Source organism: Bufo gargarizans, chromosome 5, assembly GCF_014858855.1.
Source record: "Bufo gargarizans isolate SCDJY-AF-19 chromosome 5, ASM1485885v1, whole genome shotgun sequence".
Classification (NCBI taxonomy): Eukaryota; Metazoa; Chordata; class Amphibia; order Anura; family Bufonidae; genus Bufo; species Bufo gargarizans.
This window is the reverse complement of record NC_058084.1, coordinates 471629204-471701292: the sequence shown is the minus strand read 5'-3', so window position 1 is coordinate 471701292 and position 72089 is coordinate 471629204.

Below are 72089 nucleotides of genomic sequence, written 5' to 3'. Positions count from 1 at the left end.
CACTGCCATATACTGAAATACCATCAGTACCACAATATAATGCTCAATAATACTAGGGAGATTAGGGTTTAAAGATGGAAGGTGTTGCAGAAGAAATTTGATTATTGCATTGTGCTGTAACCCAAGGGCTCATGTACGGTTGGAGCTGGCACTGGGTACAAATACCGCTCTCCATGTACTAGCCTTAGCAATGACGATAAAATCAACACAATTGTAAGACGGCCACAGAGAGTTCATCGAATAACATTATTACCTGCAACAATAGAACGGTGCTGACATCTGTAACAGCCCTTCACAGGGCAGCAAGATTCAATATCTCTCATTTTGCAAGCTGCTAATTTCTTTTTAACTCCTTCAGGACAAACGGCATACCTGCACGGTGGATGTATCCACTTTAAAGATAGCTACCATCAGGCGTTGGTCGGTTAAAACATTCGGGGCCTTGGCCCCTGATGTTTTGTCCCAGGCCCCGAATTTCCTGCCTGCTTGCTAGATACAACTGTATTGCCATCCTCAGGACAGCAATACAATTGAATCTAATGCACTGCAAGAGCTGAAGGTCCTGTGGTGACATCACAGGTCATGTGATCAGTGCTAAATGCAGTAGCTGAAAAGGACCTACCATGATGTCACCATCATGTGACCAGTGCAGGAGAGGACGGCTCAGCAGTGAAGAGAAGTCCTGGGAAGAAGCTGTGGAGAGGTCTGCTACATGAGGAGAGGTAAGTGAAGATTACTCAGTGTGAGAGGCAGAGCAATGTTGGGAGTTATAGTTATTTAACTGGGACTGTATGTTAGGGCTGAAGGGAGGGAAGTTATTTACATGGGACAGTGGGGTGGAGTGATGTTATTTACATGGGACTGAAAGTTGAGGGAGTGATGTTATTTACATGGGAATGCATGTTGGAGGTGGCTGTGGCAGGGTGATGTTATTTACATGGGACTATATGTTGAAGGCGGCTGTGGGAGGGAGTGATATTATTTACATGGGACTGAATGTCCAGGGGTAATGTGATTTACATGAGACTCCATGTTGGAGGTGGCTGGGGAGGCGGTGATTTTTATTTACATGGGACTGTATGTTAAAAGTGACTGGGGGAGAAAGTGATGTTATTTACATGGGACTGAATATTGAGGGGGTGATGTTATTTACATGGGACTGTATGTTGAAGGCGGCTGGGGAGGGGGTTATGTTCTTTACATGAGACTGTATGTTGAAGGCGACTGGGAAGGAGGTCATGTTATTTGCGTGGGACTGTATATTGAGGGGGGCAGGAGAGATGGTGTGATGTTATTTACAAGGGACTGTATTTTAGAGGCGGCTGTAGATAGAAAGGGATGTTATTTATATGGGATTGTATATTGGAGGGGGCTGGAGAGAGGGTGTGATGGTATTTAAATGGCACTCTATGCGGATAAGGGAAATAATGTTATTTACATGGGACTGTATGATGGAGAGGCTGAGGAATTATAATTTTTGAGGACAGTAAACGGAGGAATATAACTACAGGGGGCACTGCAGGGGGCATTATGAATACTGGGAGGGCTTCAGGGCAAGCATTATAACAGTAGGGGGCGATATAAATACTGGGGCACTTAAGGGTGAGCATTATAACAGTAAGGGGTATTATAAATACTGGGGGCACTTCAGGGTGAGCATTATAACAGTAGGGGGCAGTATAAATACTGGGGGCACTGTGGGGACATTTTAAATCCAGGAGACATTAGGCATTCTTATTACTACTGTGGGCTCTATAGGAGGGACTTCTAGATCTGCATTATTTCTACTAAGACTACTGAGGGGTCTGCAGAGAGCTTTATTACCACTGGGGGAACAATAGGGGGGCCTTATTTCTACTGGGGGCTCTGTGAGGGTATTAATACTGGAGAGTTCTTCTACTAATGGGGGCACTCTTGAGGAGCATTATCACGGTTGGGGCAGTGTTACTAATGAGGGCATTCTAGAAGGGAATTACTATTGGTGGGACTATGAGGAGTACTGTTACTATGGGGGGGCACTCATTTTTCTTCAGGATAGTATTTGGGGGTGCAGAAAAATGAGGAAGTTAAGATGTCTGGGCAGCACGGTGGCTCAGCGGTTAGCACTGTTGCCTTGCAGTGCTGGGGTCCAAGGTTCAAATCCGACCAAGGGCGACATCTACATTGAGTTTGTATGTTCTCCCTGGGTTTCCTCCCACACTCCAAAGACATATTGATAGGGACCTTATATTGTGAGCCATTGGGGACAGTTGGATGATAATGTCTGTAAAGCTCTGTGGAATATAGTAGCGCTATATAAAATAAATTATAATGTCTGTGTGTCACACTCTGCACAGATGAGGAGCGGCTGAGAGAAGTTGTCTGGACTGAATGGAGAAGATGATGACAAAGATCTACATCAGAGGAGATGTCACCTCAGAGGAACTGGATGTGACAGGTATGTGCTGCTGTATAGCTATAGGGGGTTGGTGGTCAACTTAGAGAATTGGGCCACATGCATTGAGGCTTGGGTCCTGGATCTTTTGAGACCCTAGCAACGCCCCTGGCTACCAAAGTTTAGTGAGTACCACAGCTATTGTCTGCGATCATCGATAACCCCTATATTTAACCCCTCAATTATGACCACAGCAGGCATAATGAGGCAACTTTACCCAGGACCCGAATGGCTTCCCCACATGCCGCTCGAATGAAGGGAACAGGTCAGGTTTACCGCATAGTTTACCCTATTTGGATTTTTTTCTAGCTTTCCACTAAATCATATGTAACAGTAAATGGTGCCTTTAGAAAGTGCAACTGGTCCCGGAAAAAAACAAGCCCTCATACGACTACATGAATGGATTTATTTGTTTTTTTGTTATGGGAAGGCCAGGAGTAAAAAAAAAAGAAAAGGAAAATAGCTCGGTCCTTAAGGGGTTAATGTCGTCTGTGTGAATAGTTACATTCTGAGGTTTATTGCCAGAGAATGTGAAGTCACAACAATTAAATTATCGGTTGCACTTTTGTCCCACAGGAGCGAGATTCATTTAATATAAACCTTCAAGGGTTCTGTAAAGGTCACGGCGATTCAGAAAACGACTGCTCAACCCATTAAAGACAATACGTTCCCTGCATCCAAGCGATTCCCCTAATAAGCAAATCCTCCATTCCACCTTCTGGAAAAAAAAATATATTTGATTAATTTGACTTCTGATTAGCTTACAGAGTGAAGCAGGAGCTAAACAAAGGGAAGTGAGCGGTGCACTTACTTTTATTGTCTAACGGTCGCTGGTTCCCAACCACTATAGTTGGAGAGTGAAACCTGCTAACGTACATGACACGCCGCTCCCGCAAATCCAAATACCAGAAGGAGCACAGCTCTTTAGTGTTCTGTTACAAAGTTACAATTATACATTGTAAAATAAAAATTGTATTTATTTCTGGGTACAAATCATCCAGAAAATGAGGTGGAGCTCACAGCATACTGCCATGTAGTTCTCACACAACCCTGTAATACAATTAACATGTCTTGCATGTTGTTGCCCACCTGCTTTCTTCTCCCCCTCTGATGTGCTTCCCCTAAAGCAGCTTACTCTTCTCATTATGCCTTTAAAGGGTTATTCAAAGTCTAAAACATGCCCCCAATTACCGGGCCCCTCATTATATAGATTATACTATACGCTCCCCGCGTCGCTTCTGATCCCGGCACGGCCGCCTCTGCATCAAAACATACGGCGATGCGGGGAGCATCCAATAGCGGGCTGTGAGACGGGGACGAGCCCACCTAGTGTCTCCCAGGGATCGGAAGCAATGTGGGTGCTGGGGAGTGGGGTATGTATAATTAGGGGCTCGGGCATTTGAGGGCTTGTTTTAAACTTTGGATAACCTCTTTGAGTTTCAAAAGTGAAGTCTCATCACAAAGAGAACATAGTCACACTGCAGTTGCTCTGTTCTTAGTCCTTTCTAAGGACAGCCAGTGTTAGATGGTTTACATATGGTAGAACAGCTTGATGCAGCTTCGGTCTGTGTTCCCTGCCTCCTGCTTTTGATAGGTTTCTCCCTGTCAGTAGAGTTGAGCGAACACCTGGATGTTCGGGTTCGAGAAGTTCGGCCGAACATCCCGGAAATGTTCGGGTTCGGGATCCGAACCCGATCCGAACTTCGTCCCGAACCCGAACCCCATTGAAGTCAATGGGGACCCGAACTTTTCGGCACTAAAAAGGCTGTAAAACAGCCCAGGAAAGGGCTAGAGGGCTGCAAAAGGCAGCAACATGTAGGTAAATCCCCTGCAAACAAATGTGGATAGGGAAATGAATTAAAATAAAAATTAAATAAAAATTAACCAAAATCAATTGCAGAGAGGTCCCATAGCAGAGAATCTGGCTTCCCGTCACCCACCACTGGAACAGTCCATTCTCAGATATTTAGGCCCCGGCACCCAGGCAGAGGAGAGAGGTCCCGTAACAGAGAATCTGTCTTCATGTCAGCAGAGAATTAGTCTGCATGTCATAGCAGAGAATGAGGCTTCACGTCAGCCACCACTGCAACAGTCCATTGGCATATATTTAGGCCTAGCACACAGGCAGAGCAGAGAGGTCCCGTAACAGACAATCTGGCTTCATGACAGCAGAGAATCAGTCTGCATGTCATAGCAGAGAATCAGGCTTCACGTCAGCCACCACTGCAACAGTCCATTGTCATAAATTTAGGCCCAGCACCCAGGCAGAGGAGAGAGGTCCCGTAACAGAGAATCTGGCTTCATGTCAGCAGAGAATCAGTCTTCATATCATAGCAGAGAATCAGGCTTCACGTCACCCACCACTGTAAGAGTCAATTTTCATAAATTTAGGCCCAGAACCCAGGCAGAGGAGAAAGGTCCCGTAACAGACAATCTGGCTTCATGTCAGCAGAGAATCAGTCTTCATATCATAGCCTAGAATCAGGCTTCACGTCACCCACCACTGTAAGAGTCAATTTTCATAAATTTAGGCCCAGAACCCAGGCAGAGGAGAAAGGTCCCGTAACAGACAATCTGGCTTCATGTCAGCAGAGAATCAGTCTTCATATCATAGCAGAGAATCAGGCTTCACGTCACCCACCACTGCAACAGTCAATTGTCATAAATTTAGGCCCAGCACCCAGGCAGAGGAGAGAGCTCCCGTAACAGAGGATCTGGCTTCATGTCAGCAGAGAATCAGTCTGCATGTCATAGCAGAGAATGAGGCTTCACGTCACCCACCACTGCAACAGTCCATTGGCATATATTTAGGCCTAGCACACAGGCAGAGCAGAGAGGTCCCGTAACAGACAATCTGGCTTCATGTCAGCAGAGAATCAGTCTGCATGTCATAGCAGAGAATGAGGCTTCACGTCACCCACCACTGCAACAGTCCATTGGCATATATTTAGGCCTAGCACACAGGCAGAGCAGAGAGGTCCCGTAACAGACGATCTGGCTTCATGTCAGCAGAGAATCAGTCTGCATGTCATAGCAGAGAATCAGGCTTCACGTCAGCCACCACTGCAACAGTCCATGGTCATAAATTTAGGCCCAGCACCCAGGCAGAGGAGAGAGGTCCCGTAACAGACAATCTGGCTTCATGTCAGCAGAGAATTAGTCTGCATGTCATAGCAGAGAATCAGGCTTCATGTCAGCCACCACTGCAACAGTCCATTGGCATATATTTAGGCCTAGCACACAGGCAGAGGAGAGGTTCATTCAACTTTGGGTAGCATCGCAATATAATGGTAAAATGAAAATAAAAATAGGATTGAATGAGGAAGTGCCCTGGAGTCCAATAATATATGGTTATGGGGAGGTAGTTAATGTCTAATCTGGACAAGGGACGGACAGGTCCTGTGGGATCCATGCCTGGTTCATTTTTATGAACGTCAGCTTGTCCACATTGGCTGTAGACAGGCGGCTGCGTTTGTCTGTAATGACGCCCCCTGCCGTGCTGAATACACGTTCAGACAAAACGCTGGCTGCCGGGCAGGCCAGCACCTCCAAGGCATAAAAGGCTAGCTCTGGCCACGTGGACAATTTAGAGACCCAGAAGTTGAATGGGGCCGAACCATCAGTCAGTACGTGGAGGGGTGTGCACACGTACTGTTCCACCATGTTAGTGAAATGTTGCCTCCTGCTAACACGTTGCGTATCAGGTGGTGGTGCAGTTAGCTGTGGCGTGTTGACAAAAGTTTTCCACATCTCTGCCATGCTAACCCTGCCCTCAGAGGAGCTGGCCGTGACACAGCTGCCTTGGCGACCTCTTGCTCCTCCTCTGCCTTGGCCTTGGGCTTCCACTTGTTCCCCTGTGACATTTGGGAATGCTCTCAGTAGCGCGTCTACCAACGTGCGCTTGTACTCGCGCATCTTCCTATCACGCTCCAGTGCAGGAAGTAAGGTGGGCACATTGTCTTTGTAGCGTGGATCCAGCAGGGTGGCAACCCAGTAGTCCGCACAGGTTAAAATGTGGGCAACTCTGCTGTCGTTGCGCAGGCACTGCAGCATGTAGTCGCTCATGTGTGCCAGGCTGCCCAGGGGTAAGGACAAGCTGTCCTCTGTGGGAGGCGTATCGTCATCGTCCTGCCTTTCCCCCCAGCCACGCACCAGTGATGGACCCGAGCTGCGTTGGGTGCCACCCCGCTGTGACCATGCTTCATCCTCATCCTCCTCCACCTCCTCCTCATCCTCGTCCTCCTCGTCCTCCAGTAGTGGGCCCTGGCTGGCCACATTTGTACCTGGCCTCTGCTGTTGCAAAAAACCTCCCTCTGAGTCACTTCGAAGAGACTGGCCTGAAAGTGCTAAAAATGACCCCTCTTCCTCATCCTCCTCCTCCTCCTCCTGGGCCACCTCCTGTTCCATCATCGCCCTAAGTGTTTTCTCAAGGAGACATAGAAGTGGTATTGTAACGCTGATAACGGTGTCATCGCCACTGGCCATGTTGGTGGAGTACTCGAAACAGCGCAACAGGGCACACAGGTCTCGCATGGAGGCCCAGTCATTGGTGGTGAAGTGGTGCTGTTCTGTAGTGCGACTGACCCGTGCGTGCTGCAGCTGAAACTCCACTATGGCCTGCTGCTGCTCGCACAGTCTGTCCAGCATGTGCAAGGTGGAGTTCCACCTGGTGGGCACGTCGCATATGAGGCGGTGAGCGGGAAGGCCGAAGTTACGCTGTAGCGCAGACAGGCGAGCAGCGGCAGGATGTGAACGCCGGAAGCGCGAACAGACGGCCCGCACTTTATGCAGCAGCTCTGACATGTCGGGGTAGTTGTGAATGAACTTCTGCACCACCAAATTCAGCACATGCGCCAAGCAAGGGATGTGCGTCAAATTGGCTAGTCCCAGAGCTGCAACGAGATTTCGCCCATTATCACACACCACCAGGCCGGGCTTGAGGCTCACCGGCAGCAACCACTCGTCGGTCTGTTGTTCAATACCCCGCCACAACTCCTGTGCGGTGTGGGGCCTGTCCCCCAAACATATGAGTTTCAGAATGGCCTGCTGACGTTTACCCCGGGCTGTGCTGAAGTTGGTGGTGAAGGTGTGTGGCTGACTGGATGAGCAGGTGGAAGAAGAGGAGGAGGAAGCCGAGAAGGAGGAGGTGGCAACAGGAGGCAAAGAATGTTGCCCTGCGATCCTTGGCGGCGGAAGGACGTGCGCCAAACAGCTCTCCGCCTGGGGCCCAGCTGCCACTACATTTACCCAGTGTGCAGTTAGGGAGATATAGCGTCCCTGGCCGTGCTTACTGGTCCACGTATCTGTGGTTAGGTGGACCTTGCTACAGATGGCGTTGCGCAGTGCACACTTGATTTTATCGGATACTTGGTTGTGCAGGGAAGGCACGGCTCTCTTGGAGAAGTAGTGCCGGCTGGGAACAACATACTGTGGGACAGCAAGCGACATGAGCTGTTTGAAGCTGTCTGTGTCCACCAGCCTAAATGACAGCATTTCATAGGCCAGTAGTTTAGAAATGCTGGCATTCAGGGCCAGGGATCGAGGGTGGCTAGGTGGGAATTTACGCTTTCTATCAAATGTTTGTGAGATGGAGAGCTGAACGCTGGCGTGTGACATGGTTGAGACGCTTGGTGACGGAGGTGGTGGTGGTGGTGTTGGTGGTACATCCCCTGTTTGCTGGGCGGCAGGTGCCAACGTTCCTCCAGAGGCGGAGGAAGAGGCCGAGGCGGCAGCAGCAGAATAGGCCGAGGCGGCAGCAGCAGAAGAGGTAGCAGGGGGAGCCTGAGTGACTTCCTTGGTTTTAAGGTGTTTACTCCACTGCAGTTCATGCTTTGCATGCAGGTGCCTGGTCATGCAGGTTGTGCTCAGGTTCAGAACGTTAATGCCTCGCTTCAGGCTCTGATGGCACAGCGTGCAAACCACTCGGGTCTTGTCGTCAGCACATTGTTTGAAGAAGTGCCATGCCAGGGAACTCCTTGAAGCTGCCTTTGGGGTGCTCGGTCCCAGATGGCGGCGGTCAGTAGCAGGCGGAGTCTCTTGGCGGCGGGTGTTCTGCTTTTGCCCACTGCTCCCTCTTTTGCTACGCTGTTGGCTCGGTCTCACCACTGCCTCTTCCTCCGAACTGTGAAAGTCAGTGGCACGACCTTCATTCCATGTGGGGTCTAGGACCTCATCGTCCCCTGCATCGTCTTCCACCCAGTCTTGATCCCTGACCTCCTGTTCAGTCTGCACACTGCAGAAAGACGCAGCAGTTGGCACCTGTGTTTCGTCATCATCAGAGACATGCTGAGGTGGTATTCCCATGTCCTCATCATCAGGAAACATAAGTGGTTGTGCGTCAGTGCATTCTATGTCTTTCACCGCTGGGGAAGGGCTAGGTGGATGCCCTTGGGAAACCCTGCCAGCGGAGTCTTCAAACAGCATAAGAGACTGCTGCATAACTTGAGGCTGAGACAGTTTCCCTGGTATGCATGGGGGTGATGTGACAGACTGATGGGGTTGGTTTTCAGGCGCCATCTGTGCGCTTTCTGCAGAAGACTGGGTGGGAGATAATGTGAACGTGCTGGATCCACTGTCGGCCACCCAATTGACTAATGCCTGTACCTGCTCAGGCCTTACCATCCTTAGAACGGCATTGGGCCCCACCATATATCGCTGTAAATTCTGGCGGCTACTGGGACCTGAGGTAGTTGGTACACTAGGACGTGTGGATGTGGCAGAACGGCCACGTCCTCTCCCAGCACCAGAGGGTCCACTAACACCACCACGACCATGTCCACGTCCGCGTCCCTTACTAGATGTTTTTCTCATTGTTATGGTTCACCACAACAACAAATATATTATTTGGCCCAATGTATTGTATTCAAATTCAGCGGGATATAAATTTGAGGCCTAGTATTTAGGCGCTGGGTGACCGGTATGGATTTAGTGACAGAATTAGACTTGGAAATGCACAGAAGCGTGTGTGTGAAGTTATTCTGAATGACCCTATGTGCACCTTCAATATTATATACCCTTTTAGGGATAGATTTCAAATAGCTCTGATATAGCAGAAACCACTAAATTATGAAATTGCTAAATTGGGAATTGTACTTCAACCCAGAACAAAAAATGTGCTTTGACGGACACTAAATATCTTGCCCAGCAACAACAGTACAGCGGTGGGTAACGAGAGATTTAGAGGGATTTAAATTTGAGGCCTAGTATTTAGGCGCTGGGTCACCGGTATGGATTTAGTGACAGAATTAGACTTGGAAATGCACAGAAGCGTGTGTGTGAAGTTATTCTGAATGACCCTATGTGCACCTTCAATATTATATACCCTTTTAGGGATAGATTTCAAATAGCTCTGATATAGCAGAAACCACTAAATTATGAAATTGCTAAATTGGGAATTGTACTTCAACCCAGAACAAAAAATGTGCTTTGACGGACACTAAATATCTTGCCCAGCAACAACAGTACAGCGGTGGGTAACGAGAGATTTAGAGGGATTTAAATTTGAGGCCTAGTATTTAGGCGCTGGGTCACCGGTATGGATTTAGTGACAGAATTAGACTTGGAAATGCACAGAAGCGTGTGTGTGAAGTTATTCTGAATGACCCTATGTGCACCTTCAATATTATATACCCTTTTAGGGATAGATTTCAAATAGCTCTGATATAGCAGAAACCACTAAATTATGAAATTGCTAAATTGGGAATTGTACTTCAACCCAGAACAAAAAATGTGCTTTGACGGACACTAAATATCTTGCCCAGCAACAACAGTACAGCGGTGGGTAACGAGAGATTTAGAGGGATTTAAATTTGAGGCCTAGTATTTAGGCGCTGGGTCACCGGTATGGATTTAGTGACAGAATTAGACTTGGAAATGCACAGAAGCGTGTGTGTGAAGTTATTCTGAATGACCCTATGTGCACCTTCAATATTATATACCCTTTTAGGGATAGATTTCAAATAGCTCTGATATAGCAGAAACCACTAAATTATGAAATTGCTAAATTGGGAATTGTACTTCAACCCAGAACAAAAAATGTGCTTTGACGGACACTAAATATCTTGCCCAGCAACAACAGTACAGCGGTGGGTAACGAGAGATTTAGAGGGATTTAAATTTGAGGCCTAGTATTTAGGCGCTGGGTCACCGGTATGGATTTAGTGACAGAATTAGACTTGGAAATGCACAGAAGCGTGTGTGTGAAGTTATTCTGAATGACCCTATGTGCACCTTCAATATTATATACCCTTTTAGGGATAGATTTCAAATAGCTCTGATATAGCAGAAACCACTAAATTATGAAATTGCTAAATTGGGAATTGTACTTCAACCCAGAACAAAAAATGTGCTTTGACGGACACTAAATATCTTGCCCAGCAACAACAGTACAGCGGTGGGTAACGAGAGATTTAGAGGGATTTAAATTTGAGGCCTAGTATTTAGGCGCTGGGTCACCGGTATGGATTTAGTGACAGAATTAGACTTGGAAATGCACAGAAGCGTGTGTGTGAAGTTATTCTGAATGACCCTATGTGCACCTTCAATATTATATACCCTTTTAGGGATAGATTTCAAATAGCTCTGATATAGCAGAAACCACTAAATTATGAAATTGCTAAATTGGGAATTGTACTTCAACCCAGAACAAAAAATGTGCTTTGACGGACACTAAATATCTTGCCCAGCAACAACAGTACAGCGGTGGGTAACGAGAGATTTAGAGGGATTTAAATTTGAGGCCTAGTATTTAGGCGCTGGGTCACCGGTATGGATTTAGTGACAGAATTAGACTTGGAAATGCACAGAAGCGTGTGTGTGAAGTTATTCTGAATGACCCTATGTGCACCTTCAATATTATATACCCTTTTAGGGATAGATTTCAAATAGCTCTGATATAGCAGAAACCACTAAATTATGAAATTGCTAAATTGGGAATTGTACTTCAACCCAGAACAAAAAATGTGCTTTGACGGACACTAAATATCTTGCCCAGCAACAACAGTACAGCGGTGGGTAACGAGAGATTTAGAGGGATTTAAATTTGAGGCCTAGTATTTAGGCGCTGGGTCACCGGTATGGATTTAGTGACAGAATTAGACTTGGAAATGCACAGAAGCGTGTGTGTGAAGTTATTCTGAATGACCCTATGTGCACCTTCAATATTATATACCCTTTTAGGGATAGATTTCAAATAGCTCTGATATAGCAGAAACCACTAAATTATGAAATTGCTAAATTGGGAATTGTACTTCAACCCAGAACAAAAAATGTGCTTTGACGGACACTAAATATCTTGCCCAGCAACAACAGTACAGCGGTGGGTAACGAGAGATTTAGAGGGATTTAAATTTGAGGCCTAGTATTTAGGCGCTGGGTCACCGGTATGGATTTAGTGACAGAATTAGACTTGGAAATGCACAGAAGCGTGTGTGTGAAGTTATTCTGAATGACCCTATGTGCACCTTCAATATTATATACCCTTTTAGGGATAGATTTCAAATAGCTCTGATATAGCAGAAACCACTAAATTATGAAATTGCTAAATTGGGAATTGTACTTCAACCCAGAACAAAAAATGTGCTTTGACGGACACTAAATATCTTGCCCAGCAACAACAGTACAGTGGTGGGTAACGAGAGATTTAGAGGGATTTAAATTTGAGGCCTAGTATTTAGGCGCTGGGTCACCGGTATGGATTTAGTGACAGAATTAGACTTGGAAATGCACAGAAGCGTGTGTGTGAAGTTATTCTGAATGACCCTATGTGCACCTTCAATATTATATACCCTTTTAGGGATAGATTTCAAATAGCTCTGATATAGCAGAAACCACTAAATTATGAAATTGCTAAATTGGGAATTGTACTTCAACCCAGAACAAAAAATGTGCTTTGACGGACACTAAATATCTTGCCCAGCAACAACAGTACAGCTGGTGGGTAACGAGAGATTTAGAGGGATTTAAATTTGAGGCCTAGTATTTAGGCGCTGGGTCACCGGTATGGATTTAGTGACAGAATTAGACTTGGAAATGCACAGAAGCGTGTGTGTGAAGTTATTCTGAATGACCCTATGTGCACCTTCAATATTATATACCCTTTTAGGGATAGATTTCAAATAGCTCTGATATAGCAGAAACCACTAAATTATGAAATTGCTAAATTGGGAATTGTACTTCAACCCAGAACAAAAAATGTGCTTTGACGGACACTAAATATCTTGCCCAGCAACAACAGTACACCGGTGGGTAACGAGAGATTTAGAGGGATTTAAATTTGAGGCCTAGTATTTAGGCGCTGGGTCACCGGTATGGATTTAGTGACAGAATTAGACTTGGAAATGCACAGAAGCGTGTGTGTGAAGTTATTCTGAATGACCCTATGTGCACCTTCAATATTATATACCCTTTTAGGGATAGATTTCAAATAGCTCTGATATAGCAGAAACCACTAAATTATGAAATTGCTAAATTGGGAATTGTACTTCAACCCAGAACAAAAAATGTGCTTTGACGGACACTAAATATCTTGCCCAGCAACAACAGTACACCGGTGGGTAACGAGAGATTTAGAGGGAATTAAATTTGAGGCCTAGTATTTAGGCGCTGGGTCACCGGTATGGATTTAGTGACAGAATTAGACTTGGAAATACACAGTAGCGGGTGTGTGTGAAGTTATTCTGAATGACCCTATGTGCACCTTCAATATTATATACCCTTTTTGGGATAGATTTCAAATAGCTCTGATATAGCAGAAACCACTAAATTATGAAATTGCTAAATTGGGAATTGTACTTCAACCCAGAACAAAAAATGTGCTTTGACGGGCACTAAATAACTTTCCCAGCTACAACAGGACAACGGTAACGAGAGATTTAGAGGGATTTAAATTTGAGGCCTAGTATTTAGGCGCTGGGTGACAGGTATGGGTTTAGTGACAGAATTAGACTTGGAAATACACAGTAGCGGGTGTGTGTGAAGTTATTCTGAATGACCCTATGTGCACCTTCAATATTATATACCCTTTTTGGGATAGATTTCAAATAGCTCTGATATAGCAGAAACCACTAAATTATGAAATTGCTAAATTGGGAATTGTACTTCAACCCAGAACAAAAAATGTGCTTTGACGGACACTAAATATCTTGCCCAGCAACAACAGTACAGCGGTGGGTAACGAGAGATTTAGAGGGAATTAAATTTGAGGCCTAGTATTTAGGCGCTGGGTCACCGGTATGGATTTAGTGACAGAATTAGACTTGGAAATACACAGTAGCGGGTGTGTGTGAAGTTACTCTGAATGACCCTATGTGCACCTTCAATATTATATACCCTTTTTGGGATAGATTTCAAAGAGCTCTGATATAGCAGGAACCACTAAATTATGAAATTGCTAAATTGAGAATTGTATTTCAACCCAGAACAAGAAATGTGCTTGAACGGACACTAAATAACTCGCCCAGCTACAGCACTAGGGACAGATTTAGCTGGATATAAATTTGAGGCCTAGTATTTAGGCGCTGGGTGACCGGTATGGATTTAGTGACAGAATTAGACTGGGATATGGCCAAAAAATGAACAGACTATTGCTGGTTAAATGCACTTGGTGTGACAGCTTCACCCTGATGTAGGCTTTAGCCAAAAAACAACCACACCATTGAGGGTTAAATGCACTTGGTGACAGGCGCAGCTTGCCCCTGATTTTGTATATGGCCAAAAAATGAACAGACTATTGCTGGTTAAATGCACTTGGTGTGACAGCTTCACCCTGATGTAGGCTTTAGCCAAAAAACAACCACACCATTGAGGGTTAAATGCACTTGGTGACAGGCGCAGCTTGCCCCTGATTTTGTATATGGCCAAAAAATGAACAGACTATTGCTGGTTAAATGCACTTGGTGTGACAGCTTCACCCTGATGTAGGCTTTAGCCAAAAAACAACCACACCATTGAGGGTTAAATGCACTTGGTCGCAGCTTGTGCTGGCGCACCACAAGACACAAAATGGCCGCCGATCACCCCAGAAAAATGAGACTGACAAACGGTCTGTGCAGCCTAAAAACAGTGAGCAATTGAGGATCAGCAGCTCAATGATCCACAGCTGCAGATCGATCAGTTAATCAAGTCCTTTGGAGGAGTTAATCTGCCTAATCTCGCCCTACTGTCGCAGCCGCAACCTCTCCCTACGCTAATCAGAGCAGAGTGACGGGCGGCGCTATGTGACTCCAGCTTAAATAGAGGCTGGGTCACATGGTGCTCTGGCCAATCACAGCCATGCCAATAGTAGGCATGGCTGTGATGGCCTCTTGGGGCAAGTAGTATGACGCTTGTTGATTGGCTGCTTTGCAGCCTTTCAAAAAGCGCCAAGAAAGCGTCACAAAAGCGCGAAGAAAGCGACGAACACCGAACCCGAACCCGGACTTTTACGAAAATGTCCGGGTTCGGGTCCGTGTCACGGACACCCCAAAATTCGGTACGAACCCGAACTATACAGTTCGAGTTCGCTCATCCCTACCTGTCAGCTCTTACAAGCAGGAGGCAGGGGAGAGCAGTGTGAAGCAGCATCTTATAGGATACACTGGAGAGTCTGCACACAGCTCACACAAATAGTACTGACAGGTAGTGTAAGTTCAGGAAGTTTTAGAACTCTGTAGCTAAACATTGCATGGACTCACCTATTATAACACTGCACTCCTGGTAAAACTGCTGCCATATATGATCCAGCTTCAGAATGTCCTTCCTGCTTCTTGCAGAAAAAAGGCATCTCCCTGTCAGCTCTTACAAGCAGGAGGCAAAGGAAAGCAGTGTGAAGCAGTATCTCATATGATACACTGGAGATTCTGCACACATCACACATAGAGAGTATTAACAATTAGTGTTGAGCGCGAATATTCGAATTAGGAATATTTATCGTGAATATCGCAACTTCAAGAATTCACGAATATTTCTAATATAGTGCTATATATTCATTATATCGAATATTCGTCATTTTGTTTCCATATGAAAACATGAGTCCTCCCTGCTTCTTGCTTGTGGGCCAATAAACCAATGGCCAACAAGCAACTTAAGCAGGGAGGAATCATGTTTTCAGATGGAAAAAAAATTACGAATATTCTAAAAAACAAATATATTGCGCTATATTCTTTAGTGCTATATATTAGTTTTTGACCCACTTCGCATTACGCAATTTTTACATTGCAGATTTTTTGGAACCTTGAAAATAATCTTACGCGATTTTTACATTGCAGATTTTATCTCGAATACGAATATTCGCGAAATATCACAACCCCTGCTGCTCATTACTATTAACAAGCAGTATGATTTGGGGGAGTTTTTTAACAATGCAACTAAACATTGCATGCACTCGACTATTATAGCACTGCACTTCTCGTTGAACAGCTGTCCTATGTGATCCAGCTTCACCCTGTCTTCACTGCCAGTTGCTGGTTAATAGGCGTCTCCCTATTACAAGCAGGAGACAAGAGGACAAGCAGGAGACAGGAGACCAGACGACAACGGTGTGAAGAAGCATTTCATAGGATTCACTGGAGAGCGCGCACGAATCACATACAGAAATTATTGAATCACCTATTATACAACTGCAATCCTGGTAGAAATGCCCTCCTATATGATCCAGCTTTAACCTGTCTTCCCTGCTTCCTGCTTGTAATAGGTGCCTCCCTTTCAGCTGTTACAAGCCGGGGGCAGCAGTGTAAAGTAGTGTTGAGCGGGAGGTGCCATATTCGATTTCACGATATTTTGCGAATATTCGATTGAATATTCGTGTTATATTCGTCGAAATCGAATATTTGTAATTATTACAATTATCGCGAATAATATGCGATTTAATTACTCTCATATTGCGATTTTTCTTTTGATAGTATAAGGCAACGTTCCAATGACTAATTGACTATGGCTAGGCTAATATGTGTATTTTACGAAATTTCGTAATATTGCTCTAACTTCGTCTTTTAGAATATTACGAATATTCTAAAAGACGAAGTTAGAGCAATATTGCGAAATTTCGTAAAATACACATATAGATTGCAATTTAGCTAATATAGTGCTATAATCCTATTTTTTTCTCAATTTTTTTTTGCCTCTTCTGTACTTAAGTTTTGTAAAATATGTACACTATTAAAAAAATTACTATAGCAGTATATTAGGTATATTTTAATCTATATGTGTATTTTACGAATATTCTTAATATTGCTCTAACTTCGTCTTTTAGAATATTCGTAATATTGCTCTAACTTCGTCTTTGAGAATATTCGTAATTTTGCTCTAACTTCGTCTTTTAGAATATTCTTAATATTGCTCTAACTTCGTCTTTTAGAATATTACAAATATTCTAAAAGACGAAGTTAGAGCAATATTAAGAATATACGTAAAAAGTTGAAATCGCAATTCGATTATTATAACTTTAATTAATCGAATTGCGATTTCAACTTAACACTGCAATATTCCATATTCGTTTATTCTAGCCTAATATGGAATATAGCAGTGCTAAGTTGAAATCGCAATTCGATTATTTTAACTTAAATTAATCGAATTGCGATTTCAATGTAATTCTCAATGTAATTCTAGTATATGGAGACGTTCCCATGGTGATGAGCACGGAAGTCGGCAGAAGCGGCAACGGGCACTGACTGGAGCAGCCAGGAAGCCAGGAATCCAAAGGACAGGTAAGAACAACTTTAGGGAAGTGGGAAAGATAAAAATATAACAATTTAAAAAAAAACAAAAAAAAAAACGAATATTCGATTTCGCGAATATATAGAACTATATTCTAAATATTCGCGAAATCTCGAAGTTGCGATATTCGAGAAAAAAATTCGCAATTCGAATATTCGCGCTCAACACTAGTGTAAAGCGTCATCTCATAGGATACACTGGAGAGTCTGCAGATCACCTACTGTCACCACCAGACATCTGAGAAGCTCTGACAGACGTCCTTCAGAACCTCCTCCTTGAGGTTCCTTTTGTTTTGCTTTCATTTTCTCATCTCGTTAGCCTCTCTCAGCTGTCATGTAGTTGCACAGATTGCATCCCTTTAAATCCCTTCCCATACTGCATCACTTTGGGGTTTATAGAACTTCCTGGAGTGTGTGCATGTTGGATGCTACTACTGAGTCTTCTACAGATAAGTTTTGTTCATTCATTTGTATTTTCCTGTTTGCTGGATCCCAGGTGACCCTGACTCCCTCCGTATCAAGTGTAGGGAGCCGGTGGTCGTGTCCCCTCACTATTATAGGGTGTTCAGGTGTTATACAGTCGAGGAACGAGGATATGCGATCATCTACCATTGAGATTTTTGCATAGGCTGAGCAGTTAGGGAGAGAGCCAGGTCTGTTGCAGTGCTATCCCTTTGGTTCCTTAATTTTGGATCCAGTCAGTCGGATATTCATTTTTTGTCTTCTAGTTTTCTGTACACCTTCCGTGACATTATAAACCTCCAAAACCGTCTTAAGCATGAATCCGGTTTCAACCTTGATTGACCGCATGCAGGGTCTTTCACTGGAGGTAGAATATCTCCGGAAAACTGTCTCTCAGTTTGAGGTGACCGTTTCTGCTTGCGTTCATGGAATTTGTTCTGAGCCTAAAATCTCGCTTCCGGATACGTTCTCCGGGGGTAGTGAGAATTTTGCTCGTTTTAGAGAGTGTCACAACCAGACATCTGAGAAGCTCTGACAGATGCCTTTCAGAACCTCCTCCTTGAGCTTTCTTTGTTTTGGTTTTCAGTTCCTCATCTCGTTAGCCTCTCTCAGCTGTCTTGTAGTTGGACTGATTGCATCCCTTTAAATTCCTCCCCATAATGCAGTAGTGTGCGGTTTATACAACTTCCTGGAGTGTGTGTGCATGCTGATCCTATTTCCCAGTCTTCTACAAGATAAGTGCTGTACATTCATTTGTGATTTTCTGTTTGCTGGATCCCAGGTGACCCTGACTCCCTCCGTGTCTAGTGTAGGGAGCCGGTGGTCGTGTCCCCTCACTATTGTAGGGTGTTCAGGTGTCATATAGTCGAGATACGAGGATATGCGATCATCCACCATTGGGGTGTTCGCATAGGCTGAGCAGTCAGGGAGAGTGCCAGGTCTTATGCAGGGGTCTCCCTTTTGTTCCTTAGCTTTGGATCCAGTGAGTCATATATTCATTTTGCATTGTCTTGTTTCCTGTACACATTTCCGTGACATTATAAACCGCCAAAACCGTCTCAAGCATGGATCCGGTTTCACTTTTGACTGAACGCTTCCAGGGTCTTTCACTGGAGGTAGCTGATCTCCGTAAGACTCTTTCTCAGTTTCTAGTGACCGGTTCAGCTTGCGTTCATGGAGTTTGTTCGGAGCCTAAGATCTCGCTCCCGGATACCTTCTCCGGGGGTAGTGAGAATTTTGTGCGTGTCAGAGAGGCTTGCAAACTCCATTTTCGCCTTCTTCCCCATTCCTCTGGTGATGAGGAACGGAGGGTGGGGATCATTATATCGCTGCTCAGGGGTAACGCTCAGTCGTGGGCCTTTTCGCTGCCTGTGGGGGCACGGCCCCTCCGTTCAGTGGATGAATTCTTTTTAGCCCTGGGTCAGATATATGATGATCCGGATCGTGTTGCTTTGGCTGAGTCTAGTCTACGTCTGTTATGCCAGGGTAAACAATCCGCAGAGATATACTGCTCAGAATTTCGGAGATGGGCAGCTGATACTGGTTGGAATGATGCTGCACTCCAAAGTCAATTTTGCCATGGTCTTTCAGAGGGATTGAAAGATGCATTTGCCTTTCATGAGAGGCCTATCTCCTTGGACGCTGCTATGTCTCAGGCCGTTCGTATTGACAGGCGTCTTAGAGAGAGAGGAGAGATCTCTCCTTCCTGTCATACTCATTCCCAGGACAGTGCAGCGGTCTTATTCTGTGCACAGGGGTCTCAGTCGCTGTCAGCCCCTTTTGAGCAGGAGCCCATGCAGTTGGGGTTGATTGCCTCTGACAATAGAGGATTCAGCCCGCATGGGAAGGTTTGTTTTTGTTGTGGAGGTATAAATCATTTGGCAAATGTTTGTCCCTCTAGGAGATTCAGGCAGTTTTCTGGGAGTAATAAAGAAACAAAAAGGAAAAAATCTTTTTAAAATGTTCCATCTGTTACTATTGGCAGGGTTGAGGCGGAAATTGAAGGTTTTCCGTTTGCTTGTAGTTCCCGTTTTGTCCTGCCTGCCAGGGTGGCGCTAGAGAGCAAGAACATTTTTTGTGAGATTTTTGTAGATAGTGGAGCAGCTGTCAATCTCATTGATAATCATTTTGCGATAACTCATGGTTTCCAGGTATGCACTTTGGGAAAGGATATTCCTGTTTTTGCTATTGATTCTGCTCCACTTTCTCAGAAATCATTAAAGGGCATAGTTTACAATATTCGTTTAATTGTGAGTGATGCTCATGTTGAGGATGTGTCATGTTTCGTCCTTAGCGGATTACCTACTCCTCTTGTGTTGGGGCTACCCTGGCTCACTAAACATAACCCCAACATTGATTGGCAAGCGAGGCAAATTAATGGTTGGAGTGACTTTTGCAGAGAGAATTGCCTCACGACTAGGGATGAGCGAACCCGAACTGTATAGTTCGGGTTCGTACCGAATTTTGGGGAGTCCGTGACACGGATCCGAACCCGGGCATTTTCGTAAAAGTCCGGGTTCGGGTTCGGTGTTGGTCGCTTTCTTGGCGCTTTTTGACGCTTTCTTGGGGCTTTTTGAAAGGCTGCAAAGCAGCCAATCAACAAGCGTCATACTACTTGCCCCAAGAGGCCATCACAGCCATGCCTACTATTGGCATGGCTGTGATTGGCCAGAGCACCATGTGACCCAGCCTCTATTTAAGCTGGAGTCACATAGCGCCGCCCGTCACTCTGCTCTGATTAGCGTAGGGAGAGGTTGCGGCTGCGACAGTAGGGCGAGATTAGGCAGATTAACTCCTCCAAAGGACTTGATTATTGATCGATCTGCAGCTGTGGGTCATTGAGCTGCTGATACTCAATTGCTCACTGTTTTTAGGCTGCCCAGACCGTTTGTCAGTCACTTTTTTCTGGGGTGATCGGCGGCCATTTTGTGTCTTGTGGTGCGCCAGTACAAGCTGCGACCAAGTGCATTTAACCCTCAATGGTGTGGTTGTTTTTTGGCTAAAGCCTACATCAGGGTGAAGCTGTCACACCAAGTGCATTTAACCAGCAATAGTCTGTTTATTTTTTGGCCATATACTACATCAGGGGCAAGCTGCGCCTGTCACCAAGTGCATTTAACCCTCAATGGTGTGGTTGTTTTTTGGCTAAAGCCTACATCAGGGTGAAGCTGTCACACCAAGTGCATTTAACCAGCAATAGTCTGTTTATTTTTTGGCCATATACTACATCAGGGGCAAGCTGCGCCCGTCACCAAGTGCATTTAACCCTCAGTAGTGTGGTTGGTCAAGCTGTCACACCAAGTGCATTTAACCAGCAATAGTCTGTTCATTTTTTGGCCATATACTACATCAGGGGCAAGCTGCGCCCGTCACCAAGTGCATTTAACCCTCAGTAGTGTGGTTGGTCAAGCTGTCACACCAAGTGCATTTAACCAGCAATAGTCTGTTCATTTTTTGGCCATATACTACATCAGGGGCAAGCTGCGCCTGTCACCAAGTGCATTTAACCCTCAGTAGTGTGGTTGGTCAAGCTGTCACACCAAGTGCATTTAACCAGCAATAGTGTGGTTATTTTTTGGCCATATCCCAGTCTAATTCTGTCAGTAAATCTATACCGGTCACCCAGCGCCTAAATACTAGGCCTCAAATTTATATCCCGCTAAATCTGTCGTTACCGCTGTACTGTTCTGGCTGGGCAAGTTATTTAGTGTCCGTCAAAGCACATTTTTTGTTCTGGGTTGAAATACAATTCCCAATTTAGCAATTTCATAATTTAGTGGTTTCTGCTGTATCAGAGCTATTTGAAATCTATCCCTAAAAGGGTATATAATATTCAAGGTCCACATAGGGTCATTCAGAATAACTTCACACACACGCTACTGTGCATTTCCAAGTCTAATTCTGTCAGTAAATCCATACCGGTCACCCAGCGCCTAAATACTAGGCCTCAAATTTATATCCCGCTAAATCTGTCGTTACCGCTGTACTGTTCTGGCTGGGCAAGTTATTTAGTGTCCGTCAAAGCACATTTTTTGTTCTGGGTTGAAATACAATTCCTAATTTAGCAATTTCCTCATTTAGTGGTTTCTGCTGTATCAGAGCTATTTGAAATCTATCCCTAAAAGGGTATATAATATTCAAGGTGCACATAGGGTCATTCAGAATAACTTCACACACACGCTACTGTGCATTTCCAAGTCTAATTCTGTCAGTAAATCCATACCGGTCACCCAGCGCCTAAATACTAGGCCTCAAATTTATATCCCGCTAAATCTGTCGTTACCGCTGTACTGTTCTGGCTGGGCAAGTTATTTAGTGTCCGTCAAAGCACATTTTTTGTTCTGGGTTGAAATACAATTCCTAATTTAGCAATTTCCTCATTTAGTGGTTTCTGCTGTATCAGAGCTATTTGAAATCTATCCCTAAAAGGGTATATAATATTCAAGGTGCACATAGGGTCATTCAGAATAACTTCACACACACGCTACTGTGCATTTCCAAGTCTAATTCTGTCAGTAAATCCATACCGGTCACCCAGCGTCTAAATACTAGACCTTAAATTTATATTCAGCTGAATTTGAATACAATACATTGGGCCAAATAATATTTTTGTTGTTGTGGTGAACGATAACAATGAGGAAAACATCTAGTAAGGGACGCGGACGTGGACATGGTCGTGGTGGTGTTAGTGGACCCTCTGGTGCTGGGAGAGGACGTGGCCGTTCTGCTACATCCACACGTCCTAGTGTACCAACTACCTCAGGTCCCAGTAGCCGCCAGAATTTACAGCGATATATGGTGGGGCCCAATGCCGTTCTAAGGATGGTAAGGCCTGAGCAGGTACAGGCATTAGTCAATTGGGTGGCCGACAGTGGATCCAGCACGTTAACATTATCTCCCACCCAGTCTTCTGCAGAAAGCGCACAGATAGCTCCTGAAAACCAACCCCATCAGTCTGTCACATCACCCCCATGCATACCAGGGAAACTGTCTCAGCCTCAAGTTATGCAGCAGTCTCTTATGCTGTTTGAAGACTCCGCTGGCAGGGTTTCCCAAGGGCATCCACCTAGCCCTTCCCCAGCGGTGAAAGACATAGAATGCACTGACGCACAACCACTTATGTTTCCTGATGATGAGGACATGGGAATACCACCTTAGCATGTCTCTGATGATGACGAAACACAGGTGCCAACTGCTGCGTCTTTCTGCAGTGTGCAGACTGAACAGGAGGTCAGGGATCAAGACTGGGTGGAAGACGATGCAGGGGACGATGAGGTCCTAGACCCCACATGGAATGAAGGTCGTGCCACTGACTTTCACAGTTCGGAGGAAGAGGCAGTGGTGAGACCGAGCCAACAGCGTAGCAAAAGAGGGAGCAGTGGGCAAAAGCAGAACACCTGCCGCCAAGAAACTCCGCCTGCTACTGACCGCCGCCATCTTGGACCGAGCACCCCAAAGGCAGCTTCAAGGAGTTCCCTGGCATGGCACTTATTCAAACAATGTGCTGACGACAAGACCTGAGTGGTTTGCACGCTGTGCCATCAGAGCCTGAAGCGAGGCATTAACGTTCTGAACCTTAGCACAACCTGCATGACCAGGCACCTGCATGCAAAGCATGAACTGCAGTGGAGTAAACACCATAAAACCAAGGAAGTCACTCAGGCTCCCCCTGCTACCTCTTCTGCTGCTGCCGCCTCGGCCTCTTCTGCTGCTGCCGCCTCGGCCTCTTCTGCTGCTGCCGCCTCAGCCTCTTCCTCCGCCTCTGGAGGAACGTTGGCACCTGCCGCCCAGCAAACAGCGGATGTACCACCATTACCACCACCACCTCCGTCACCAAGCATCTCAACCATGTCACACGGCAGCGTTCAGCTCTCCATCTCACAAACATTTGAGAGAAAGCGTAAATTCCCACCTAGCCACCCTCGATCCCTGGCTCTGAATGCCAGCATTTCTAAACTACTGGCCTATGAAATGCTGTCATTTAGGCTGGTGGACACAGACAGCTTCAAACAGCTCATGTCGCTTGCTGTCCCACAGTATGTTGTTCCCAGCCGCCACTACTTCTCCAGGAGAGCCGTGCCTTCCCTGCACAACCAAGTATCCGATAAAATCAAGTGTGCACTGCGCAACGCCATCTGTGGCAAGGTCCACCTAACCACAGATACGTGGACCAGTAAACACGGCCAGGGACGCTATATCTCCCTAACTGCACACTGGGTAAATGTAGTGGCAGCTGGGCCCCAGGCGGAGAGCTGTTTGGCGCACGTCCTTCCGCCGCCAAGGATCACAGGGCAACATTCTTTGCCTCCTGTTGCCACCTCCTCCTACTCCTATGTTTGGGGGACAGGCCCCACACCGCACAGGAGTTGTGGCGGGGTATAGAACAACAGACCGACGAGTGGTTGCTGCCGGTGAGCCTCAAGCCCGGCCTGGTGGTGTGTGATAATGGGCGAAATCTCGTTGCAGCTCTGGGACTAGCCAGTTTGACGCACATCCCTTGCTTGGCGCATGTGCTGAATTTGGTGGTGCAGAAGTTCATTCACAACTACCCCGACATGTCAGAGCTTCTGCATAAAGTGCGGGCCGTCTGTTCGCGCTTCCGGCGTTCACATCCTGCCGCTGCTCGCCTGTCTGCGCTACAGCGTAAATTCGGCCTTCCCGCTCACCGCCTCATATGCGACGTGCCCACCAGGTGGAACTCCACCTTGCACATGCTGGACAGACTGTGCGAGCAGCAGCAGGCCATAGTGGAGTTTCAGCTGCAGCACGCACGGGTCAGTCGCACTACAGAACAGCACCACTTCACCACCAATGACTGGGCCTCCATGCGAGACCTGTGTGCCCTGTTGCGCTGTTTCGAGTACTCCACCAACATGGCCAGTGGCGATGACGCCGTTATCAGTGTTACAATACCACTTCTATGTCTCCTTGAGAAAACACTTAGGGCGATGATGGAAGAGGAGGTGGCCCAGGAGGAGGAGGAGGAGGAAGAGGGGTCATTTTTAGCACTTTCAGGCCAGTCTCTTCGAAGTGACTCAGAGGGAGGTTTTTGGCAACAGCAGAGGCCAGGTACAAATGTGGCCAGCCAGGGCCCACTACTGGAGGACGAGGATGAGGAGGAGGTGGAGGAGGATGAGGATGAAGCATGGTCACAGCGGGGTGGCACCCAACGCAGCTCGGGTCCATCACTGGTGCGTGGCTGGGGGGAAAGGCAGGACAATGACGATACGCCTCCCACAGAGGACAGCTTGTCCTTACCCCTGGGCAGCCTGGCACACATGAGCGACTACTTGCTGCAGTGCCTGCGCAACGAAAGCAGAGTTGCCCACATTTTAACGTGTGCGGACTACTGGGTTGCCACCCTGCTGGATCCACGCTACAAAGACAATGTGCCCACCTTACTTCCTGCACTGGAGCGTGATAGGAAGATGCGCGAGTACAAGCGCACGTTGGTAGACACGCTACTGAGAGAATTCCCAAATGTCACAGGGGAACAAGTGGAAGCCCAAGGCCAAGGCAGAGGAGGAGCAAGAGGTCGCCAAGGCAGCTGTGTCACGGCCAGCTCCTCTGAGGGCAGGGTTAGCATGGCAGAGATGTGGAAAAGTTTTGTCAACACGCCACAGCTAACTGCACCACCACCTGATACGCAACGTGTTAGCAGGAGGCAACATTTCACTAACATGGTGGAACAGTACGTGTGCACACCCCTCCACGTACTGACTGATGGTTCGGCCCCATTCAACTTCTGGGTCTCTAAATTGTCCACGTGGCCAGAGCTAGCCTTTTATGCCTTGGAGGTGCTGGCCTGCCCGGCGGCCAGCGTTTTGTCTGAACGTGTATTCAGCACGGCAGGGGGTGTCATTACAGACAAACGCAGCCGCCTGTCTACAGCCAATGTGGACAAGCTGACGTTCATAAAAATGAACCAGGCATGGATCCCACAGGACCTGTCCGTCCCTTGTCCAGATTAGACATTAACTACCTCCCCTTAACCATATATTATTGTACTCCAGGGCACTTCCTCATTCAATCCTATTTTTATTTTCATTTTACCATTATATTGCGAGGCTACCCAAATTTGAATGAACCTCTCCTCTGTCTGGGTGCCGGGGCCTAAATATATGCCAATGGACTTTTCCAATGTTGGGTGACGTGAAGCCTGATTCTCTGCTATGACATGCAGACTGATTCTCTGCTGACATGAAGCCAGATTCTCTGTTACGGGACCTCTCTCCTCTGCCTGGGTGCTGGGCCTAAATATATGCCAATGGACTGTTGCACTGGTGGCTGACGTGAAGCCTGATTGTCTGTTACGGGACCTCTCTCCCCTGCCTGGGTGCTGGGCCTAAATATCTGACAATGGACTGTTGCATTGGTGGCTGACGTAAAGCCTAATTCTCTGCTATGATATGAAGACTGATTCTCTGCTGACATGAAGCCAGATTGTCTGTTACGGGACCTCTCTCCTCTGCCTGGGTGCTGGGCCTAAATTTATGAAAATGGACTCTTACAGTGGTGGGTGACGTGAAGCCTGATTCTCTGCTATGGTATGAAGACTGATTCTCTGCTGACATGAAGCCAGATTGTCTGTTACGGGACCTCTCTCCTCTGCCTGGGTGCTGGGCCTAAATTTATGAAAATGGACTCTTACAGTGGTGGGTGACGTGAAGCCTGATTCTCTGCTATGATATGAAGACTGATTCTCTGCTGACATGAAGCCAGATTGTCTGTTACGGGACCTCTCTCCTCTGCCTGGGTGCTTGGCCTAAATTTATGAAAATGGACTGTTGCAGTGGTGGCTGACGTGAAGCCTGATTCTCTGCTATGACATGCAGACTGATTCTCTGCTGACATGAAGCCAGATTCTCTGTTACGGGACCTCTCTCCTCTGCCTGGGTGCTGGGCCTAAATATATGCCAATGGACTGTTGCACTGGTGGCTGACGTGAAGCCTGATTGTCTGTTACGGGACCTCTCTCCTCTGCCTGGGTGCTGGGCCTAAATATCTGACAATGGACTGTTGCATTGGTGGCTGACGTGAAGCCTGATTCTCTGCTATGATATGAAGACTGATTCTCTGCTGACATGAAGCCAGATTATCTGTTACGGGACCTCTCGCCTCTGCCTGGGTGCTTGGCCTAAATTTATGAAAATGGACTGTTGCAGTGGTGGCTGACGTGAAGCCTGATTCTCTGCTATGACATGCAGACTGATTCTCTGCTGACATGAAGCCAGATTCTCTGTTACGGGACCTCTCTCCTCTGCCTGGGTGCTGGGCCTAAATATATGCCAATGGACTGTTGCACTGGTGGCTGACGTGAAGCCTGATTGTCTGTTACGGGACCTCTCTCCTCTGCCTGGGTGCTGGGCCTAAATATCTGACAATGGACTGTTGCATTGGTGGCTGACGTGAAGCCTGATTCTCTGCTATGATATGAAGACTGATTCTCTGCTGACATGAAGCCAGATTGTCTGTTACGGGACCTCTCTCCTCTGCCTGGGTGGTTGGCCTAAATTTATGACAATGGACTGTTGCAGTGGTGGGTGACGTGAAGCCAGATTCTCTGCTATGGGACCTCTCTCCAATTGATTTTGGTTAATTTTTATTTATTTAATTTTTATTTTAATTCATTTCCCTATCCACATTTGTTTGCAGGGGATTTACCTACATGTTGCTGCCTTTTGCAGCCCTCTAGCCCTTTCCTGGGCTGTTTTACAGCCTTTTTAGTGCCGGGTCCCCATTGACTTCAATGGGGTTCGGGACGAAGTTCGGATCGGGTTCGGATCCCGAACCCGAACATTTTCGGGAAGTTCGGCCGAACTTCTCGAACCCGAACATCCAGGTGTCCTGTCAACTCTACTCACGACATCTATTTCTGAGGTTTCTACTAAGACTGTACCACCTTTTCTCCCTGAATTTTCGAATGTCTTCTCTGAGAGTGGAGTTCAGGATTTGCCCCCGCACAGGGAGTACGATTGCCCTATTAATCTCATCCCAGGCACCAAGCTGCCTAAATCTCGTTTATACAATCTTTCCCAACCTGAAAGGGTCGCTATGCGTTCTTATATCTCTGAGAGTCTGAGAAAGGGACACATACGACCCTCGAAGTCACCTGTTGCTGCTGGTTTTTTCTTTGTTAAGAAAAAAGATGGTTCTTTAAGACCTTGTCTGGATTTCAGGGAGCTGAACAGTATCACTATTCGTGACCCTTATCCGCTTCCTCTGATCCCGGACCTGTTTAACCAGGTTGTTGGGGCTAAAGTCTTTTCCAAATTAGATCTAAGAGGGGCATACAACCTGGTCAGGGTCAGAGAGGGAGACGAATGGAAGACGGCCTTCAATACCCCTGAGGGCCATTTTGAGAATTTGGTTATGCCTTTTGGTTTGATGAATGCCCCAGCCGTTTTTCAGCATTTCGTGAACAGCATTTTTTATCATTTAATAGGAAAATTTGTGTTAGTGTATTTGGATGACATTTTGATTTTTTCTCATGATTTCAAAACTCATAAGGAACACTTACTTCAGGTCTTGCTCATTCTGCGGGAGAATAAATTATACGCGAAACTGGAAAAATGTGTGTTTGCGGTTCCAGAAATTCAATTTCTGGGGTTTCTTCTCTCCGCTTCTGGTTTTCGCATGAGAACCAGAAGGCGCTGATGCGTTTTTTGGGCTTTGCCAATTATTACAGGAAGTTTATTTTGAATTATTCCTCTATTGTTAAACCACTCACTGATATGACCAGAAAGGGGGTAGATTTTTCTTCCTGGTCGGTAGTGGCGCGTAAGGCCTTTTCTAATATCAAGGAGAATTTTGCTTCCGCTCCCATCTTGGTACAACCTGATATTTCTCTACCCTTCATAGTTGAGGTTGATGCTTCTGAGGTGGGTGTGGGTGCGGTCTTGTCTCAGGGTTCCTCTCCTGCCAAATGGCGACCGTGTGCCTTCTTCTCGAAGAAACTCTCCTCCGCAGAGAGAAATTACGATGTGGGAGATAGGGAATTGTTGGCCATCAAGTTGGCTTTTGAGGAATGGCGCCATTGGCTAGAGGGAGCCAGACACCCTATTACCATCTTTACTGACCACAAAAATCTGGCCTACTTGGAGTCGCCAAGCGTCTGAACCCGAGACAGGCCAGATGGTCTTTGTTCTTTTCAAGGTTTAATTTTGTTGTCACGTTCCGCCCTGGGGTTAAGAATGTGAAGGCAGATGCCCTGTCACGTTGTTTTCCGGGAGGTGGGAATTTTGAAGACCCGGGTCCCATTTTGGCTGAAGGTGTGGTGGTCTCTGCTCTTTTTCCTGAATTGGAGGCAGAGGTGCAGGCAGCCCAGTCAGAGGCTCCTGATCTTTGTCCTCCTGGGAGGTTGTTTGTGCCTCTCGCTTTAAGACACAAGATTTTTAAGGAACACCACGATACGGTCCTTGCTGGGCACCCGGGGGTAAGAGCCACAGTGGATCTCATCGCTCGGAGATTCTGGTGGCCTGCGCTTCGTAAGTCGGTTGAGGGTTTTGTGGCAGCCTGCGAGACTTGCGCTCGTGCCAAAGTCCCTCATTCACGGCCATCAGGTCCTCTCCTTCCCTTACCCATTCCTTCCCGTCCTTGGACACATCTGTCCATGGACTTCATAACGGACCTGCCTCGTTCCTCGGGGAAGACTGTGATTCTGGTGGTGGTGGACCGTTTTAGCAAAATGGTGCATTTCATCCCTTTTCCTGGTTTGCCCAATGCTAAGACGCTGGCGCAGGCATTTATTGATCACGTTGTCAAGTTGCATGGTATTCCTTCAGACATAGTCTCTGATAGGGGCACGCAGTTTGTTTCCAGATTCTGGAAGGCTTTCTGTTCTCGCTTGGGGGTTCGGTTGTCATTCTCTTCTGCTTTCCACCCGCAGTCGAATGGCCAGACAGAACGCATCAATCAGAATCTGGAGACATATCTGCGCTGTTTTGTGGCGGAGAATCAGGAGGATTGGTGTTCTTTTTTGTCCCTTGCTGAGTTTGCTTTAAATAACCGTCGTCAGGAGTCCTCTGATAAGTCACCATTTTTTGGTGCATATGGGTTTCATCCACAGTTTGGGACTTTCTCGGGAGAGGGGTCTTCTGGTTTACCTGATGAGGACAGATTCTTCTCGTCTTTGTCATCTATTTGGCAAAAGATTCAGGATAATCTAAAGAGCATGAGTGAGAGATATAAGCGTGTGGCAGATAAGAGACGTGTGCTTGGTCCGGACCTGAATGTTGGTGATCTGGTGTGGTTGTCTACCAAGAATATCAAATTGAAGGTTCCCTCCTGGAAGTTGGGTCCTAGGTTTATTGGGCCTTACAAAATCCTGTCTGTCATCAATCCTGTTGCCTACCGTCTTGATCTTCCTCAGACTTGGAAGATCCATAATGTTTTTCATAAGTCCTTATTGAAACCTTATGTTCAACCCATTGTACCCTCGCCTTTGCCTCCTCCTCTGATTATGGTTGATGGGAATCTTGAATTTCAGGTCTCTAGGATTGTGGATTCTCGTCTTGTCCGCGGTTCTCTTCAGTACCTTGTTCATTGGGAGGGTTATGGTCCTGAGGAGAGGATGTGGGTCCCAGTGACGGACATTAAGGCCTCTCGTCTCATCAGGGCTTTCCATAGGTCCCATCCTGAGAAGGTGGGCTCTGAGTGTCCGGAGTCCGCTCGTAGAGGGAGGGGTACTGTCACAACCAGACAGCTGAGAAGCTCTGACAGAAGCCTTTCAGAACCTCCTCCTTGAGTTTTCTTTGTTGTAATGTTCAGTTCCTCATCTCGTTAGCCTCTCTCAGCTGTCATGTAGTTGGACTGATTGCATCCCTTTAAATTCCGCCCCATAATGCATTACTGGGCGGCTTATACTTCTTCCTGGAGTGTGTGTGCATGCTGATCCTGTTTCCCAGTCTGCTACAAAGTTAAGTGCTGTACATTTATCTGTTATTTTCTGTTTGCTGGATCCCAGGTGACCCTGACTCCCTCCGTGTCTGGTGTAGGGAGCCGGTGGTCGTGTCCCCTCACTATTGTAGGGTGTTCAGGGGTTATATAGTCGAGGTACGTGGATATGCAACCATCCACCTTTGGGATCTTTGCATAGGCTGAGCAGCCAGGGAAAGTGCTAGGTCTTGTGCAGGGGTCTCCCTTTTGGTTCCTTAGCTTTGGATCCAGTGAGTCATATATGCATGTTGCTTTGTCTTGTTTCCTGTACACCGTCCGTGACAGGTATCTCCTGTATATAATGATATATGTACAGCTGGTATAAGTTATACATCTTCTTTTATATAGTGATATGGAGCATGCTGGTATAACCTGGGTATCTCCTGTATATAATGATATATGTACAGCTGGTATAAGTTATACATCTTCTTTTATATAGTGATATGGATATTTTGTATAATGTAGTATTGAACTATGGTGCGCCACTGTCCCTGGTACGATGTCCGGGGGGGGGGGGGGAGCGCTGCTTCGCGAAGCGCTGTCCAGTACTTAACCCTCCACCTGCTTTCTCTTCTCAGGGTCCTCACTGCTGTGTCCTGGCTGCCTGCAGTGTTGGGACGTACAGAGCGCACTCTGACCTGACGTTGCAGGAGGTCAGGTGACTGCAGCGCCGGCCCTGAGAAGAGAAGACAGCCAGGACAGGGAGAGTGGCGGCAGGAGAGGTAAGTGACTTTATTATTTTACAGTCTGATCTGAAGTCTGATATGGAGGGGTCTGGAGAGGTCTAATGGGGGTCTGGAGTGGTCTATTGAAGGTCTGGAGGTCTGACTTGGGGGTCAGAAGATCTGACTGGGGGGGGTCTGGAGGTCTGACTGGGGTCTGGAGTGGCCTAATGGGGTTCTGGAGGTCTGACTGAGCAGTCTGGAGGTCTAATAGGGGTCTGATTAGGGGTATGGAGGTCTGATTGGGGGTCTGGAGGTCTAATGGGGGTCTGGAGGTTTAGTGGGAGTCTGGAGGTCTAAGGGGGTCTGCAGGTCTGATATGAAGGTCTGGTCTGAGGTCATATGTGAGTCTGGAGGTCTAATGGGGGTCTTATATGGGGGGATTATCTGAGGTCTGATATTGGGTTGGGGTCTTACATGGAGGTTTAATGGGGGTCTGACCTGAGGTTTAAAACGGGGGTCTTATGTCGGGTCTGACATAGAGATCTAAAGGGGGTTTGGTCTTCTGAGATTGGGGGATCTCATTTAGGGTTTTATATCCCCCATATAAAAAGGATCTGAAAGGAAGGTGTTTTTTTTTTTATTACTGGCGCACAAATTAAAGGGTTGTTTTTGTACTGACGAACTACATGTGTGGTACCAGTATTTTCAGGGGGGCTGTCTCTGCAGGAAAGTATTGGGGAGCACAGTGGGCACAGTATTGGGGGAGGCAGGATGGGGTGTTGAGAAGGTGGGAGGATGATGGAAAAGTAGGAAAGTAAGATGTCTGTTTCTTAAACTCTGCACAGATGAGCCACGGCTGAAATAAGTCATCATGGTGGTCTGGAGAAGAGTAAAGATAATGTCTACATCAGAGAAGAGAAGTCACTTGATTTAAGAGCTATGTGGCGCTGTATTATGTTCCTGTATGTTCTGTAGCGCTGTATGTAATGTTTTCCAAGTATGTCTTTAAAGGGGTTGTCCGCTTTTTCTTTTGTACGAGCGCTGCCTTCTCTGCTCTGTTTACCTGCTCATCACTGCAAATGCTGCGGCGAGCAGGTGAACAGAACAGAGAAAGCAGCTCTCATATGAGCACTGCCCTCTCTTCAAAGAGCTGGGGGCACAGAGAGCATTACTACTATGGAGGGTGCACCGGGGGAATTACTAATGTGAAGGGGGCACAATAGGCAGTCTACTATGGAGGGGGCACAATAGGCAGTCTACTATGGAGGGGGCACAGAGCCAGAGGGCATTACGACAATGAAGGGAGCACATAGGGCAATATTACTGTGAAGGGAGCACAGTGGGCATTATTACTGTAAAGGGGGCACAATGGGAATTTCTACTATTGAGGGGGCACAGAGGGCATTACTAGCACAGTGGGCATTACTACTATTAAGGGGGCACAATGGGCATTATTACTGTGAAGGGGCAAAATGGGCATTATTATTATGAAGGGGGCACAGTGGGCATTATTACTATAAAGGGGGCACAATGACCATTGTTACTATGAAGGGGACACAATGGGGATTATTATTGTGAAGGTGCACAATGGGAATTATTACTGTGAGGGGGGCACAATGTGGGCATAACTACTGTGATGGGGCACACATCTGTACAAAACTACAGTGAAGGTTGTACAATGAGGGCAATACTACTGTGAGGTGGTACATTTTTTTCTAAGTATGGCGGTGGTGCCAGAGATAGGATCCGCCCCGGGTACCAAATACCCTAGGCACTCCACTGGATGGACACCTCCTAGTAAAATCTCAAACCAAAGCCCTGACTGACTACCAGTATGAACAGACCCCAGATGTAGGTGAGTTCATACACAGGAATACCTAAAGTCCTATCTAACCCTAAAGGACCCTGGTACTAATGACAGGAATGAGACAACCTGTTCCTCCAAAAGAAAGGATGAACAGGAGTCTCCCTAAGGCCTAATAAAAAACTAAAAGGAAATGCAACACACAGAAAAGCCAAAATACAAAGGGAAAGGTAACACTTAACTTCCAAGAAGCTATGGCAGCACCAGGAACTCAGCCGAGATCCAAACACCAGCTATCCATAGGTCCAACTGAAGCTATAAACCGCACAGCATTGTGGGAGAAACAACTATAAATAGGGAAAGTGAAATGACCACAACACCTGGAGGTTAAGGGTGCGTCCAGTATCAGAAACAACACAGACGCCTATTGATCCACAAGGTAAACATTAGAGATGAGCTAATTTTTAAAAAATTCAATTCGGCCGGTTTGCCAAATTTTCTGAAAAAATTAGTTTTAGATCTGAAAACGGCTATTTCCTGGCTGCAGAGAGCCTTTATAGTGGTTTATTAAGGTTCAGATAGCCAAACGGCTAATAGATTCCCGTTTACGGTCTAATTAAAATATAACGTTTATTTCATATTCTTTAAAAAATATATATACGGGAAGACAAAAAAGAAAAAAGTGTCTTAAAATTAAAGTGCTCTTGTGCTTGGCAGCAATGAGATGTTTTATTTATTAGTAATTACTGCTTTTGTTTGCAGTCTCTTTCCTTAGTGTATCTACCACTCTATCCTGAGGGATTAATTCCTTATCTATTTCCCTACTCCGGTTTAGTAAGGGTATGACGAGATGACTGCTCTCTGTCAGCCCTACACCAGAGTAACTGGAGTGTATATAACTCTATCCCTTTATTCCTCTTAATGGATTGAGTGTTGCTGTTTGTATCGGCTTGCCCAGTGTCTGCAGCGCACCGGGAGCCGAACACTAAGCACAACCGCACTGTTTAAAACCTAACTTGCAGCTCCCCAGACATGTTTCACCACAGATGTGGCGTCTTCAGGGGCAATGGAGCTACTATCAACAAGATCGCCATATTGAATTGGTATTTAAATATCGTATGGGTGGATCTTTCCCTTCCTATTTACTAGAGTTGAGCGAACACCTGGATGTTCGGGTTCGAGAAGTTCGGCCGAACTTCCCGGAAATGTTCGGGTTCGGGATCCGAACCCGATCCGAACTTCGTCCCGAACCCGAACCCCATGGAAGTCAATGGGGACCCGAACTTTTCGGCACTAAAACGGCTGTAAAACAGCCCAGGAAAGGGCTACAGGGCTGCAAAAGGCAGCAACATGTAGGTAAATCCCCTGCAAACAAATGTGGATAGGGAAATGAATAAAAATAAAAATTTAATAAATAAAAATTAACCAAAATCAATTGGAGAGAGGTCCCATAGCAGAGAATCTGGCTTCCCGTCACCCACCACTGTAACAGTCCATTCTCAGATATTTAGGCCCCGGCACCCAGGCAGAGGAGAGAGGTCCCGTAACAGAGAATCTGGCTTCATGTCAGCAGAGAATCAGTCTTCATGTCATAGCAGAGAATCAGGCTTCACGTCACCCACCACTGCAACAGTCCATTGGCATATATTTAGGCCCAGCACCCAGGCAGAGGAGAGAGGTCCCGTAACAGACAATCTGGCTTCACGTCAGCAGAGAATTAGTCTGCATGTCATAGCAGAGAATGAGGCTTCACGTCAGCCACCACTGCAACAGTCCATTGGCATATATTTAGGCCCAGCACCCAGGCAGAGGAGAGAGGTCCCGTAACAGACAATCTGGCTTCACGTCAGCAGAGAATTAGTCTGCATGTCATAGCAGAGAATGAGGCTTCACGTAAGCCACCACTGCAACAGTCCATTGGCATATATTTAGGCCTAGCACACAGGCAGAGGAGAGAGGTCCCGTAACAGAGGATCTGGCTTCATGTCAGCAGAGAATTAGTCTGCATGTCATAGCAGAGAATGAGGCTTCACGTCAGCCACCACTGCAACAGTCCATTGGCATATATTTAGGCCCAGCACCCAGGCAGAGGAGAGAGGTCCCGTAACAGACAATCTGGCTTCATGTCAGCAGAGAATTAGTCTGCATGTCATAGCAGAGAATGAGGCTTCACGTCAGCCACCACTGCAACAGTCCATTGGCATATATTTAGGCCCAGCACACAGGCAGAGGAGAGAGGTCCCGTAAAAGAGGATCTGGCTTCATGTCAGCAGAGAATTAGTCTGCATGTCATAGCAGAGAATGAGGCTTCACGTCAGCCACCACTGCAACAGTCCATTGGCATATATTTAGGCCCAGCACACAGGCAGAGGAGAGAGGTCCCGTAACAGAGGATCTGGCTTCACGTCAGCCACCACTGTAAGAGTCCATTTTCATAAATTTAGGCCCAGCACCCAGGCAGAGGAGAGAGGTCCCTTAACAGACAATCTGGCTTCATGTCAGCAGAGAATCAGTCTTCATATCATAGCAGAGAATCAGGCTTCACGTCACCCACTACTGTAAGAGTCCATTTTCATAAATTTAGGCCCAGCACCCAGGCAGAGGAGAGAGGTCCCGTAACAGAGAATCTGGCTTCATGTCAGCAGAGAATCAGTCTTCATATCATAGCAGAGAATCAGGCTTCACGTCAGCCACCAGTGCAACAGTCCATTGGCATATATTTAGGCCCAGCACCCAGGCAGAGGAGAGAGGTCCCGTAACAGACAATCTGGCTTCATGTCAGCAGAGAATCAGTCTGCATGTCATAGCAGAGAATGAGGCTTCACGTCACCCAACATTGGAACAGTCAATTGGCATATATTTAGGCCCCGGCACCCAGACAGAGGAGAGGTTCATTCAACTTTGGGTAGCCTCGCAATATAATGGTAAAATGAAAATAAAAATAGGATTGAATGAGGAAGTGCCCTGGAGTCCAATAATATATGGTTAAGGGGAGGTAGTTAATGTCTAATCTGGACAAGGGACGGACAGGTCCTGTGGGATCCATGCCTGGTTCATTTTTATGAACGTCAGCTTGTCCACATTGGCTGTAGACAGGCGGCTGCGTTTGTCTGTAATGACGCCCCCTGCCGTGCTGAATACACGTTCAGACAAAACGCTGGCCGCCGGGCAGGCCAGCACCTCCAAGGCATAAAAGGCTAGCTCTGGCCACGTGGACAATTTAGAGACCCAGAAGTTGAATGGGGCCGAACCATCAGTCAGTACGTGGAGGGGTGTGCACACGTACTGTTCCACCATGTTAGTGAAATGTTGCCTCCTGCTAACACGTTGCGTATCAGGTGGTGGTGCAGTTAGCTGTGGCGTGTTGACAAAAGTTTTCCACATCTCTACCATGCTAACCCTGCCCTCAGAGGAGCTGGCCGTGACTCAGCTGCCTTGGCGACCTCTTGCTCCTCCTCTGCCTTGGCCTTGGGCTTCCACTTGTTCCCCTGTGACATTTGGGAATGCTCTCAGTAGCGCGTCTACCAACGTGCGCTTGTACTCGCGCATCTTCCTATCACGCTCCAGTGCAGGAAGTAAGGTGGGCACATTGTCTTTGTAGCGTGGATCCAGCAGGGTGGCAACCCAGTAGTCCGCACACGTTAAAATGTGGGCAACTCTGCTGTCGTTGCGCAGGCACTGCAGCATGTAGTCGCTCATGTGTGCCAGGCTGCCCAGGGGTAAGGACAAGCTGTCCTCTGTGGGAGGCGTATCGTCATTGTCCTGCCTTTCCCCCCAGCCACGCACCAGTGATGGACCCGAGCTGCGTTAGGTGCCACCCCGCTGTGACCATGCTTCATCCTCATCCTCCTCCACCTCCTCCTCATCCTCGTCCTCCTCGTCCTCCAGTAGTGGGCCCTGGCTGGCCACATTTGTACCTGGCCTCTGCTGTTGCCAAAAACCTCCCTCTGAGTCACTTCGAAGAGACTGGCCTGAAAGTGCTAAAAATGACCCCTCTTCCTCCTCCTCCTCCTCCTCCTGGGCCACCTCCTCTTCCATCATCGCCCTAAGTGTTTTCTCAAGGAGACATAGAAGTGGTATTGTAACGCTGATAACGGCGTCATCGCCACTGGCCATGTTGGTGGAGTACTCGAAACAGCGCAACAGGGCACACAGGTCTCGCATGGAGGCCCAGTCATTGGTGGTGAAGTGGTGCTGTTCTGTAGTGCGACTGACCCGTGCGTGCTGCAGCTGAAACTCCACTATGGCCTGCTGCTGCTCGCACAGTCTGTCCAGCATGTGCAAGGTGGAGTTCCACCTGGTGGGCACGTCGCATATGAGGCGGTGAGCGGGAAGGCCGAAGTTACGCTGTAGCGCAGACAGGCGAGCAGCAGCAGGATGTGAACGCCGGAAGCGCGAACAGACGGCCCGCACTTTATGCAGCAGCTCTGACATGTCGGGGTAGTTGTGAATGAACTTCTGCACCACCAAATTCAGCACATGCGCCAAGCAAGGGATGTGCGTCAAATTGGCTAGTCCCAGAGCTGCAACGAGATTTCGCCCATTATCACACACCACCAGGCCGGGCTTGAGGCTCACCGGCAGCAACCACTCGTCGGTCTGTTGTTCTATACCCCGCCACAACTCCTGTGCGGTGTGGGGCCTGTCCCCCAAACATATGAGTTTCAGAATGGCCTGCTGACGTTTACCCCGGGCTGTGCTGAAGTTGGTGGTGAAGGTGTGTGGCTGACTGGATGAGCAGGTGGAAGAAGAGGAGGAGGAAGCCGAGAAGGTGGAGGTGGCAACAGGAGGCAAAGAATGTTGCCCTGCGATCCTTGGCGGCGGAAGGACGTGCGCTAAACAGCTCTCCGCCTGGGGCCCAGCTGCCACTACATTTACCCAGTGTGCAGTTAGGGAGATATAGCGTCCCTGGCCGTGCTTACTGGTCCACGTATCTGTGGTTAGGTGGACCTTGCCACAGATGGCGTTGCGCAGTGCACACTTGATTTTATCGGATACTTGGTTGTGCAGGGAAGGCACGGCTCTCCTGGAGAAGTAGTGGCGGCTGGGAACAACATACTGTGGGACAGCAAGCGACATGAGCTGTTTGAAGCTGTCTGTGTCCACCAGCCTAAATGACAGCATTTCATAGGCCAGTAGTTTAGAAATGCTGGCATTCAGGGCCAGGGATCGAGGGTGGCTAGGTGGGAATTTACGCTTTCTCTCAAATGTTTGTGAGATGGAGAGCTGAACGCTGCCGTGTGACATGGTTGAGACGCTTGGTGACGGAGGTGGTGGTGGTGTTGGTGGTACATCCCCTGTTTGCTGGGCGGCAGGTGCCAACGTTCCTCCAGAGGCAGAGGAAGAGGCCGAGGCGGCAGCAGCAGAAGAGGTAGCAGGGGGAGCCTGAGTGACTTCCTTGGTTTTAAGGTGTTTACTCCACTGCAGTTCATGCTTTGCATGCAGGTGCCTGGTCATGCAGGTTGTGCTCAGGTTCAGAACGTTAATGCCTCGCTTCAGGCTCTGATGGCACAGCGTGCAAACCACTCGGGTCTTGTCGTCAGCACATTGTTTGAAGAAGTGCCATGCCAGGGAACTCCTTGAAGCTGCCTTTGGGGTGCTCGGTCCCAGATGGCGGCGGTCAGTAGCAGGCGGAGTCTCTTGGCGGCGGGTGTTCTGCTTTTGCCCACTGCTCCCTCTTTTGCTACGCTGTTGGCTCGGTCTCACCACTGCCTCTTCCTCCGAACTGTGAAAGTCAGTGGCACGACCTTCATTCCATGTGGGGTCTAGGACCTCATCGTCCCCTGCATCGTCTTCCACCCAGTCTTGATCCCTGACCTCCTGTTCAGTCTGCACACTGCAGAAAGACGCAGCAGTTGGCACCTGTGTTTCGTCATCATCAGATACATGCTGAGGTGGTATTCCCATGTCCTCATCATCAGGAACCATAAGTGGTTGTGCGTCAGTGCAGTCTATGTCTTCCACCGCTGGGGAAGGGCTAGGTGGATGCCCTTGGGAAACCCTGCCAGCAGAGTCTTCAAACAGCATAAGAGACTGCTGCATAACTTGAGGCTGAGACAGTTTCCCTGGTATGCATGGGGGTGATGTGACAGACTGATGGGGTTGGTTTTCAGGCGCCATCTGTGCGCTTTCTGCAGAAGACTGGGTGGGAGATAATGTGAACGTGCTGGATCCACTGTCGGCCACCCAATTGACTAATGCCTGTACCTGCTCAGGCCTTACCATCCTTAGAACGGCATTGGGCCCCACCATATATCGCTGTAAATTCTGGCGGCTACTGGGACCTGAGGTAGTTGGTACACTAGGACGTGTGGATGTGGCAGAACGGCCACGTCCTCTCCCAGCACCAGAGGGTCCACTAACACCACCACGACCATGTCCACGTCCGCGTCCCTTACTAGATGTTTTTCTCATTGTTATGGTTCACCACAACAACAAAAATATTATTTGGCCCAATGTATTGTATTCAAATTCAGCGGGATATAAATTTGAGGCCTAGTATTTAGGCGCTGGGTGACCGGTATGGATTTACTGACAGAATTAGACTTGGAAATGCACAGTAGCGTGTGTGTGAAGTTATTCTGAATGACCCTATGTGCACCTTGAATATTATATACTCTTTTAGGGATGGATTTCAAATAGCTCTGATATAGCAGAAACCACTAAATTATGAAATTGCTAAATTGGGAATTGTATTTCAACCCTGAACAAAAAATGCGCTTTGACGGACACTAAATAACTTGCCCAGCCACAACAGTACAGCGGTAACGACAGATTTAGCGGGATATAAATTTGAGGCCTAGTATTTAGGCGCTGGGTGACCGGTATGGATTTAGTGACAGAATTAGACTGGGATATGGCCAAAAAATAACCACACTATTGCTGGTTAAATGCACTTGGTGACGGGCGCAGCTTGCCCCTGATGTAGTATATGGCCAAAAAATGAACAGACTATTGCTGGTTAAATGCACTTGGTGACGGGCGCAGCTTGCCCCTGATTTAGTATATGGCCAAAAAATGAACAGACTATTGCTGGTTAAATGCACTTGGTGTCACAGCTTGACCAACCACACTACTGAGGGTTAAATGCACTTGGTGACGGGCGCAGCTTGCCCCTGATGTAGTATATGGCCAAAAAATGAACAGACTATTGCTGGTTAAATGCACTTGGTGACGGGCGCAGCTTGCCCCTGATTTAGTATATGGCCAAAAAATGAACAGACTATTGCTGGTTAAATGCACTTGGTGTGATAGCTTGACCAACCACACTACTGAGGGTTAAATGCACTTGGTGACGGGCGCAGCTTGCCCCTGATGTAGTATATGGCCAAAAAATAAACAGACTATTGCTGGTTAAATGCACTTGGTGTGACAGCTTCACCCTGATGTAGGCTTTAGCCAAAAAACAACCACACCATTGAGGGTTAAATGCACTTGGTCGCAGCTTGTGCTGGCGCACCACAAGACACAAAATGGCCGCCGATCACCCCAGAAAAATGTGACTGACAAACGGTCTGGGCAGCCTAAAAACAGTGAGCAATTGAGGATCAGCAGCTCAATGATCCACAGCTGCAGATCGATCAATAATCAAGTCCTTTGGAGGAGTTAATCTGCCTAATCTCGCCCTACTGTCGCAGCCGCAACCTCTCCCTACGCTAATCAGAGCAGAGTGACGGGCGGCGCTATGTGACTCTAGCTTAAATAGAGGCTGGGTCACATGGTGCTCTGGCCAATCACAGCCATGCCAATAGTAGGCATGGCTGTGATGGCCTCTTGGGGCAAGTAGTATGACGCTTGTTGATTGGCTGCCTTGCAGCCTTTCAAAAAGCGCCAAGAAAGCGTCACAAAAGCGCCAAGAAAGCGACGAACACTGAACCCGAACCCGGACTTTTACGAAAATGTCCGGGTTCGGGTCCGTGTCACGGACACCCCAAAATTCGGTACGAACCCGAACTATACAGTTCGAGTTCGCTCATCCCTACTATTTACCAATGGATTTCCGGCGATCACATGATAGTCACATAGTTAGACCAATAGATTCCATTTTTGTGCTTGGTCAGTCGGAGGACTTACCAATGTTTGCAGAGAGTATGCGCCTGCGTAGCAACTTGTACCTTTGTTCCGTCTACCTTTTCAGGTTACAGCGCATGTCTTACCAGGATAGATTCTTCGTACGGACACTAAGTCTGGGCGCTTGCGCACCACACTCCATATCGCTTCCTCATGGTCTATCCCTACTGCGCATGCCCACCGACTTATTTTATGAGATTCTGAAGTAATCCACAATCAAGGCACCTATGCACATGCGTCCGTACTTAGTAATTCCTGAGGTTTTAATTCTTACTCATCACATCTTCTACAAATTCAAAGTCTGGGCACATGCGTCTACACTCTGATTAAACCTCATAAGTTGTTCCTCCTGCGCATGTCCACCGACTTAGTCTCTAGATTTCAAAAAATCTCCCAAAGTCTCTAAATTTCAAAAAATCTCCCAAATCAATGCTCCCATGTACTTTATGTCCCCACTCCTGAATTTTCCAATGTATAATTTCCACCACATGTGTTCTTTTCGATTTTGTCATGTTATATTTATCTCCGTATTACACCTGGAGAATTCCAGGCAGATTACACTTATTCTCCCATTTATTCTCATAAGAGATTAGGGGAGCTCCAGCATATAGGTGGAAATTTTATCAGGTAATTTCCCTGAATAGAGAGGGTGAGGGAGGAGGGAGAAAAAGAGGGAAGAAGAGATAAAAGGAATTTTTTTGTGGATGTCCTCTATTCCATAGGGGATTCAATCCTGTTTTAAGAGGATATTTTTTGCTGTTATGTCTGATGTTATATTTTATATACCACAGGAGATACGAATCCATCCTATTTGATAAGACATGTAATGCTGTTATACTTAATAACCTATAATGACATATAATGCTGTTATACTTGATAGAATATCACTAAAAGATGTTCTACAGTGGTAACAATCCTATCTATGGCCTATGTCCTATGATCTTCTTCATAATCTTTTTTATATATACAGGGAGTGCAGAATTATTAGGCAAGTTGTATTTTTGAGGATTAATTTTATTATTGAACAACAACCATGTTCTCAATGAACCCAAAAAACTCATTAATATCAAAGCTGAATATTTTTGGAAGTAGTTTTTAGTTTGTTTTTAGTTTTAGCTATTTTAGGGGGATATCTGTGTGTGCAGGTGACTATTACTGTGCATAATTATTAGGCAACTTAACAAAAAACAAATATATACCCATTTCAATTATTTATTTTTACCAGTGAAACCAATATAACATCTCAACATTCACAAATATACATTTCTGACATTCAAAAACAAAACAAAAACAAATCAGTGACCAATATAGCCACCTTTCTTTGCAAGGACACTCAAAAGCCTGCCATCCATGGATTCTGTCAGTGTTTTGATCTGTTCACCATCAACATTGCGTGCAGCAGCAACCACAGCCTCCCAGACACTGTTCAGAGAGGTGTACTGTTTTCCCTCCTTGTAAATCTCACATTTGATGATGGACCACAGGTTCTCAATGGGGTTCAGATCAGGTGAACAAGGAGGCCATGTCATTAGATTTTCTTCTTTTATACCCTTTCTTGCCAGCCACGCTGTGGAGTACTTGGACGCGTGTGATGGAGCATTGTCCTGCATGAAAATCATGTTTTTCTTGAAGGATGCAGACTTCTTCCTGTACCACTGCTTGAAGAAGGTGTCTTCCAGAAACTGGCAGTAGGACTGGGAGTTGAGCTTGACTCCATCCTCAACCCGAAAAGGCCCCACAAACTCATCTTTGATGATACCAGCCCAAACCAGTACTCCACCTCCACCTTGCTGGCGTCTGAGTCGGACTGGAGCTCTCTGCCCTTTACCAATCCAGCCACGGGCCCATCCATCTGGCCCATCAAGACTCACTCTCATTTCATCAGTCCATAAAACCTTAGAAAAATCAGTCTTGAGATATTTCTTGGCCCAGTCTTGACGTTTCAGCTTGTGTGTCTTGTTCAGTGGTGGTCGTCTTTCAGCCTTTCTTACCTTGGCCATGTCTCTGAGTATTGCACACCTTGTGCTTTTGGGCACTCCAGTGATGTTGCAGCTCTGAAATATGGCCAAACTGGTGGCATTTGGCATCTTGGCAGCTGCACGCTTGACTTTTCTCAGTTCATGGGCAGTTATTTTGCGCCTTGGTTTTTCCACACGCTTCTTGCGACCCTGTTGACTATTTTGAATGAAACGCTTGATTGTTCGATGATCACGCTTCAGAAGCTTTGCAATTTTAAGAGTGCTGCATCCCTCTGCAAGATATCTCACTATTTTTGACTTTTCTGAGCCTGTCAAGTCCTTCTTTTGACCCATTTTGCCAAAGGAAAGGAAGTTGCCTAATAATTGTGCACACCTGATATAGGGTGTTGATGTCATTAGACCACACCCCTTCTCATTACAGAGATGCACATCACCTAATATGCTTAATTGGTAGTAGGCTTTCGAGCCTATACAGCTTGGAGTAAGACAACATGCATAAAGAGGATGATGTGGTCAAAATACTCATTTGCCTAATAATTCTGCACTCCCTGGTATACTTAGTAGGTTGACTGGTGAATGGCTCGGTAGTAAGTGCAGCGGTCTTGACCAGTTCCTCCTCATTTTTCTTAAATGTTCTCTTTGCTGCGGCAATCTCACTTATAAAAACCCCCCTCAAATATGCTTTCAAAGCATCCCATACTACAGGTCCTTCTCAAAAAATTAGCATATTGTGATAAAGTTCATTATTTTCTGTAATGTACTGATAAACATTAGACTTTCATATATTTTAGATTCATTACACACCAACTGAAGTAGTTCAAGCCTTTTATTGTTTTCATATTGATGATTTTGGCATACAGCTCATGAAAACCCAAATTTCCTATCCCAAAAAATTAGCATATTTCATCAGACCAATAAAAGAAGAGTGTTTTTAATACAAAAAAAGTCAACCTTCAAATAATTATGTTCAGTTATGCACTCAATACTTGGTCGGGAATCCTTTTGCAGAAATGACTGCTTCAATGCGGCGTGGCATGGAGGCCATCAGCCTGTGGCACTGCTGAGGTGTTATGGAGGCCCAGGATGCTTCGATAGCGGCCTTAAGCTCATCCAGAGTGTTGGGTCTTGCGTCTCTCAACTTTCTCTTCCCAATATCCCACAGATTCTCTATGGGGTTCAGGTCAGGAGAGTTGGCAGGCCAATTGAGCACAGTAATACCATGGTCAGTAAACCATTTACCAGTGGTTTTGGCACTGTGAGCAGGTGCCAGGTCGTGCTGAAAAATGAAATCTTCATCTCCATAAAGCTTTTCAGCATATGGAAGCATGAAGTGCTCCAAAATCTCCTGATAGCTAGCTGCATTGACCCTGCCCTTGATAAAACACAGTGGACCAACACCAGCAGCTGACATGGCACCCCAGACCATCACTGACTGTGGGTACTTGACACTGGACTTCAGGCATTTTGGCATTTCCCTCTCCCCAGTCTTCCTCCAGACTCTGGCACCTTGATTTCCGAATGACATGCAACAGTCCAGTGCTGCTTCTCTGTAGCCCAGGTCAGGCGCTTCTGCCGCTGTTTCTGGGGAATGCGGCACCTGTAGCCCATTTCCTGCACACGCCTGTACACGGTGGCTCTGGATGTTTCTACTCCAGACTCAGTCCACTGCTTCCGCAGGTCCCCCAAGGTCTGGAATCGGTCCTTCTCCACAATCTTCCTCAGGGTCCGGTCACCTCTTCTCGTTTTCTGCCACACTTTTTCCTTCCCACAGACTTCCCACTGAGGTGCCTTGATACAGCACTCTGGGAACAGCCTATTCGTTCAGAAATTTCTTTCTGTGTCTTACCCTCTTGCTTGAGGGTGTCAATGATGGCCTTCTGGACATCAGTCAGGTCGGCAGTCTTACCCATGATTGCGGTTTTGAGTAATGAACCAGGCTGGGAGTTTTTAAAAGCCTCAGGAATCTTTTGCAGGTGTTTACAGTTAATTAGTTGATTCAGATGATTAGGTTAATAGCTCGTTTAGAGAACCTTTTCATGATATGCTAATTTTATGAGATAGGAATTTTGGGTTTTCATGAGCTGTATGCCAAAATCATCAATATGAAAACAATAAAAGGCTTGAACTACTTCAGTTGGTGTGTAATGAATCTAAAATATATGAAAGTCTAATGTTTATCAGTACATTACAGAAAATAATGAACTTTATCACAATATGCTAATTTTTTTAGAAGGACCTGTATATTGATGTCAGCAGAGGGTAGGTTCACCTCCCAAAAGGAGGATATCAGTAATTTAATAGATTGAAGGTTATCCATAATAGTGAGCCAATATGGATTCAACTTAAATCCTAGCCCCCTTTTAGCCTTATTCTCCCCAGTGCAGACCTCCATTAGTACGGGTGAGTGGTCCGAAACTGTTCTTACCCCATATCGTATCTTCCGGATGTTGCTCAGGTTACTCTCATTGGTGAATGCTAAATCAATCCTAGACATTGCTCTGCCACCCCTGCTGACGCAAGAGTATACTCTTTTTCCTCCGCCAAGATGTTCCCATATATCCACCACTCCAACCTCCAAGCAGAACTGTGGCAGCGGGGAGTTGCAAAAATTCCTCCCCCGTTCTGCATCTAATGTGAATCTGTCTTTATTAGGGTCCATGACCGCATTAAAGTCCCCCATCAGAACTAACCGGCATTCTGGTCTCTTTTCAGAGAAACGTATTAACTGGATCAATGGGTACATTGAGTAAGGCGGAGGAATATAAAAAAAGGCGAGGATGTAACTATGGCCCTGCAGCTTACCGTACAAAAAGATAAATCTTCCTTGATCATCTATATGAGATTCTATGGGGGTGAAGTCCACAGAGTTATGAATCAGAACTGAGACGCCCCTAGAAGAACTGCTAAAAGTGGAATGATAAGATTGAGAATACCATCCCGTTGTCAGACGGGACACGGTTTCTTTAGTAAGATGGGTTTCTACTATGCATATAATTGCTGGAAGATATCTTTTTAATGCATCCATAATAGCTTGCCTTTTGACCCTCTCCCAAAGCCCTCTAACATTCCATGATACAATTCTAGTGGACATCAATCAGGGCCAAAAAAAAATCAAAAAAATATATATAAAAAAAAAAAAAAAAACATACCTGCAAGGTGGGTTCCCTCTCCCCCTTCCCTCCCGTCCCCCCCCTCTATTGATCCGCCCGATCTAGTCAGCGAACCTCTAACCTCCGGCCGTTCTCCCCCACCCTAGCCCCACCTCCCCTCCATCCCTTCAGTCATAGTGGTGCACAATTTCAGATATCCATTTGGTCCATCCAGTCTAGCGCTTGTTGTGATGTTTCAAAAAAAAGGGAAGTCCCGTTATGGATCACTCTTAGTTTCGCTGGATACTGTAGAGAATATTTAATCTCTTTGGATGCCAAGTGTTTCTTTATCTCTATAAATTTTCTTCTTTTTTCCTGAGTCTGCCGTGCGAAATCAGGAAAAAAGAGCAATTTAGTGCCCTGATATTCAATGGGTGCACATTCTCTTGCTCTTCTCAATATCATGTCTTTATCAGCAGATAATAGTAATTTTATTAAAATTGCACGCGGCGGCCTCCCTGGAATAGGTTTCCCTCCTGGGATTCGATGGGCTCTTTCTATTTGAAACATGGAAGAGAAGTAATCGCTACCAAGGTTATGCAAAACCACATCTTTAAGTTGTTCCTCTAGGTGTCGGCCTTCAACTCCTTCTGGGAAACCAATTATACGTACATTGTTTCGCCTTGACCTATTTTCAAGGTCCTCTAGCTTATTTTGTAATACTTGATTTTCTGAGGCGAAAAGCAGGGTTTTAGATTTTAACATGTCCATATCAGTTTGCAAAGAGTCCACAGTTTTTTCCACATTGAGAACTCGGTCGCGGATCTTTACCAGGTCTTCTCTTATTAGAGAAATATCGCTCTGCACAGACCCTAGTTGAGTGGACACTAAGGTGCCGTTGTTCTCAACGGCGCAAAGGATTTTATCCAAGACAGAAGGGTCGTATTCGGTTCGCATTTGTGCAGAGGGACCCTCCCCCCCTATCTCCTGATCCACCTCCGCTGATCCGTCCTCGGAAAGTTCATCAGTTTGGGGAGTTTTAGCAGATTTCTTCAAATTAGCGGACAGTTTCGTTTTGACTAAGTTCTTTTCATTTAAAAAGGGCGATTTCAAGAACTTATCAATTTTATTCTCTGGAGTCCTAGACCCCGATTTTGCTACAGAGGATTCCACTGACCGTCGCTTTGGGGCCATTCTCTTCCCTTTTTTTCCCCCCGTTTTTCTTTTCCCTTATTCTCTTCCTTCCCTTTCTCTCCTTTCTCCCTTTTTTCCCTTTCTTTCCTCTCCCCTCTCCTCCCCCTTTCTTTCCTCTCCCCTCTCCTCCCCCTTTCTTCCCTTTCTTTTCCCCCCTTTCTTTCCCTTTCCCCCCCCCTTTCTTTCTTTCCCCCCCCCCCTTTCTTTCTTTTTTTTCCCCCTCCCCCCCTGTTTTCCCTGTTTTTCCCCTTGTTTCCCCCCTCTTTCTTTGCCTTCCCTTTCTCTTAATTTATCCTCTCCTTTGCGTCCCCTTTTACTTCTTACTCCCATGCTCTTATTCCTCCCTTTATGCTTCCTCTTTTGGACCTTTTCCTTTCCTCTCTTTCCCCTCTATCACCCCTCTATCCCCCCCTCTCCAGCACCACAAAGGGAAGGAAGCAGCAAGATTTCACCTCAGTACAGCAGGGAAGCTAACAAATTAACAACAATAGAGTCACAGCTGGTTGTTTTCTCACGTGTAAGAACGCCAAGAGTAGGGAGGCAAGGGTCCTCACTGGCCCCCAGGATAGCAGCGGTCCTGATACCAGGTAGTCCAGATGGGCCAGATGGTCACTTCAGGCCAAGGGAGAGAGAAGAAAAAAAAGGATCGGGGTCGGCAGAACAGACAGCAGGCAGGCAGGAGGTCACATCATTCACAAGCAGGGGGGGCGGGCGGCACGCAGAGCAGCAGACAGCGGAGCGGCTTATTCCAAACACACGCCGCACACCAGCGGAGGGAAGAAGCAGGAACTTCAAGCGAACCCAGATGCAGAGGGAGCGCACCAGCGTCAGCAACCAGGCGCCAGCAGCAAGCGGAACGGCCACCAGCAGCCAGCAGCCAGACCGGCAGAAGTTCGCAAGGGTCCAGGCACTCCTCTCCAGGGGGAAAGGTATTCACAGCGTCGCGGCACTCAGGAGAGTTCAGCGCTCAGAACAACCCCTGTTCGATCGGGACCAGGAGCATGGAGGGAGGAGGCCAACGGGGGGGGGGGGGGGGGGAGAACGAGACGTGACGTGTTCACGTCATCACACCGCCCACATCAGTGCTGAATATTACTATAAAGTGACTCGACATCTAGACTTGCTAGAATGGTATTAGGTGTAACAGTGATATCATTAATTTTTAGGAGTAAATCCTTAGTGTCTCTAATATATGAGGGTAGGGCGGTCACAAAAGGTCTCAATATTTGATCAACATATTCACTCAGAGCTTGCGTCAGGTTTTCATTCCCCGAAACTATCGGTCTCCCAGGGATGGGTTTCTTATTCTTATGCACCTTTGGTAAGGCATAGAATGTGGAGATAGTAGGACTTTTATTAAACAAATACTAATATTCATCTTTAGAGATGATATTTGCCTGACGTGCATCTGTGAGGAGATTTTTTAGTTCACTCATATATTCTTTTGTGGGGCCATGAGACAAGACTTTATAGGTTTTTCTATCTCTGAGGAGTCTAAGAACCATCTCAACATAGTCATTTTTGTCTTGTATGACTATGTTGCCCCCCTTATCACTCGTTTTTATTATTATATTTCCATTTTTCTTTAGGGTCTCCAGGGCTTCATGTTCTTGGCTACTCAAATTGGAACTTATATGATCCTTCCTCATTTTTAAGGATTTTATATCCTGGGTCACCAATTGCACAAAAGTCTCTATCTCCTGAAATTGTGTAAAGTTTGGAGTAATCCTCGACTTAGGTTTTAAAGTCGAGAATGGTGGATCCGGGATAATCTGATACCCTTCACTCTCTCTTAAGTCTTCTAAAGTCTCTACACATCTTTTTTAATTTTCAAATATCTTACGTACATCATTTTCTTCTTGTTTGTGTACTTTGTGTAGGGCTAATTTCCGGGCGAAAAGGTTTATGTCCTTAATCCAAAGAAACTTGTCACACTGTGGGACTGGCGCAAAGGTAAGACCCTTACTTAAAAGTGTCTGTTGTGAGGTGGTTATCATATGGGTAGATAGATTTATAATCTGTTTTTCATCTGGACCCATCTCTGATATAGATTCAGTTACTTGCTGTATCCCCATTTCTCCCTGTCCCTCAATTGGACCCCTGGTTGCCCTAAAAAAAAGGGGGGCAATGGGGGGAGTTCTCTCCTTCGAGCCCATATTGGTCTGAGATAGAGATGTAGGAATCTGAGATGGTATACCAGGGGGCTGATAGACCATTTGATTCTGACCCATGTTCCCCCCCTGAGATAAACCAAAGGAAAAAGGTTGTGAGGATTAGTGTTGAGCGCGAATATTCGAATTGCGAAATTTTTTCTCGAATATCGCAATTTCGAGATTTCGCGAATATTTAGAATATCGTTCTATATATTCGCGAATTCGAATATTCGTTTTTTTTTTATTATTATATTTTTTTCTTTCCCACTTCTCTAAAGTTGTTCTTACCTGTCCTTTGGATTCCTGGCTTCCTGGCTGCTCCAGTCAGTGGCGTTTTCAACTTACTGCTATATTCCATATTAGCTAAATTACAATCTAATCTATATGTGTATTTTACGAAATTTCGCAAATTGCGATGCGAGTAATATAATACGAAATAATCGCATGAAGATTTCAACTTAGCACTGCTATATTCCATATTCTAGCCTAATATGGAATATAGCTGTGCTAAGTTAGCACTGCTCTATTCCACACTAGGCTAGAATATGGAATATAGCAGTGCTAAGTTGAAATCTTCATGCGATTATTTCGTAGTATATTACTCGCATCGCAATTTCGACTTTTGCAAATGTTCTTAATATTGCTCTAACTTCGTCTCTTAGAATATTACGAATATTCTAAAAGACGAAGTTAGAGCAATATTACGAAATTTCGTAAAATACACATATAGATTGTAATTTAGCTAATATAGTGCTATAATCCCTTTTTTTCCCTCTAATTTTTTTTTGCCTCTTCTAACTTAAGTTTTGTAAAATATGTACACTATTAAAAAATATTACTATAGCAGTATATTAGCTTAAATACAATCTATGTGTATTTTACGAAATTTCGTAATATTGCTCTAACTTCGTCTTTTAGAAATTTCGTAATATTGCTCTAACTTCGTCTTTTAGAATATTCGTAATATTCTAAGAGACGAAGTTAGAGCAATATTAAGAACATTTGCAAAAGTCGAAATTGCGATGCGAGTAATATACTACGAAATAATCGCATGAAGATTTCAACTTAGCACTGCTATATTCCATATTCTAGCCTAGTGTGGAATAGAGCAGTGCTAACTTAGCACAGCTATATTCCATATTAGGCTAGAATATGGAATATAGCAGTGCTAAGTTAAATCTTCATGCGATTATTTCGTATTATATTACTCGCATCGCAATTTCGGCTTTTGAAAATGTTCTTAATATTGCTCTAACTTCGTCTCTTAGAATATTACGAATATTCTAAAAGACGAAGTTAGAGCAATATTACGAAATTTCGTAAAATACACATAGATTGTATTTAAGCTAATATACTGCTATAGTAATATTTTTTAATAGTGTACATATTTTACAAAACTTAAGTTCAGAAGAGGCAAAAAAAAATTAGAGGAAAAAAAAGGGATTATAGCACTATATTAGCTAAATTACAATCTATATGTGTATTTTACGAAATTTCGTAATATTGCTCTAACTTCGTCTTTTAGAATATTCGTAATATTCTAAGAGACGAAGTTAGAGCAATCACGAAATTTCGTTAAATACACATATTAGCCTAGCCATAGTCAATTAGCATAGGAATGTTGCCTTATACTATCAAGATAAATAATCGCAATACGCGAAAAAAAAATTCGGATATTATTCGCGATAATTGAAATAATTACGAATATTCGATTTCGACGAATATAACACGAATATTCATTCGAATATTCGCGAAATATCGCGAAATCGAATATGGCACCTCCCGCTCATCACTAGTGAGGATAATGATGGGTAGGTTGTCATAGGATTTGTATTGGCCGTAGAAAAGCTCAGATTTGCAGTGGCTTGTTTCCTTATTGCTCCTTCCGAACATGATTAAAAGGATTCTCGTCTCTCTAGAGGTTGTTTTTTTGGAGGATACTGTCTTTTTTTAGTTTTTCGTTTGATACCCTTAGCTCGATTTCCCTGTGTACTTGAACTATAGTTTGAACCCTCTGTACCCGAGGTCTCTGTTTCAGAGTTTTCAAAGTTTTCTCCAAATATATACCTTGTCCGTCTCAAAATTGGTACGGTCCCTGATATATTTTCTATGCTTTCTTTCTTTAATTTCGTTTTGTAGTAGATCTATATTTTTCTTTATTTTCTGTTCAAGGTCAGGGAACTCAGGGTGTTGATTAAAGTCTTGTATTTCTTTTATTTCTTTCTCTAGCTGTTGATCTATTTTTTGGAAGAATCCTTTCTCATAATCTGCCAAATACTTTAACAATCTTAGTGAGCACTCAGTTAATAGACTTTCCCAGCCCTTAGTGAACTGTTTGTCTTCCAGATGCACATTAGGTCTTAGAGAAATACGCTCCACTAATATCTGTTTGGCCCAAAGGTATATGGGCATTTTTAAAGAATATGAAATAAACTTTATATTTTAATTAGACCGTAAACAGGAATCTATTAGCCGTTTGGCTATCTGAACCTTAATAAATTTAAATCCTGGGTCCAAAGGGTCCCTGAAGGGGAATTTATAGTTGTTTAGAACACTGTGCCTTGCAGTAAAACGCATAGGGAGTCTGCTGTGGTAGTAAAATAATACTTTTTTAAAAAAATTTCCTTCTGACAGATCAGAAGAAGGGTCAAATAAATGATGATGTCAGCCAGGCTGAAAGGCAAAATAGTGGCCCAGTCATGAAGTGGGGAGGGTGGGAACAGCATGAGGAGGCCACAGAGTGGCACAATGACAGTGTGGAGGTGGCAGCAGCAGCATCAGGAGGAGGCCACAGAGTAGCACAATGACAGTGTGGAGGTGGCAGCAGCATCAGGAGGCCACAGAGTGGCAAGGTGGCATAGTGTGGAGGCAGCAGCAGCATCAAGAGACCACAGAGTAGCAAGGTGACATAGTGTGGAGGTGGCAGAAGCATGAGGAGACCACAGAGTGGCAAGGTGACATAGTGTGGAGGTGGCAGCAGCATGATGAGACCACAGAGTGACAAGGTGATATAGTGTGGAGGTGGCAGCAGCATGAGGAGACCACAGAGTGTCAAGGTGACAGAGTGTTGAGGTGGCAGCAGCATCAGGAGATGTCACGATCCCTCCGTGACAGAGGTTAGAAGATCTAAGAGATTGGCTGCACGTGAGGTTATCTGACAACTTCTCGGTTTTCACTTGTTGCAGTGTTGTTGTTGGTAATGACCACACCTCTTGTCTCAGATGTAACTAGTGGTCAATACTGCTCCTCTTTTTAGTCTGGACTCACACTTCTTACCATGCGGTTGATATTATCTGCCTGGAGTTGGAAGAGCTGGTGTGTGGTTCTCATCTGAGTTCCTGCTACTCCATTTTCTATTGAAGATAAGTGTATTTCTCTTTGTATTTTGTTGTTCTCTATTGCTCGCTGTTTTCTAGGCCTCAGGGAGACGCTGGTTCGTTCATCTGGGAAGGAACCAGTATCTCAGATCCTGTCACTACTCCTAGGGATTTTGAGGGTTACTAGGACCTAGGTTTACTGTGTATGAATATTCCCACCTTCAGGGTCTATTTATACTGACAGGAGTCAGGGCTGGGTTTAGGGTTTCTTAGGTGTTTACCGTTTCCATTTCCCTAGCCTTGAGGCCTAGTTCCTGGTCATTTTCCTTCTGTTGTCATTCTGTTGTTTCTCCCCTCCCCCTACATTGTGACATTATCAACCTCCGAAAAACCACCATTTTGTTTGTGTCACTGCAGCGATGGATACTATTTCTGCACTGGTCGGACAACTGCAGGGGCTGTATTTGGAGGTAGCTGACCTCCGCACGACCGTCTCACAGATCCAGAGACCACAGGCGGCTGGTTTCCGGTAGCGGGAATCAGGCCTGTCCTGAACTTAAGGTCACTCTCCTGAATAGATTTTCCGGTGGAAGTGACAACTTTATTCGGTTCAGGGAGTCATGCAGATTATATTTTAGACTACGTCCTAACTCTTCTGGGGACGAGAGTCAAAGAGTGGGTATAATCATTTTGTTACTGAAAGGTGACGCTCAGTCTTTGGCTTTTTCATTGCTGACCGGATCACAGTCCCTCCGGTCGGTAGATTAATTTTTCAGAGCTCTAGGTCTTATCTACGATAACAAAGATTAGATCTCCCTGGCTGAGACTAAGTTGCGTGGCTTACGTCAGTCAGGGAGAGCGTTCTGCGGAGACCTATTGCTCTGAATTTAGGAGATGGACTACGGATACGGAGTGGAATGATCCAGCTCTTCGTAGTCAATTCTGTCAAGGGTTCACGGGTATCTCATGTATACAATTATATATGTACAGCTGGTATAAGTTATACATCTTGTATTTAGTGATATGGAGCATGCTGGTATAACCTGGGTCTCCTGTATATAAATATATATGTACAGCTGGTGTAAGTTATACATCTTCTTGTATATAGTGATATGGAGCATGCTGGTACATAATATACCAGAAGATGTATTACTTATACCAGCTATACATATATAATTATATACAGGAGATACCCAGGTTATACCAGCTGTACATATATAAGTATATACAGGAGATGCCCAGGTTATACCAGCTGTACATATATAATTATATACAGGAGATACCCAGGTTATACCAGCTGTACATATATAATTATATACAGGAGATGCCCAGGTTATACCAGCTGTACATATATAATTATATACAGGAGATACCCAGGTTATACCAGCATGGTCCAAATCACTATATACAAGAAGATGTATAACTTACACCAGCTGTACATATATAATTATATATAACCGATTGAAGGAGTAAGGTAAGTAAATATAATTTAATTTAGAAAAAAAATATATACTACAATAGTACAAAAATACTCAATTTTATTAAGAAAATCACAAAAGACACATGATCAGCACTGGTCACAAATAAGACAATACATACAGGTTACAATACATGTTAAAAACCAAGTGAACCGATGGTAGGCTGCCAATGCAGATATCTAAAGTAAAGTGCAAGTGCATGGTTATACCCAAAAGGTCATAAGTAGTGGACATGTAGTATCCAAAAGCTGTAGCTATTAGACACCACAAATATCCACATGTATATATGTGTCAAAATTAGCCACAAGCCGGTGTAAATATATACACCAAAAGTTATCAAGATTAGGGCAATACCAAAAATCACAATTGTATTTGACACATGATGGAAACTATTGTATATACTGACCAATTGATTCAATTGTATCGTGCAGCAATACCACCGGTCCACTCCCCAACGCACGTTTCGCGTACAGCTTTTTCAAGCTGAAAAAGCTGTACGCGAAACGTGCGTTGGGGAGTGGACCGGTGGTATTGCTGCACGATACAATTGAATCAATTGGTCAGTATATACAATAGTTTCCATCATGTGTCAAATACAATTGTGATTTTTGGTATTGCCCTAATCTTGATAACTTTTGGTGTATATATTTACACCGGCTTGTGGCTAATTTTGACACATATATACATGTGGATATTTGTGGTGTCTAATAGCTACAGCTTTTGGATACTACATGTCCACTACTTATGACCTTTTGGGTATAACCATGCACTTGCACTTTACTTTAGATATCTGCATTGGCAGCCTACCATCGGTTCACTTGGTTTTTAACATGTATTGTAACCTGTATGTATTGTCTTATTTGTGACCAGTGCTGATCATGTGTCTTTTGTGATTTTCTTAATAAAATTGAGTATTTTTGTACTATTGTAGTATATATTTTTTTTCTAAATTAAATTATATTTACTTACCTTACTCCTTCAATCGGTTATATATATTCTAATTAGGGGTAAGCCCGCAATCTTGTTAGGGCTATATATAGGTTTTTCATATATAATTATATACAGGAGATGCCCAGGTTATACCAGCTGTACATATATAATTATATACAGGAGATACCCAGGTTATACCAGCATGGTCCAAATCACTATATACAAGAAGATGTATAACTTATACCAGCTGTATATATATAATTATATACAGGAGATACCCAGGTCATATCATCAGCGTGATACAAGATGTTATACCATATAACATCTTCTTGTATATAGTGATATGGAGCATGCTGGTATAACCTGGGTATCTCCTGTATATAATTATATATGTACAGCTGGTATAACCTGGGCATCTCCTGTATATACTTATATATGTACAGCTGGTATAACCTGGGTATCTCCTGTATATAATGATATATGTACAGCTGGTATAACCTGGGTATCTCCTGTATATAATGATATATGTACAGCTGGTATAGGTTATCACTTTGCACTGCATGCGCACTGAGCACTTTTCACTTTATCACTTTTCAGCACTTTTTATTTAGGGATTTGTATATATCTTGCGATAATAACTTATAAATTATTTAATAGTATGGATGTCATACATTCAGATATTGATGTATTGTATTTATTGGTATATATATATATATTTTATTCTTAGAAGGATGGCGAAGATTGTTGTATATACTATTTACATGTGTGCATATAAATATAGATATGACATGCTGTATAGATGGGTTACATAGTTCTTGCCATAGTGTTACAAGATTAATGATAACAAAAATAACAAAAACAACAAAAAATTACTAGTTGTTATCTTAATAATTGTATGTACCTGTTTATCATGTTATTGATGCTGCTGATATATTACGAATACCCTGCTAAAATCCTTTAGGTGTATGATGAATTAATTCACATTTAAAAATTTTTTAAAAATATTTTAAAAAATATATAAAAATACTTTTTTATCATGCTTTCAATTTGGTGGAGTAATTGTGGAGGTGACAGATTGTTCTGTTATCCGAACCACATACTACCGTCACATATTATACATATAATTTCACTTTTTACATTCATAATAGAAAACCCCTTTTAGCCTTTATCCTTTATATTCAATCATGTTATATGGTATATATTGATATTGTAGAGATATTATACTGTGTATTGTAGTGAAATTAATTTTGTGCCTGTCCAATATTCCCAATTGTTATTATGTATTTAATCTATGGGGCGACATCTCTATTGGAGTGACGGACCTTGAGTTGAGCCCATCCCTGACGATGACGTCGATATAGCTGATGAATAGGTGCTGAAGTGCTGCTGGAGTATGGGCGGTAGTGACGCACTGCTCACTAACTAGAGTTTGGGCGGAAGTGACGCACTGCCTAGAGGCTGGGCGGAAGTGATGTAGCGCTATGTGATCAAGCAGAGTGGAAACGTCAGAGCTCGGATTTGAGGTAGTCCAGCTAGGGCACAGGTGATCGAATGCTGAGAATTAGTCAGGGATGTTGTGATAGGTTCGGGGCGCACTTCTCTCAGCTGCGATAGTATTTAAGTGTATCTGCATTGACCGATTGGACACGCCCCTTTTTGAGGAAGCTGTGCGAAACGCGCGTCAGGGGTGCGCTCACTCAGGTCTCCAGGTTGGTTCCCCTGTGAATGTTATTATCAATACATGTATGTATATGTTTTCATGCTGGTAGCGTATCTGGGTGCTTGGTGTCACTTGTGATTTATTACACCACTGATGTTGAGTACTCTGCTGCACATTGCACCCATTTATGCTGAGAACAAGACTAGCATGGTGTTACTTATATTTTAAGCTGATGCCACTCCATGGTCTGGTTTATGAGATGGTTTATCTCAGACATTTTAGCCATTAGGCTTAATTAGACCTAGAGTGGACGCACGCTTGGGGGATAAATCCACCATCTGGAACCTTGGTGTTGCGCCGGTCCACAGTGCCATTTCATTACTGCTATTGTGTTCATCAATTTTATCTATTATTGTCTTATTGTTGTCCTTATGTGACTATTTAATAAAATATACCACTTTTGCATATGTGTTCTTGTTTTTCGGATCATGAGTTAATTCTCACATATGGTTTTCTCACTGGTTGAGAATTATTGTCGGTTCTACTAATTATTTCCTGTGTTTTCACAGAGGAGTTGCTAAAAGCAAAGAGGATGGACTTCCACTCACGTGAGTCCACCTGGGTGTCCCAGGTGGATGCAGTTTTTGCAGGTGGCGCTGTGGAGGGCCCGGACCCAGGAGGCAGGAATGCCTCTGAGCTGAGGGCACAGTTGAGGAATGCACTACACAGACGCATGAAATTGTGGTGGAACAAAGCCACTTTAGATAAATACATAGAAAGAGGACTTATCCCTAAGAGGTTTAAGGGTACAAATGTTTCCGTCCTACGGACAAGAAGATGAGGAATTTTGCACAAAGTGGGAGTCGGCATGTGGTACATGCTTCAGTTACGCTGATGCGTCTGATTACAGAATCTAACTGGTAAGAATATGCTAAGTTTGGATGGTGAGATCACTAGACTTGAGGTGAACAGCTTTCCCAGAAAATAAATGGCGTTGAACTGGAAAACTTCAAGAAAGAAATGGATGAGGCCTTCCTTGTTTGGGAAAAACAAATCAAAGCTGTGAAAACTAGAAAATTTCAGCGCGATCAACAAGACATGGCAAGCAATAGAATTTATAAATGGAAGTACAAGACGCATGAGGGTAGATCACGGTCTGTCTCACTGTCTTCACGTACATCAAGAAGTGAAGACGGCAGTACATCTGGTCAGGACACACGCAGATACCCGAGGAGGGATAACAAACGTAAGCCCGGGTCAGTAAAGCAGCCTGCCGGGAGGAAGGGTCAAGATGGCGGACGCCAATTACAGGTAATCAATTTATCTGATCATGTGCTGACTAATGATCAAATGTCACTTTTGGCGAAAGGATTATCGTACTTCACCTACCTGTATATTTGACTACTTCTCCACAGTGAAGGACTTACATCTGTTTGCCAGACGCCTGATTTTCAAAAAGATTTATTTTCAGAGACAGGATCCCAAGTTTGCTACACAAATGGAACAGGAAGCACTAAGTAATTTAATTGCACTTTTGGAGGAACAAGAAATCTGCATGAAAAATCTGGTGAGTTCCCCAAATCTCTGATCCCAAGGTCAAAAAACTTCCCAGCACTGTCGTTATACTCCAATGTGAATTATTTTGTGAAACTAGTTGAAAACGAACTTTCACACATCTCTGACCAAAAGGGGAGAGATAATTGTACATTTGGTGAAAGAGAAGCATTAAAACAGATTGGGAAGTGGGATGATGTGGTCCTAAAACAGGCTGACAAAGGCGGTAACATCGTGATATGGCCCACACGTATGTATGAGAAAGAGGTGCAGAGACAGCTACAAAATGCCGACTGCTATAAGAAATTAACATTTAATCCCCTAATAAAGTTCAAGCAGGACTTGGAGGTTATTCTGCAGTCCGGGTTTGAACAAGGGGTCATTTCCAGGAAACAGATTTCCCACTTGTTGCCTGATCACCCTGTGATCCCAACCCTATATCTTTTGCCTAAGATACACAAGGATGCGTCAAAACCCCCTGGCAGGCCCATCGTATCGGGGGTGAATGGCTTAAATGATGCCGTTTGTAAATATATTGACCATTTTTTACAGCCACTGGTGGAGGGGTTACCTACTCACTTAAAGGATACGACAGACATCTTAAGGAAAATGGAGGGTATACACTTGGAACCTGATATGTTGATCGCTACGTGCGACGTGGAGTCCCTCTATACTTCAATTAAACATCACGATGGGTTGGAAGCAACGCAATTCTTTCTGAGGACCACAGCTATGGGTAAGGAGAAGTGTGACTTTATTCTGATCCTTCTCAATTATGTCCTTACCCATAATTTCTTCCTTTTTGGGGGGTCCTTCTACCTACAGCTCCAGGGCACTGCAATGGGGGCGGCATGTGCTCCCTCATATGCAAATTTGTTCCTGGGGCTGTGGGAGAGGGACATCCTCCAATCCAGTCCCCTGCCAGGAGTCCAGTAAAGTTCAATACTGGGGTAGATATATCGATGATATATTGATTATCTGGCAGGGGACGGAGGAGGAATTTAAGAACTATATCGGGTGCTGAATAATAACTCTAAAAACATCAAACTTACATTTAAGGTGGCCCGCACGGATATTGAGTTCCTGGACGTGATGTTTCAGGTGGATGCTAATGGACAGTTGGGTACCAACCTATATCGCAAGGGTACCTCAGTGAATGCCTTACTGACACGCAGACTCAGTCACACCCAGGTAATTGATTAAGAGCATTCCCGGTGGGACAATTCCTGCGTGCGCGCAGGATTTGCTCATCTGACAGTCTGTTTGAAGTACAGGCAGAGGACCTAAGAAGAAGGTTCGAAGAGAGAGGCTATGGAAACCGATGTATAGAGACGGCTTACAAGCGTGCACGACTCTCAAGGAGAAGCGATCTACTACATAGAAAATACATTCGACAAGATTCACAACAGATTAGGTTCATCACGGGATATACCAGTAAGTGGAAAGAGGTGAATACAGCATTAAGTAAATACTGGAATATACTGACCTCTGATCCCCAGTTACAGGAAGTGATACCCTCGCGTCCCTCAACCACGTTCCGGAGGGCTAAGAACTTGCGTGACCAATTGGTCCGCAGTTTTTATGTCCGAAAGGAAGAGAGGCTGTTTGGTAGTAAAGGACCACCGTGGGGGAGTAAGGAATGTGGGAAATGCGTTGCCTGTACTAACATGGACAGGGCAACTCATTTTCACAACGCGGCAGGTGATAAAGTGTATAAAATTACACACACCATCACATGTTCAACAATTGGGGTTGTGTATTGGGCCATATGCCCATGCAACCTCATTTATGTTGGACTTACATCACGGCAATTAAAAAGAAGGGTTAGGGAACATGTACTGGCCATTGAAGCTTCAAGAGAGGAAAAAGATGTCACACAATTAAAGACCCTGCCACGACACTTTAAAGAAAAACATAATTCGGACAGTACTTTACTGAGAATTAGGGGTGTGGATCGGGTGCTGATCTCCCCAAGAGGAGGAGATTGGAAGAAAACTTTAGCCCAAAAAGAGACTAAGTGGATATTCCTGTTAAATACAGTTGTACCGTTTGGGCTGAACGAGGGGAATAGCTTTGCGCCATTTTTGTAGATGGTGCAACTTCCATCCCCCGCTCTCTAGGAATCCTCCCCCCTTTTAGTTTGATCAATCATGCTCTGTTGGTGTGCTCCTCTGTGCCCTTGGTTCAGACCTACAGGTGTTCTTGTGTTTCATCTGCTCCTGGTCCGGGTCCAATGCCCAGGACTTGTTTGGTTTTAACTGCTACTATTTTAATGTTGATATATTCTTTGTATTTTAACAGGTCGTGATTTGTTTCGTGTCATATTCGGGATGCATGATGTGACTGTGTGTGTTACGAGCTGGGAGATGTGCGCCTTATGCCTACTAAACAGTGAGGTCTCGCTTGGAAGGATCCATGTGGAGATGCTGGATATACCATATGGGGTGGTCGAGACCTTGGAAATATGTGGCGACATCTATATTAAAATTTTTTTTTTTTTTTTTTTTTTTCTTCTATTATCATTGATTGATAATTAGGGTTTTTTGGTATATAGGGGTAATTGTCACTAGTCATTTTTTTGTCACTTGTTTAATTTTGGGTTTAATATGTCTGAAATTAGGCAGGGCATTAATATAAGCCCTATCGTTTTTCACCTTGCACTGCATGCGCACTGAGCACTTTTTACTTTTTCACTTTTAGCACTTTTTTATTTAGGGGTTTGTATATATCTTGCGATAAGAACTTATAAATTATTTTAATAATATGGATGTCATACATTTAGATATAGGTGTATCGCATTTATTGGCATATATATTGATAGATTTTACTGTTGTAATAATGGCGAGGATTGTTGTATATGCTATTTACATATGTGCATATAAATGTATATAGATATGACATGCTGTATAGATGGGTTACATAGTTTTTGGTCATAGTGTTATAAGATTAATGATAACAAAAATAACAAAAACAAAAATTACTAGTTGTTATCTTAATAATTGTATGTACCTGTTTATCATGTTATTGATGCTGCTGATATATTACGAATACCCTGCTAAAATCCTTTAGGTGTATGATGAATTAATTCACATTTAAAATTTTTTTAAAAATATTTTAAAAAATATATAAAAATACTTTTTTATCATGCTTTCAATTTGGTGGAGTAATTGTGGAGGTGACAGATTGTTCTGTTATCCGAACCACATACTACCGTCACATATTATACATATAATTTCACTTTTTACATTCATAATAGAAAACCCCTTTTAGCCTTTATCCTTTATATTCAATCATGTTATATGGTATATATTGATATTGTAGAGATATTATACTGTGTATTGTAGTGAAATTAATTTTGTGCCTGTCCAATATTCCCAATTGTTATTATGTATTTAATCTATGGGGCGACATCTCTATTGGAGTGACGGACCTTGAGTTGAGCCCATCCCTGACGATGACGTCGATATAGCTGATGAATAGGTGCTGAAGTGCTGCTGGAGTATGGGCGGTAGTGACGCACTGCTCACTAACTAGAGTTTGGGCGGAAGTGACGCACTGCCTAGAGGCTGGGCGGAAGTGATGTAGCGCTATGTGATCAAGCAGAGTGGAAACGTCAGAGCTCGGATTTGAGGTAGTCCAGCTAGGGCACAGGTGATCGAATGCTGAGAATTAGTCAGGGATGTTGTGATAGGTTCGGGGCGCACTTCTCTCAGCTGCGATAGTATTTAAGTGTATCTGCATTGACCGATTGGACACGCCCCTTTTTGAGGAAGCTGTGCGAAACGCGCGTCAGGGGTGCGCTCACTCAGGTCTCCAGGTTGGTTCCCCTGTGAATGTTATTATCAATACATGTATGTATATGTTTTCATGCTGGTAGCGTATCTGGGTGCTTGGTGTCACTTGTGATTTATTACACCACTGGTGTTGACTACCCTGCTGCACATTGCACCCATTTATGCTGAGAATAAGACTAGCATGGTGTTATTTATGTTTTAAGCTGACGCCACTCTATGGTCTGGTTTATGAGATGGTTTTCTCAGATATTTTAGCCATTAGGCTTAATTAGACCTAGAGTGGACGCACGCTTGGGGGATAAATCCACCATCTGGAACCTTGGTGTTGCGCCGGTCCACAGTGCCATTTCATTACTGCTATTTTGTTCATCAATTTTATCTATTATTGTCTTTATTGTTGTCCTTATGTGACTATTTAATAAAATATACCACTTTTGCATATGTGTTCTTGTTTTTCGGATCCATGAGTTAATTCTCACATATGGTTTTCTCACTGGTTGAGAATTTATTGTCGGTTCTACATCTTCTTTTATATAGTGATATGGATATTTTGTATAATGTAGTATTGAACTATGGTGCGCCACTGTCCCTGGTATGATGTCCGGGGGGGGGGGGGAGCGCTGCTTCGCGAAGCGCTGTCCAGTACTTAACCCTCCTCCTGCTTTCTCTTCTCAGGGTCCGCACTGCTGTGTCCTGGCTGCCTGCAGCGTTGGGACGTACAGAGCGCACTCTGACCTGACGTTGCAGGAGGTCAGGTGACTGCAGCGCCGGCCCTGAGAAGAGAAGACAGCCAGGACAGGGAGAGTGGCGGCAGGAGAGGTAAGTGACTTTAATATTTTACAGTCTGATCTGAGGTCTGATATGGAGGTCTAATGGGGGGTCTGGAGAGGTCTAATGGGGGTCTGGAGTGGTCTATTGAAGGTCTGGAGGTCTGACTGGGGGGTCATAAGATCTGACTGGGGGGGTCTGGAGGTCTGACTGGGGTCTGGAGTGGCCTAATTGGGTTCTAGAGGTCTGACTGAGCAGTCTGGAGGTATAATGGGGGTCTGATTAGGGGTCTGGAGGTCTGATTGGGGGTCTGGAGGTCTAATGGGGGTCTGGAGGTTTAGTGGGAGTCTGGAGGTCTAAGGGGGTCTGCAGGTCTGATATGGAGGTCTGGTCTGAGGTCATATGTGAGTCTGGAGGTCTAATGGGGGTCTTATATGGGGGGATTATCTGAGGTCTGATATTGGGTTGGGGTCTTACATGGAGGTTTAATGGGGGTCTGACCTGAGGTTTAAAATGGGGGTCTTATGTGGGGTCTGACATAGAGATCTAAAGGGGGGTTGGTCTTCTGAGATTGGGGGATCTCATTTAGGGTTTTATATCCCCCATATAAAAAGGATCTGAAAGGAAGGTGTTTTTTTTTTATTACTAGCGCACAAATTAAACGGTTGTTTTTGTACTGACGAACTACATGTGTGGTACCAGTATTTTCAGGGGGACTGTCTCTGCAGGAAAGTATTGGGGAGCACAGTGGGCACAGTATTGGGGGTGGCAGGATGGGGTGTTGAGAAGGTGGGAGGATGATGGAAAAGTACGAAAGTAAGATGTCTGTTTCTTAAACTCTGCTGAGATGAGTCACGGCTGAAATAAGTCATCATGGTGGTCTGGAGAAGAGTAAAGATAATATCTACATCAGAGAAGAGAAGTCACTTGATTTAAGAGCTATGTGGCGCTGTATTATGATCCTGTATGTTCTGTAGCGCTGTATGTAATGTTTTCCAAGTGTGTCTTTAAAGGGGTTGTCCGCTTTTTCTTTTGTACGAGCGCTGCCTTCTCTGCTCTGTTTACCTGCTCATCACTGCAAATGCTGCGGCGAGCAGGTGAACAGAACAGAGAAAGCAGCTCTCATATGAGCACTGCCCTCTCTTCAAACAGCTTGAGGCTGTAATGACAGGCGTCACGCACAGAGAGGGAAAAGGGAAAGCCCTGCCCAAGGGAGAGGGAAAGGTGGTGACCCCTGACTCACCTTGCGGCTGGCACCTGACTGCCCTGACGTCCCTAGACGGGTTCCTCACCCGTGCGGCGATCACGTGCCTAAACCCTGGCTTTCCCTAAAATGAGCCCTAGATAGTGAACGGGCCGGTGGGATCGCTAGTCCGCACCACTGACACTAAGAGGAAAACACCAGGGAGAGGACAGACAATACAGACAAACATATAAACCCAGGTGGGCGACCACAGCAGACCACAAAGGTCCAACAGGGATCCGGAGGGAAACGTTCTGGACCAACAACCAGAGTACGCAGCAACACAGCTCCAGTGGGTCAGTATAGAAGTCCAGGCAGGAAGCTCTATATCTGGCAACCAGAGAAGTGTGAGAGGGGAATATAAGGAGGTTGGGAGTGCTGGACAAGGAACAGCTGAGGAGAAGGAGCTACGGATCCCTGAGTGAGCCAAAAAGGGTTGCAAAGCAAACCCAGAAAGCTACCATAAGGAAACAGCCCTATCTTACTACATAGAGCGCGCAGCCAACCGCTGCGACTTCCTGACCCCGGGTATAACGGAGTCAGGAATGGTTTTTGACACCCTTGTGACAGTACCCCCCTCTCTACGAGGGGCCTCCGGACACTCAGGACCAGGTCTCTCAGGATGAGAGGCATGAAAAGCGTGAACTAGCCTGTCGGCATTTACCTCAGACGCAGGAACCCACATTCTTTCCTCGGGAAGGTAACCTCTCCAATGCACCAGATATTGAAGAGAGCGGCGGACCCGACGAGAATTAACAATTTTGGATATCTGAAACTCTAGATTACCATCCACAACAACAGGAGGGGGTGGCAGGATTTTAAAAGTCTGAGGTAGCTCCAGGCGAAAAGCCACGGGGTTGATGATGGCTACAATTTTGTAAGGGCCAATGAACCTAGTACCCAGTTTCCAAGAGGGAACCTTTAATTTAATATTCCTAGTAGACAACCACACATAGTCATTCACTCCTAGGTCCGGACCTGGCGACCGTCTCTTATCAGCCATGCATTTGTATTTACCTCCCATATTTTTCAAGTTAGCTTGCACCTTCTGCCATACCGATGAAAGAGATGACGAAAACCGTTCCTCTTCGGGAACCCCAGAAGACCCCCCCTCTTTGAAAGTACAGAATTGGGGATGAAAACCATATGCACCAAGAAATGGTGACTTGCCAGTGGATTCCTGACGACGATTATTTATGGCAAACTCAGCTAACGGTAAATATGATGACCACAACTCTTGGTTTTCAGACACAAAACATCTTAGATATGTCTCAAGGTTTTGGTTGGTACGCTCAGTCTGTCCATTCGACTGAGGATGGAAAGCTGAGGAAAACGACAAGTGTACCCCCAAACGGGAACAAAAAGCTTTCCAAAATTTAGAAATAAACTGGATACCCCGATCCGAAACAACATCGGAAGGGACCCCGTGAAGCTTCACGATTTCACTGATGAATACCTGAGCAAGAGTCTTAGCATTAGGTAGTGCGGGTAACGCAATGAAGTGTACCATTTTGCTAAACCTGTCCACTACTACCAAAATAACTGTTTTACCCGCAGACAAAGGTAAGTCAGTGATAAAATCAATTGACAGATGTGTCCATGGCCTATTGGGAATGACGAGTGGTAATAAAGACCCTGCAGGACGTGTATGAGAGACTTTTGCGCGCGCACAGGTAGAACAAGAAGACACAAAATCCAATACATCCTGACGCAACCTTGGCCACCAAAAACAACGAGACAATAGCTCCAAGGTTGCTTTACTACCCGGGTGCCCAGCAAGTGCCGAATTATGATGTTCCTTTAATAATTCGAAACGCAGGTTCAACGGTACAAACAATTTCTCTGAGGGGCAAGAGACCGGGGCGTCCCCCTGGGCCTCTAACACCTTCCCCTCCAGAGCAGAGTGTACCGCAGAAACAACCACTCCTCTTTGAAGAATGGGTACCGGATCACTCACATTACCCCCTCCAGGGAAACAACGAGATAGTGCATCAGCCTTGGTATTTTTTGCCCCAGGACGATAGGTAATAACAAAGTTAAACCTGGTAAAAAATTGCGACCACCTAGCTTGTCTAGGAGTGAGACGCTTAGCTGATTCGAGGTACAGAAGATTTTTGTGGTCCGTAATCACAGTGACGGGGTGGACTGCCCCCTCTAAAAAGTGACGCCATTCTTCAAACGCTAGTTTAATAGCTAATAGTTCCCTATTGCCAATATCGTAGTTCTTTTCTGCTGCAGATAGTTTTTTAGAAAAGAAAGCACAAGGACGCCATTTGCCAGGAGACGGACCCTGAGACAGCACAGCCCCCACTCCCACCTCTGACGCATCGACTTCAACATTAAAAGGCTGAGAGACATCAGGTTGGACTAGTACAGGTGCCGAGGTAAACCTCTCTTTTAGAGAGGAAAAAGCAACTTTAGCGGCGTCAGACCATTTAGAAAAATCAGTCCCCTTCCTAGTCATGTCAGTAAGGGGTTTTACAATAACTGAATATATTTTAATGAATTTCCTATAGAAATTCGCGAAGCCCAAGAACCGTTGCAGTGCTTTGAGGTTCTCAGGAAGATCCCAATCTAAAATTGCCTGGACCTTCCTAGGATCCATACGGAAACCTGAAGCAGATAAAAAATAACCTAGGAATTGTATCTCCTGAACGGCGAAGACACATTTTTCAATTTTAGCATATAATTTATTCGTCCGAAGGACCTGCAGTACTTGTCTGACATGCACCTCATGTGTTCTCAGATCAGACGAATAAATTAAAATATCATCTAGGTATATTACCACAAACCTGCCGATAAGATGACTAAAAATGTCATTAACGAAATGTTGGAAGACAGCAGGAGCATTGGTCAGACCGAAAGGCATAACTAGATTTTCATAATGCCCCTCAGGGGTGTTAAAAGCTGTCTTCCACTCATCCCCCTCCTTGATACGAATCAGATTGTAGGCCCCCCTAAGATCAAGTTTGGAGAACCACCTAGCACCCGCAATCTGGTTAAACAGGTCAGAAATGAGAGGAAGAGGGCATGGGTCTCGGATGGTTATCCGATTTAATTCGCGAAAATCTAGGCAAGGACGCTGACACCCATCTTTCTTTTTAACTAAGAAAAACCCTGCAGCCACGGGTGAAGAAGAGGGTCTGATGTGTCCCTTAGCCAAGCTCTCGGAGATATAATCTTTCATGGCTTGTCTCTCTGGACCCGAAAGATTATATAACCTGGTCTTGGGTAATTTTGCGCCGGGAATAAGGTTAACCGGGCAATCATAAGGACGGTGAGGTGGTAACTTCTGACAACCCTTTTCAGAAAAAACGTCCTCAAAATCCGAAATAAATGTAGGTAGGGTAGTTATGGAGGCGACTAAGCAATTGCTATTTAAGCAATTTTCTCTGCAATGCTCACTCCACTCCGATATCTCCCTGGCCTGACAATCCACCACTGGATTGTGCGCTACCAACCAGGGAAGGCCCAGCACTACCGGGGTGGGAAGCCCCTCCAGAACATAACATGAAAGCATCTCGTTATGGTGGTCCCCTACCCGAAGGTGTAAATTATAAACAATGTGGGTGAGGTTTCTCTGAGACAGAGGAGCAGAATCAATAGCGAATATGGGAATAGGTCTGGCAACACAAATTGCGATGTACGTATGGAGGAAACATATACCCCCGGCTAACATCCTCCACACAGCCTGGGGTTAGTAGTTTTCCGACGGTCTTTTGTTTCTGAGGAAAGAAGGACAGACATTAATGAAATGACCCCTCTCCCCACAAAAAAAACAAACCCCACGCCTACGGCGAACCTCAGGAGGACGGACCTGACGAGTGGTTCCTCCTAGCTGCATAGGCTCGTCTAAGTCCGTACAGACTAACTGCTGCTTGGGAGGGGTTACCAATTGCTCCGGGTTTTTCAACCTGTCCCTAAGGCGACTATCTATTCGGATAGAAAGGGACATAACCGCATCAAGGGAAAAGGGGGTCTGATATAATGCAAGCGCATCCTTAACCCTTTCGGATAACCCAGAGCAGAACTGACTCCTGAGAGCCGGGTCGTTCCATTGGGTATCCGTAGCCCACCTACGGAAGTCAGAGTAATACTCCTCTACCGGCCGCTCTCCCTGTAGGAGTCTCTGTAATCTTGATTCAGCCAGTGCGACTCGGTCAGGGTCGTCATATATGAGACCCAAGGCCCTGAAAAACTCATCCACTGACCGAAGAGCCTGGGAATCCGTGGGTAAAGAGAACGCCCAGGACTGCGGGTCCCCCTGCAGCAGGGAAATAACAACCCCCACCCGCTGTTCTTGATTACCAGAGGAGTAAGGGCGCAGTTTAAAATATAATTTACAGGCCTCACGGAATGTCAAAAACTTGTCCCTTCCACCAGAAAATCTGTCAGGGAGAGGAACCTTGGGTTCCGCAACAACCTGGTTACCAGTAGCAACCGCTGGGCTTGCGGTCAGTTGTAATTGCTGCTGTTGCTGGAGGACCGACGCCTTCAATCCTGCCACCTCCAAAGACAGGCCATGAAATTGCTTGGACAGAGCAGCAATTGGATCCATACTGGATTCTAAGTAGGGTAAAAAAAAAAAATTATATATATATTTTTTTTACCTACACAAAATAAGGGCCAGATATAATGTAATGACCGGCGTCACGCACAGGGAGGGAAAAGGGAAAGCCCTGCCCAAGGGAGAGGGAAAGGTGGTGACCCCTGACTCACCTTGCGGCTGGCACCTGACTGCCCTGACGTCCCTAGACGGGTTCCTCACCCGTGCGGCGATCACGTGCCTAAACCCTGGCTTTCCCTAAAATGAGCCCTAAATAGTGATTGGGCCGGTGGGATCGCTAGTCCGCACCACTGACACTAAGAGGAAAACACCAGGGAGAGGACAGAAAATACAGACAAACATATAAACCCAGGTGGGCGACCACAGCAGACCACAAAGGTCCAACAGGGATCCGGAGGGAAACGTTCTGGACCAACAACCAGAGAACGCAGCAACACAGCTCCAGTGGGTCAGTATAGAAGTCCAGGCAGGAAGCTCTATATCTGGCAACCAGAGAAGTGTGAGAGGGGAATATAAGGAGGTTGGGAGTGCTGGACAAGGAACAGCTAAGGAGAAGGAGCTACGGATCCCTGAGTGAGCCAAAAAGGGTTGCAAAGCAAACCCAGAAAGCTACCATAAGGAAACAGCCCTATCTTACTACATAGAGCGCGCAGCCAACCGCTGCGACTTCCTGACCCCGGGTATAACAGAGTCAGGCGTGGTTCTTGACACCCTCGTGACAGGGGCACAGAGAGCATTACTACTATGGAGGGTGCACCGGGGGAATTACTAATGTGAAGGGGGCACAATAGGCAGTCTACTATGGAGGGTGCACAGAGCCAGAGGGCATTACGACAATGAAGGGAGCACATAGGGCAATATTACTGTGAAGGGGGCACAATGGGAATTTCTACTATTAAGGGGGCACAATGGGCATTATTACTGTGAAGGGGCAAAATGGGCATTATTACTGTGAAGGGGCAAAATGGGCATTATTACTGTGAAGGGGCAAAATGGGCATTATTATTATGAAGGGGGCACAGTTGGCATTATTACTATAAAGGGGGCACAATGGCCATTGTTACTATGAAGGGGACACAATGGGGATTATTACTGTGAAGGGGCACAATGGGGATTATTACTGTGAGGGGGGCACAATGTGGGCATAACTACTGTGATGGGGCACACATCTGTACAAAACTACAGTGAAGGTTGTACAATGAGGGCAATACTACTGTGAGGTAGTACATTTTTGGTACATTTTTTTTAAAGTATGGGGGTGGTGCCAGAGAAAGGATCCGCCCGGGTACCAAATACCCTAGGCACTCCACTGGATGGACACCTCCTAGTGAAATCTCAAACCAACTGACTACCAGTATGAACAGACCCCAGATGTAGGTGAGTTCATACACAGGAATACCTAAAGTCCTATCTAACCCTAAAGGACCCTGGTACTAATGACAGGAATTAGACAACCTGTTCCTCCAAAAGGAAGGATGAACAGGAGTCTCCCTAAGGCCTAATAAAAAACTAAAAGGAAATGCATCACACAAAAAAGCCAAAATACAAAGGGAAAGGTAACACTTAACTTCCAAGAAGCTATGGCAGCACCAGGAACTCAGCCGAGATCCAAACACCAGCTATCCATAGGTCCAACTGAAGCTATAAACCGCACAGCATTGTGGGAGAAACAACTATAAATAGGGAAAGTGAAATGACCACAATAGCAACACCTGAAGGTTAAGGGTGCGTCCAGTATCAGAAAGAACACAGACGCCTATTGATCCACAAGGTAAACATTAGAGATGAGATAATTTTTAAAAAATTCAATTCGGCCGGTTTGCCAAATTTTCTGAAAAAATTAGTTTTGATCCGAAAACGGCTATTTCCTGGCTGCAGAGAGCCTTTATAGTGGTTTAGAACACTGTGCCTTGCAGTAAAACGCATAGGGAGTCTGCTGTGGTAGTGAAATAATACTGCGATTCAATATGACATGCAGATGACAGGTATCGCTCTTAGAATCACTCCACACTTCACTTATTTGGGCAGTCACGGGGCCAAAACTGACCAAATAACTCAAGTATGAACTCAGCCTTACAGGTCATGGTTAGCGTCAAGAAGAAGCGCACTCCTTTTACACCGTCGCCAGCTGATTCTACATAGATGTCTACAGAACCTGTTCTATTAAACACTTATACAAGTAGAGCCCCCCGACAGAGTGGAGAGGGTGTCAGCAGTAAGTTTGTGTTGAAGTCACTGATTATTTTGCCCTTCCTCTGATCCATCAGAACAATAACCCCCAAAAAATTGATTCTGTCTGTGGAGCATCCGCCTTCACTCAGTCAGCATTTGGTCAGTAATCCATCAGTATTGCTAATGCTAAAAAAAAACAGGAGTGGATCCAAAACAGAGATTACACGTGAATGGAATATTTGCATGTCTTCTGTGTTTTGTACCCACTCCTGCTTTTGTCTACCAAATCACAAGCCAATTCTGATGGGACCATATAGGCCTTACAGCTGCTACACAGACAGGATCCGTTGTGCGTCTTATATTTTTTTCCTTTTTGACAGATCAGAAGAAGGGTCAAATAAATGATGATGTCAGCCAGGCTGAAAGGCAAAATAGTAGCCCAGTCATGAAGTGGGGAGGGTGGGAACAGCATGAGGAGGCCACAGAGTGGCACAATGACAGTGTGGAGGTAGCAGCAGCAGCATCAGGAGGAGGCCACAGAGTGGTACAATGACAGAGTGTGGAGGTGGCGGCAGCAGCATCAGGAGGAGGCCACAGAGTAGCTGTCACAACCAGACAGCTGAGAAGCTCTGACAGAGGCCTTTCAGAACCTCCTCCTTGAGTTTCTGTGTTGTGGTATTCAGTTCCTCCTCTCGTTAGCCTCTCTCAGCTGTCATGTGTTGGACTAATTGCTTCCCTTTAAAGTCCTCCCCAAAATGCTTTTCTGGGCGGCTTATACTACTTCCTGGAGTGTGTGTGCATGCTGACTTTGTTTTCCTGTTTGCTACAAAGCTAAGTGTTGTACCTTTATCTGTTATTTTCTGTTTGCTGGATCCCAGGTGACCCTGACTCCCTCGTATCTTGTGTAGGGAGCCGGTGGTCGTGTCCCCTCACTATTGTAGGGTGCTCAGGGCTTTATAGTCAAGGTTCCTGGATATGCAAACCTCCACCATTAGGATCTTTGCATAGGCTGAGCAGCCAGGGAAAGTGCCAGGTCTTCTGCAGGGGTCTCCCTTGGTTCCTTAGCTTTTGGATCCAGCGAGTCATTTATACATGTTGCTTTGCCTTGTTTCCTGTACACCGTCCGTGAC